Source organism: Parasteatoda tepidariorum, chromosome 5, assembly GCF_982258835.1.
Source record: "Parasteatoda tepidariorum strain Cologne lab strain chromosome 5, Ptep-v5.0, whole genome shotgun sequence".
NCBI lineage: Eukaryota > Metazoa > Arthropoda > Arachnida > Araneae > Theridiidae > Parasteatoda > Parasteatoda tepidariorum.
In genome coordinates, this window is record NC_141759.1 from 122,562,824 (window position 1) to 122,634,912 (window position 72,089).

The 72,089-nt window shown below is 29.9% G+C and overlaps 2 protein-coding genes across 7 annotated transcripts in view; both read left to right on the forward strand.

Annotated features, from left to right (window-relative positions):
- The first annotated feature begins 11,504 nt into the window (after positions 1–11,504).
- Positions 11,505–60,326, forward strand: LOC122271685 (uncharacterized). Of its 5 annotated transcripts, XM_087165035.1 has the most exons (9): positions 15,332–21,960; positions 23,540–25,965; positions 35,997–36,123; positions 39,375–39,433; positions 46,763–46,900; positions 55,515–55,637; positions 58,218–58,377; positions 59,697–59,796; positions 60,193–60,326. In XM_087165035.1, the coding sequence occupies exons 5-8, from the start codon at positions 46,794–46,796 to the stop codon at positions 59,754–59,756; spliced, it is 450 nt and encodes a 149-aa protein (XP_087021161.1). In that variant the 5' UTR covers positions 15,332–21,960; positions 23,540–25,965; positions 35,997–36,123; positions 39,375–39,433; positions 46,763–46,793; the 3' UTR covers positions 59,757–59,796; positions 60,193–60,326. The 5 variants fall into 5 exon arrangements, with proteins under 5 accessions (XP_087021162.1, XP_087021166.1, XP_087021161.1 ...); XM_087165036.1 differs by lacking the exon at positions 59,697–59,796 and having other exon boundaries at positions 11,505–21,960; XM_087165040.1 differs by lacking the exons at positions 58,218–58,377; positions 59,697–59,796; positions 60,193–60,326 and adding an exon at positions 56,958–57,085 and having other exon boundaries at positions 11,505–21,960.
- A 1,463-nt stretch (positions 60,327–61,789) lies between these two features.
- LOC147810137 (histone deacetylase 9-like) overlaps positions 61,790–72,089 on the forward strand; it is a 21,162-nt gene continuing 10,862 nt past the window's right edge. For both annotated transcript variants that reach the window (XM_087165042.1, XM_087165041.1), the window contains exons 1-5: positions 61,790–61,857; positions 62,531–62,688; positions 63,291–63,346; positions 64,666–64,753; positions 71,641–71,708. In XM_087165042.1, the coding sequence (XP_087021168.1) occupies positions 62,632–62,688; positions 63,291–63,346; positions 64,666–64,753; positions 71,641–71,708 (269 nt within the window). In that variant the 5' untranslated portion in view covers positions 61,790–61,857; positions 62,531–62,631. The remainder of the gene's footprint in view (positions 61,858–62,530; positions 62,689–63,290; positions 63,347–64,665; positions 64,754–71,640; positions 71,709–72,089) is intronic.

Below are 72,089 nucleotides of genomic sequence, written 5' to 3' on the forward strand. Positions count from 1 at the left end.
CGGCTTGGACCGACCACAGGGAATTACTGGAAATCTTGCGCCGCGATGGCTCAGGGGCTAGAGCGCTCGCCTTCCATTGAGGTGAACCGGGTTCGTATCCCAGAGATGGCATGGCTGGTCAATACGAATCCGCATCCGGCTTGGACCGACCACAGGGAATTACTGGAAATCTTGCGCCGCGATGGCTCAGGGGCTAGAGCGCTCGCCTTCCATTGAGGTGAACCGGGTTCGTATCCCAGAGATGGCATGGCTGGTCAATACGAATCCGCATCCGGCTTGGACCGACCACAGGGAATTACTGGAAATCTTGCGCCGCGATGGCTCAGGGGCTAGAGCGCTCGCCTTCCATTGAGGTGAACCGGGTTCGTATCCCAGAGATGGCATGGCTGGTCAATACGAATCCGCATCCGGCTTGGACCGACCACAGGGAATTACTGGAAATCTTGCGCCGCGATGACTCAGGGGCTAGAGCGCTCGCCTTCCATTGAAGTGAACCGGGTTCGTATCCCAGAGATGGCATGGCTGGTCAATACGAATCCGCATCCGGCTTGGACCGACCACAGGGAATTACTGGAAATCTTGCGCCGCGATGGCTCAGGGGCTAGAGCGCTCGCCTTCCATTGAGGTGAACCGGGTTCGTATCCCAGCGATGGCATGGCTGGTCAATACGAATCCGCATCCGGCTTGGACCGACCACAGGGAATTACTGGAAATCTTGCGCCGCGATGGCTCAGGGGCTAGAGCGCTCGCCTTCCATTGAGGTGAACCGGGTTCGTATCCCAGAGATGGCATGGCTGGTCAATACGAATCCGCATCCGGCTTGGACCGACCACAGGGAATTACTGGAAATCTTGCGCCGCGATGACTCAGGGGCTAGAGCGCTCGCCTTCCATTGAAGTGAACCGGGTTCGTATCCCAGAGATGGCATGGCTGGTCAATACGAATCCGCATCCGGCTTGGACCGACCACAGGGAATTACTGGAAATCTTGCGCCGCGATGACTCAGGGGCTAGAGCGCTCGCCTTCCATTGAAGTGAACCGGGTTCGTATCCCAGAGATGGCATGGCTGGTCAATACGAATCCGCATCCGGCTTGGACCGACCACAGGGAATTACTGGAAATCTTGCGCCGCGATGGCTCAGGGGCTAGAGCGCTCGCCTTCCATTGAGGTGAACCGGGTTCGTATCCCAGCGATGGCATGGCTGGTCAATACGAATCCGCATCCGGTTTGGACCGACCACAGGGAAAAACTGGAAATCTTGCGCCGCGATGACTCAGGGGCTAGAGCGCTCGCCTTCCATTGAGGTGAACCGGGTTCGTATCCCAGCGATGGCATGGCTGGTCAATACGAATCCGCATCCGGTTTGGACCGACCACAGGGAAAAACTGGAAATCTTGCGCCGCGATGACTCAGGGGCTAGAGCGCTCGCCTTCCATTGAGGTGAACCGGGTTCGTATCCCAGCGATGGCATGGCTGGTCAATACGAATCCGCGTCCGGCTTGGACCGACCACAGGGAATTACTGGAAATCTTGCGCCGCGATGGCTCAGGGGCTAGAGCGCTCGCCTTCCATTGAGGTGGACCGGGTTCGTATCCCAGCGATGGCATGGCTGGTCAATACGAATCCGCGTCCGGCTTGGACCGACCACAGGGAATTACTGGAAATCTTGCGCCGCGATGGCTCAGGGGCTAGAGCGCTCGCCTTCCATTGAGGTGGACCGGGTTCGTATCCCAGCGATGGCATGGCTGGTCAATACGAATCCGCGTCCGGCTTGGACCGACCACAGGGAATTACTGGAAATCTTGCGCCGCGATGGCTCAGGGGCTAGAGCGCTCGCCTTCCATTGAGGTGGACCGGGTTCGTATCCCAGCGATGGCATGGCTGGTCAATACGAATCCGCGTCCGGCTTGGACCGACCACAGGGAATTACTGGAAATCTTGTGCCGCGATGGCTCAGGGGCTAGAGCGCTCGCCTTCCATTGAGGTGGACCGGGTTCGTATCCCAGCGATGGCATGGCTGGTCAATACGAATCCGCATCCGGCTTGGACCGACCACAGGGAATTACTGGAAATCCTGCCCCGCGATGGCTCAGGGGCTAGAGCGCTCGCCTTCCATTGAGGTGAACCGGGTTCGTATCCCAGCGATGGCGTGGCTGGTCAATACGAATCCGCATCCGGCTTGGACCGACCACAGGGAATTACTGGAAATCTTGCGCCGCGATGGCTCAGGGGCTAGAGCGCTCGCTTTCCATTGAGGTGGACCGGGTTCGTATCCCAGCGATGGCATGGCTGGTCAATACGAATCCGCATCCGGCTTGGACCGAGCAAGTTAATTACTATAAATCTAAATCTAATCAAATAAGGAATCTAATCAAAATACTACTATGGAAGTAGGATTTGCATTTAGATTCTTTTAACGGGTATTTATATCTTGCAGTATTTTTTACGCTGCCAAATTTATTGATTAAAAAGAGAATGTAATTTATGGATTAATTTTAAGCATAATTAAGTGCGCCTTTAGTTGTAAAAATTTAAATTTACTAAGTTGTTTCAATTTTTGATGAATAAGAAATATGAGTTTTGAAATATTTATTCTTGAATCAAACTTCAATCGTTTATTTAAAGTGTTTTCGAATTGTTTTAGCTCTAAGTGTGTGCCAATTAATGCACAAAAATGAGTGAAAAGTTTATAAGCATGAAACTAATATTTTTGCTCTAGTTTTATATATATTAACGTATAGTTTTTACTTTGATGCAAACCTTTTTTATGATTTTAATGACAAAGAATATATTCATTATAAAAAGGAATCCACACTATGCAATGCATTACAAAAATGAAGCTTGTACAACACCGTTTAGGAGTTTTATAATAATCCCTTAAGCTTTATTAATCAGAAAACAGGGATTTATCAAGCAAATTATTTTTCTGATTATCTATTTGCGAACTAATCATGTACTGTTATTTATATTGGTCATATTTGCTGTTATTTTCAGAATTTCATTAGTAAATGATTGTAAGTAAATATTTAAGTTAACTTTAGCAATTAATGTTAATATATAGTTTGATTTTTTTTTAGAAATTTATTCTAAAAATGTTCTTTTTCTAAAACTTGCTCATTATCTTTCCATGAAAGAAATTTTTATGCCTTTTTAAAAAATTAAATTTTTAAGAAACAATTTTTTGAGATTTTTAATTCCAAAAACGTTTCTGTTCAATCACAGGCTTAAAAGCACTTCTTTATACTTCAAATATAAGAAAAAATAAATTTAGTTAATTTGGTTATTTTTTTATCACTAAAAATATTTTCTCTGAGATATTATTTTAAAGCTATTTTTTGTATGGAAATATTTTTGAAGGGAAAATAGTGCATGATTATTGTAATTTAATGATTATAATTAAAAATAGTCTTTGTAATTGTTATTATAAACAAAAATATTTCTTTTCTATAACCTCTTTTTTAAAAAATAAAATTATTTGAACGAACGTTTGATTTGAATCGGTTAATGGAACCCTTAAAAAAATTGAATCAAATTAACGATTTGTGAAGCTTTTTTATTGATATTTACATAATATTTAACTATGATCAACAGTGTGATAAAATGATATTAAGAGGACGTTTTTCGAAAGTTGAAACTGTTATTTGAAATATTTACTTTGAAATTACTAAAATTCTTTTTAAAACAGGGCGAAGCGGTACCTCTCGTTTTACTAATTGTTCCAATTACTAAAAACGAAATTATGAATTCAAAGTACTTTTAAACACAGAGTGATGGAAAGTCTTTCTTTCGTTTTGAAGTGAAAACTTTTTTCCATACGCAGGTAATTAATCAATAAGATTTCTGCGCCGACTTTCTTAACTTGTTACCTTGAAATACAATTTCAAAATTTAAACTTTTATTCAAGTTCTATTTTGAAACTTTTGTTTGACTAAAACCTAATCTGTTTTTTTTTCTTCTTCCTGTGGCGTTGTTCACGCTCATGCTTAAGCGATTGTACTTAAGTGATGGCAAAGCTTTTTCACGATATCCTCTTGCATGAATTCCAGAAGGTCTCAGAGTAAATAAATATATAATAAAATACTCCTTACTGTTCAATTATCTATATAGTACTATATAGTAACTATATAACTTTGTAACTTTTCATAAGAAACACCAATTGACAAAAAATGTCCAGAAATGTTTTTTTTTTAAATGTTTATGAGAAATTTTTATAATGTTTGACAAAAACCTAAAATTTGTAAAAATTTCTTAATTAAAGTCATTTTCTGTCATAAAAGTTAAAATATAACAGAAATCAATATTTAAAACTGAAAATGAGTTGATTAAAAATCACATTAATTCCTCTTATGCTTTGGCATAGGTAAAAATACAAACTTATTTTTTTTCCGATTTAGCTAAGTTACGGTATTGTGCTTGCCGCGACCTCTAATTATAATAATAATCATATTAATAATATTTACAATTCAACTTTTATGAACGTTTTTATTAGTTTTGAGCTTTTTATTTTTTTGTCTGTTTTTTTTCTTAACTCGTACTAGACATTGGCAGAAAATGTTTCTTCTTTGTGTATTTATCAGCCTCCCTGATTAAAATAAAATTGTTTTTGTAACTAATGTTGTGAATTATTATCAAAAATTTAATTTTATAAATTTTTCTAAAACAAAATAAAGTCTTGAAAGCTAATATTTATTAATAATTATTATAGATAGTTTATTTTTGAAGTAGTTTTCTTCCATAACTGATGTTTATCAATTTCAGAAAAGATGCAATAGACATGTTGATTTACAACATTTACATATCTATCTTATTTTTAAGGAGTGCATTAAATAGCTAGTTGCATTTACCTGTGCCATTGACGGAGATTTTTTTTAGAAAAAAAAATTCGCCATTAATGTGAAAGTAATGAACCTTTAAAATAATGATTCATCTACTCCTGGGATAATTTTATACCTGACCTGTATACCACGTGACTCAGGATAAGGAATCTAATCAAAACCTTACTATGGAACCAGGATTCGGTTCTATTAGTTGATTATATTGATATTTGGAACATTTTTTGTCAATACCAAATTTTAAATTATAAAAGAATATAATTTTGATCCATTTAATTCAAATATACTAAAATTTATTATCAAATTTTACATTTAAAAGTTTTTCATTTCAATTTGTGATGAACAGGAAGCATTAATAGTTTCTCAAATGATCTTTAAATTGTTTCAGTCTCCGTGGGTAAAAATACAAGAATTGGGTGAAACGTTTATATCCTAAATCTAAGCTTTTTATTTTAACTTTATTTATAAAGTATTATGTCTTCTGTATTATTGAGGCACACTTTTTTATGATTTTAGTGAGGAAAAATGAATATTTAATCAAAATTTTTTTAAAAAAGATGCTCGCTAAGCAAAAAAGTACTTAAAATATTAAATTTTCCCAAAACTATTATATCGTTTTGAAATTTTTAAGGCTCCTTACTCATTCATGAGATTTCTGAAATAAAATATTTTTTAATGAAAGAACTAATCATGTACTGTTATTTTTAAAATTTTATTACTAAATAATTGTTGTTGAATGTTTAATTTATCTGCAGTAATTAATGATAATTATTCATAGTTTGATTTCTTTTTCACATTTTTGCAAAACTCATTCATTACTTTTTCAAAACTTGTGAATAAGAGTAACTACCATACAAAATATATTTTTACGTTTTTTATTTTTAGTTCAAACTTTAAAACTCAGTTTCTCAGACATTTATTTCGAAAATGTTTTAGTTAAATACATTTACTTAAAATTATTAGATTAAAATATTAAAATAAACATTACTGACTATGTACGGAAGGTATTCACTTCAAAGTGTAAAAAATCAACGGAAAAAAGCAGTTTGTTCTCAGTTTGGCAATGGGTATCTATATCATATTTTGGGTTGTAATTAATGGGTTAACTTAGACTTTTTAACTACTTTTATACATGTGACTTTTTAAATTGAAGAGTCACATTTCTTAAAGAGAATTAGTATTCTAAATATAACGTTTTTCTTGTTTAAACGTGCTTCCTCTCTTTGATCTTATATTTTACCAATGATTAAAACTGAATTTTTGACTAATTAAAAAGTTCGCGCTTGTTCCTATTATAAATTTTTTTTAACTATTTCCAAGTTAGAAAAACTGGCAGAAAGAAACAAGTACCCTGAATTTTTAATGTTAATGAGCTCAATGCTTGCTTTTAATTATTAAACCAATAATTATAACAGCAATTGATGGTCTCTGCTAAACATAGGCATTATTACAGCTTAATAAAAATATCTCAAGTATAATTATATTTTTAATTTAAATCTGTGTCCTCCCTATGGTTTAGCATTTGACCAGTATATAAACTACAGTGGTGAACGGTAATTTTTTTTCCTTAAACTACTGCAAATTTGTTAGAGTTTTATGTCGTTGGTTGGTTAATCATATAGTCAAAAAGAAACCAATATTTCATAAATGTATCATTTTTAAAACTTATTGTGTAAAATCCTTTTTATTCTCTTAATAGTGTACTAATCAATATTTTTAGAGCTTGAATGCAATGAAAATTTATTGCAATTAAAAGCACTTCTATTTAAACAAGGAACTGTCAATTCTTTCTTAACTTGTGAATTAATAATTAATCATTTTTTCAAAGGAGTTAAAAATGTTTTACAAATGTCAGGTTTTTTTACAAAAAATTTAGAAACGCTTTAGTTTGTTGATAACCAATAATTAAAATTTAACTAGTTAACGCTCAATTTAAGCTTATTGGGCGTTCCTAAACCATCAAATTTTAGTATTTTTAAGCTGCTAGTAAATCTATCTACACACATCTCTGAAACGAAACCAATATGTTTTGGTATTTTATATACTTTACTGTGTTCATGAAACCATTTAACTAAGTATAATAAAAGACTGCTAGAAGAATATTTACCATTATCAACTGATTGATGAGCTTAACAACATAGATTTCTCTAAACGGATCAAACATAAGTACAAACGACTTATCTCTATTTTTTTCTATTTTCTTTATTTCAAATAATTTTAATACACTTAATAATATATTAAATTTGTAAAATCTCTTTTCTTTGTGATTGACGCTTTACCTGCAAACTGTCATTTCAACATTATATAAAACGACAAATTTTGCATTTAAACTTTTCTTAAGAAAGTCTTTTTGCTGTATTTTTACCCAAATTTTTTGAAATTCACGAAAATAATCCACACGTATGGTTTTTCAGTTTCTTTCCTCCCTTTATATTTTTTTTATTGTTAGTGTAAGAAATCTGAAAATTAAAAATGTTATTTCAAAATGAAGCATTATTAATTGGTAAATGCATAAAGCATTTTAAATAATATTACTCTCAGCGTTGTTGCAAATATCTGTGAGAAGTTCCTTCTAGTAAACGTATTTTGCTTTTTTTGGAGCGATAAAGAAAAGGCAAAATCCATAGAACTGCCAATGAGGTGTTATTTTCTGAATTTGTGACTGTTAAACTTAATAAAACTGATTTAGTGATAAATCTATACAAATTCTCGATACTCTTCCGATATAGGAAATTGTGTTAAAGTACTAGGGTCTTTTTTAAAATAATAAAAATGCAAAATCCAAGAAATTGCCAATACGTTTTCATGAGTTTTGAACCCTTTAGAGTAATAAGGAAAAAAATGTTTCAAAAGAATTTTCGGATTCTTTTTCTTGTTTAAAATTTACAAAAGTACCAGAGATTTGTGTTCCTCAAATTTAATAAGTTTATATTAAGTGGGCGTACGCAATCTGGCTGGATAGAATGATTTCACTTCTCTGAATAACTTTTTGAAGTTGCAAATTCATTGATTTGTTTGAGAACTTAAGAGATTTAATGAAATGAAATTTGCCAAATTAAATTTGAAAAGGAAAAGACTAATAAGAGGTGAAATTTTTGAGAAAGTAAATGCTAGAAAAATAACTTATTTGTACCATTAATTTATAATTTTGTTAAAACAATGTAGTTTTATTAAATATGATTGGGCAATTTCAAATTATCTACTCTAGTATGAAGTCTAATTTGGTGCGTTTTATAATATCCTACCTAAAATATATATAAATATAAAATATATATATATATAAAAATTTTAAATTTAAATGCATACATAAATAAAATCAATGATTATGTTTTTTTTAAAGAATCAATAGTATAACCTATTGATCAACAAATATAGCTCATAAGACCTGTGCAATTCATCTTTTTAGAAAACTACTTTAAATGTCTCAACTAGTAATAATGATTGTATAAACTATTTCTTAACTTTTAAGAAAGAAAATTAATGGTGTTAATTAACGGTGTTACGTTGTAGCATGTGCTCAGCCATACTTACATAATTAATACTATATTTCCTACTACTGATTAATTAAATGTTGTTTATTAGTATTTCTTTTATCGTTGTTGTTGAATGTTGGGTTTAATAGCACAAGTGCTGCAGACACTCTTACAGCCAAAACATCGCTGCGTGCTCAATGCAATGAAATCATACAGTGATATAAAACAAGTTTGAGAAAATAAGAGGTACAAAATAATTTATTTCTCACGCTCATTTTAAGAGCAAAATATAAATTTGAATGGATTATTCATTTCAATGCGTAATTTATTTTATTTTTTTCTACATAAAAGTTAATTCTTTCAAATCAAGTATTCTTTGTCCTACGTTCACTACTTTTTTTTAATTTATAGCTACTGTCTTGGTCTAATATTTTAATGTAATTTGCAAAGTAATAGCTTATAAATAACATAAAACTGAAAGGTTTCTTTTGCGCTAATATTTTTTTAAAAGAAAGAATTTCTTTGGAATTTTAGAAGGAGAATAATGTCATTCCTTAGACAGTACTTAATGACAAGTGTTCTATTTAGAAATTATAAACAAGAACGCGGATTATACTTTTTTGTAAAAAAAAAATTAATAATTTTATTAATATGAAACGCATGTAAAATAAATATATTTTCGATATTAATTTTTAAAATATTCACCAACTATTGACATATTTGTCATGTGATATTGAAAATATTTGCCATGCGAAACATTTCCATTAGATAATTGCACTTATCCTCAAAACACTTATTCAGATTAAGTGTTTATATACTTACTATTTCTTTCAAATATTTTTTCTAAAATATTATTTAAAACTCATTAGTTTTTTTTAGAAAAAGAATATAACTTAACAAATTAAGAGTTTTATAAAATTTCTGAAACAAACTCAAATTAGTGATGACAATATCTTGTAAAAAATTCAAAATTATTGGAAAAAATTGCACAATTTTTTTTGTTTTAAATTCACATTGTCCAGTCCCCTTAATCAATTTTTTTAGGAGTGTTATTCACTTATGAATTTGATTGCTGCCTCCCACAATAGGTGAGAAAACTTCTCACATCAATTCACTGCAAAAGGGTAGAAAGTGAGAAACTGGGAATATACAGATCATTAACGGCATCGTTCATCAGGACGGAAAATATTTTAAAAGTCCCAGAAACTAAATATTATGAGTCTTTTTATGCGTTTTTATTTTTCATTATTAAAAGGAGAAAAAAATATCTCCTGACACGCTTTATATTGGTGCACCTTATTAGTAAAAAAAAAGTTTCAGATTCATCTTTTTTAAAGATTAATAGTTTTCAAAACAAATATATTCCGAATATCTTGATTAATGGAAAAGAGTTTTAGACCGGTAATATTTATATCTCTGGTGCAAAACAAATTTGCAGTTGTTTTTTAAAAGGTAAAATTTCTTAATGAAGAAAACTGCCATTTTTTAATTCAAATTTTCTTAAACTCCTTATTATTTTTTATTTTATTTATTTATTCAAACAATCCGTTCTCAGAAAGGTTGTCTTAAAACACAAGATCGTCAAGTAAACAAAGCAACGATAACTTATCAACAGATTTTAGTTACCGTTTCTATATTTTAAAAATAAAAATAGCAATAAAACAAAATTAAAAAATAAATTAAAATTGTTCTTCTTTTCTCAAAAGGAGAAAACTTTACTATAATTTTTTATTCTACTCTTATTGCTAAAAATAAGCATACAAGTTGAAAGCTTCGAATGGTTGCTCATCTATTTTTGTAAAGTAGATATTTTCTGATTTATAGTGATTTGAAGCAATAATATAATTGATATTTACGTTTGTCAAATTATTACTGTTTTTATGAAAGTGGCCTTAAAAATATTTAAAAAATCAAATGATAACGGCAAATAAAATTTTATTGTGCACAAGTAGGATTCTTATTATTTAATTAATTATAATTAAAATATTATTTTGATATAATATTGTAAAATATTTTGATATTCATCTTCAAAGTCATAAAAAAATCATATTGAACATTATTATCAATTTGAAAGAATTTCAAAATCATTGATTTAAATGACATCATGTAAAATAACTAGAATGATTAAAATGTACTATTTAGTTACCCGCTTAAATGGAACATTATTTACAAATTTTTACTAATTTTATCGTAGAGGCCCATCCTCATTAATGATGAATCCCATGATTAGTAGGAAAATAATGCAGCTAAAAATTCGCAATTGATCCGGCTAATTGAACTAATTAATTCTAATAATAGGTTATTAATTGAACTATGAAAACTTAATCTAATGTTTGTAGCGTGACGTTCCTTTAAATACATTTTACTAAAAAGAGTTAAATATTTCATAAGTATAAATTGCAGTTGTATTTGGTGTGATAACTTTAAATAGCATTTTTTTAAAGTTAAGATAAAGTCTTATAATTTTTTTAAAAAGAGTTTAAGGGTTAAAAAATCAAAAGGTTTTGATAAACAGTATTGGTTTTGAAAAAAATAATTAATACATGTTATAAACAGCTCTTCTACATTTATTGAAAATTATTTTGAGATCCTTCAACAGTATTAAATACTACTTGCTTAACAAAATCAGTTACCACTATCCGTTGAATGGGGAGGATTTCGGCAAGTACACTAAAATCATCGCAAATATTTCTGCACAATGGCCCACTAGAAACTAATAAATAACTAGCAGATTAGACCCAGAAAAAGAGGAGAATTGAACTTATGATGTCTCCTATTCTTTTGTTTTTATAACTTCAAGTTGCTTGATTTTTGGCTTACCTTAGTTTGAAATGAAGCAATTAATAAATGGCCCTGCAAGTAATTTAGCTTGGATAAACCTTCAGTATTTGACAGCTACGTAAGATACATTTTAATTTCATTCCTCGGTTCATGATTACATTGTAAATAAAACTAGATGTTAAGTCTCGAAACAAGCTTGACTGAAGTTTTTAGTAAACTTCTGTTTCAAATTATTCAAAATAAATTTGCAAATGAACGATTTGCAAATCGGCAACTACAGGAGGAAAAAATGTCTCAAAAGCTATATATATATATATATATATATATATATATATATATATATATATATATATATATATATATATATATATATATATATATATATATAATCTCTCTCAGAAACCGTGCAGCTTGGTCACGGGCACTGCAGATTTTTTTTTACTTCTAGGGAGAAATAGAAAAGTTGTCTTTGAAAAGATAGAAAGTTTCAACATTTAACTGTTGTTACCAAAGCTATCCATTTTCAACCAGGCTATTTTTTTAAAACGTTTTTAAACTAATTTTCAATCAAAAATATATAGCTGAATTGCCAGAAAAGCAAAAATAAATTGTTCGTTATGTACTAAATTAAAACTAAAGAAAAATATTTCAGATAATTTTGCATGTCTTGCAATTGTAGAAAACTTCAATTTTTATATGTTAGAAATGAAGAAAAAAAAAGAAAATTTTGGAAAAAGGGTAACTATTAAGTACTATGAGGGGGAGGGAGGATTACTACCTCTGTAGATGCAAAATTTTTTGATTCATCTAAAATTCGGATCTAATTTGCAGATATATAAACTAACTAAAACTTATTTTTTTATTTAGCTAAAAACTTTAAAACTAAAGAAAATTGAGAATAAATATAATAAATTCCTTTCATTATTTTCCAAAAATTTTGGATAGTCAAATTTGGTTTTTTCTCTGAGTTTTGTCTAATTTGGGTTGATCGCGTAAACTTCACCCATAACAATTGTCAAATAACTTTAAATGTACTAATTTTGTTAGTTCATACTTATATATTTTTTTATTTTTGATAAGGTCAAAAATAAAGTGTTCAATTTCCTATTAGATTACTAATGAAATATTTTAATAAATACAAAAATATGAAATCTTTTCTCATAGTTTTAGATAATGTTCGATTTTGAAATTCTTGGACAATTTTAGACATTCTTTATAGAAAATATCTCTGAAAGGTTGTTTATGAAAATAGATATAGTATTTTTATTAATTGTTCAGTCCATGGTTTGCATCCGTTAACACTCGTTCTCATTGTTGAGTGTGTTAATCTGAATATCGTAAACACCATTTTAATTTTTCTTCAGTTCAAACGAGTCAACTGTATGGAAATCAATATTGGATTTTTTCAACAATTATTGTTATTAAACATGACATTTTTGCTAGGATTGGTATTGGATATTTGCCTTCTCTTGCAAGATGATACAAAAAAGCATCGATAACGCAGCGTGAATGTTAAGATTGCTTACGTTACCTAAGAGAAAGAATTTCAAAGCTTCATATTATTCCAGATTTAATGTTCGATATGTAATCAATTGTTGCTTAAACCTATAATGTTGTTATTAAAAATTTTAAACTATTTCTTATGATGTTTTAGAATATAATGAAATTTCTAGATTGAAAAGAAAATATTGTTAGTAGGGAGCTAGATCTAGAAGAGTTAACCTTTTCTCACCAAATTGTTTCTTAACAAGCCAGTAAAATACAGCGAAACCGGGAAATTCCATAAATTTGAGGGGAAAATATTTTCGCCTTCAATATTCATAATCGCTTGGATAAAATTTCCTCGCTTATTTATCCCCTTCTCTATCATACTTATATGGTAGTTTCTGACTACTAAATATGTATCATACAAGGATAGGTTGTTTCTGACAATGAATTTATTTGAACCTGTTGACTGAGCTCAAATGGTGTGCACTATACATGCTTAATGCTTGCTTGGGGCGCTGGTCTGGACCCCTGAGCTCGTGTGATAATCAAATTAGTACAAGAAAATATTTTCTAGATTTGAGATGCAGTACTGAAATTGCGTCCAATTAGTATTTACAAATAATATCAGGTTAATTTTCACCAAAGAAGGAGGCTTCAAGATTGCTTAAAAATTGATTGAAAGGAATAACTAGACGTAATTTATTTATGTTTAATTTTAATACACAAGGTTAATATATTCTTAACACTTGTTTTAAATTAATGAAATGTAACACTATTAAATAAGCAAGACTGGGTGTATGCCAACGATCCATTTTCAAAAGAAAATTCCCTCTTTCATTTTCTTATCAGTGAAAAGGTTAGGAATAGCAATGAAAAGAGTGATTAGCATAAAAACAGTGGGTCAATGACAAAAAGAGAGAGAAAGAAAGAAAAATGTAACAACGGTGGACAATGAAAGTGACAGAATTCGAGATGGTGTGAGGGAGAATCAAAATAAGAATGTTCGATTGCTTGTTTCGAATGCTAGAAAAAATAAGAAGGGTTTCTAACACGAATATTAAGAATGCGCCCCTGAAAAACTCCATTTTTTCCCCATCATGAATGAAGTTATGGAGTTTCTTGGTCAACTCAATGAACTCAAAAAAAAAATATCTAGACCTTAAATACAATACAAATTCCCTTTTTTTGTTTTCTTTATCGGGCAATTAAATTTAAAATTCATGGTTACTGTTTGCAAAAGGAAGTAAACAGAAGTAACTCAAAAAGTAAATCAAATTTTGTATATTTGCAAAAGTAGCCTGGGCGTATCAGATGTGATGCTCCCAGTTGCATATGCCCCGGGTAACGTGTGGAATATTCATCATTGCCTCAGTCAATGGTGTGTCGGGGAGGCAAATGTATGAACGTACTTCTCCATGAGTGCATCATTGATCATTGAAGAACCCTGAAATTTATAGGGTGTCACACTCTACCACAGTTTCCTCGATGGTGCTTTCATAAAGTAGTGCTTTCATATGTATGATCTGTGATATTCCATTGATGAGAGGCTGCGATAGATATTCAAAGAGTATACATTAGGCCGCACTCAAAATTTTTTTCCTTCCTTTTCCTACGAAAATACTAAATTTAACTTACTTCTTGAATTACTTTCATATTAATGTATAATATCAAAATGGGAGGGGGGGGGGTATTTTTCAGATGTATATTTAAAATTTTTTCCCCGCATATTTACTTCCTTTTGCATATTTTTTTTTTCTTAAATCTCCCGATTTATTTTTTATGGTTATTTTTTTTTAAGCTTGCTACTCCAGTTTTAATAAATATTATTAATTTCGATTGTTTCTTTTTTAAATAATCATTTCTTTTTTCTCTTTAGCTTTATATCATAATTGCTTTTCACCTTTCTGTCCATAGATTTTATTTATTTCTAATAACTAGATTTTAATTACGCGTTGTATACCTATACCTTACTTTTTATTCATATTTTATGCATGTTATTTTACAGTTTATTATTTCTGCTTATTAATCCAGGGCTTGAAATTTTCTTGAAAATGCATAATCAATTAAATGTCCATTTTAAAATTTTATATTAAAAAATATTTTTTACTTATAATCTGATTGGAAATCTGATTGGAATCATCATATTTAGTCAGTATAATAGCGTTACAGTTAAAATTAGAGTTTCGTAATATATGTTTGATTACAAATGCGAATAATTGACAAATTCCACGAATTGCTTTTCCTGCATTTTGAACGACATGCAAAATCGACGTGGAATCTCACAAAGCAATTTTTATAGATTTAATGTTTTGTCTATAAATCCTCGTAACTTTGAACGGAACTCAGAAGGCAAAAAGCAACTACATAGAGCTATATAGTAACTATAATCAAAGAAGGAATATGTAAGAAATAATAAAGAAAAGTGTCCCGTTTGTATAATCCCGATGAGACTGTTATGATCTGTTTGTTTATTAGGGATATTTTTTAAAGCACACGCGAAACAGTAAACTCCAAAGCTGGAATCCGAACCTCAAAAGGTTAAGTTTTTTTTTATACTAGAAGGTGTGTTTGACTTAGCTAATTGTTCTTCAAACTAAATCAAAATTTCCCCCAGGGGGTTTGCTTAACCCTACAATGTGAATTTTTTTTTTTACTGTATTCTGAATTTTCACTTTTTTTAATACTCACATTTTGAATAGCTTTTGTTCATGTGTACTTATCTTGAAAAAAAAACATTCTCATTTAAGAGTGAAAAAAAATGTTTTTAAATCAGAAAATAAATAAAATGTTCTGTTTTTTTTCTTAATTTATCAGTTTCAAAATTTTAATACTTCTAATTTCAGAAAGTCTTAAAATTTATTTGCAAATTTTTAAAGAAATTTTTGAAGTTTAAAAGTCAAATTTTTTACCTTTTAAATATTAAAAAAAAAACTATGAAAATTGAAGATCAAATCAATAAGAGGAAAAAGAAAATTGAAGATCAAAAGAGAAGAACGGCTTATGTCCATTTTTTTACAAAAATTTCGATTGGATCGTCATGTTGTCCATATGAGGGTTACTAATTTTTGACAAATCATTAACATGAGAAATCTTCACGAGAGTTTTTACTCAGTGAAGATGGGCCGTGTTTGGAAAAAATGGTTCATATCCATGCATAAACGAGAAGAACTAAGAAAAGTATCGTGAATAAGACAAGACTTAGTGAGGAAAAAGCGATTCTTGTCCAACCAGATTTTATAATTTACTTTTCTCAACATCAAAAATTAACATTTTGTTTTATTTTTTTCTAAATTTTAATCCTGAAAAATTCACTAACCTTGACATTCCAGCTTTCATGTACATAAACAGTCCCTTCCATGGATCTTCAGTTGTTACTTCATCGGCTTAAATTGTAGTGTTAAGCAAATACGGGCTCCACGCACCCGGGTGCCCCAGTGACGTCCATCTTCATTTACATCAGTAATTATTGGCGTAAATCATGCTTAATAAATTTCTATAATATTTACTTTTAACGACTAGAATTTTAATTTTGATTCTTTTTAAGGAAATAATTGATAAATATGTAAATGTCAAAACAAATTTTAAGGCTCAATTATTGTTTATATTATGTTTTTTTAAATAGTTCGAAAGTGTTTTTGGAATAAATTCCATCATGTCTGATGTCTCTGCAATAAATTCGGATTTCTCCCATAAAAATGAAGATGGACGGTTTCTTATCGTTACACAGTATTTTCGTATTAACTAATTTTTCAACTCTATTCTCGGTGACTTTTTAGATATTAGTTAAGATTTTATTCAATTACAAAAAATGGCCCCCAAAAACTTAAAATTATTACTCCATTAAACAAATATGACTTGTTCAAAAAAAATTTAATATCTGGCTTTTAATAATAATGGAAATAGAAATATTCATTTTGTATAAGTGGAAAGTTGAATTAATTAGAAATGTTTTTCCATTATTCATTTTTACTTAATGTATTTGATTTGTATTGTTTAAAATATATTATTAAACATATTATTAAAAACATATTCAATTTGCATTGTTGAAAAATTTTTTTTGAAAAAGGAAAGTTTAAACTGATTTGAAAGAAAAATCCAGTAATATTTGTTTTTTCATGGGTGTAATATTCTAGAGTTTTCTATTCACTCTTATTATGTAGTTAGATTTTTGATATTTTTAATGTATGGAAAAACAAATGCCCTCAGAAGGAAATATTTTCCAAAAAGTTTCATTAATTATATGTGTTACTTTAATGAATTTTTATGGATATTGATTTTTAAATCAAACCAACCTACCTGGAAAAAATCCATTCAAAAAAATTGTACCTCAATTTCTTTCTGCTATTATAGTCGTTTGATTAAAGAGTAAAAATAGAATGTTTTCCTAACTTAAATTCCAATGCATTTGTTTTTCCAAATTGAAAGTTTCTGCTCTAAATTTAAAGAAGTTTTGCAGCTATTTTAAATCACAACATATAAAACTATTTGTTCGCAAAATTGTATTTTGCTTTAAAACCGAGCACAAAAAATGTGTGTGGCTAAAAGTTATGATCCTTACATTTATTTTACAAATTATGCATATCTCACAGTATTAATCATCTTACTTTTTTTTTAAAAGAGAAGAAGTTGTCTTTCTATTTCTATTTCGAAACAGATGCAATAAAAACAGCTTTCTTAAGTGCAGAAACATTCTTTCAATAAATTTTTGTATATGTATTTATGTTCCATGCTTTGAAAAACTGCAAAGTTTTCTACAAATCCTCACTGTGTTGTTGAAATTTTTAAGGTAATCAAAATAAATCCTTAAATGGAATAAAATTTCTTTAAAAACTTAAATGCAAGTTTGTTTTCATAAGACCTGGATTATCTATTTTGATTAATTTCTATATTGAAATACTCTTCACAGTATTCATTGTTTTCCTATTTGAAACAATTTTCCTTATAAGTTTTTTAATACATGAGTATGGAAAGTTTTCATTTTGTGAATATTAATTATGATGGTTGAATAAGTATTCAATTATCACAGTTGATGGTTTCAGAATTGCTTGATTCAGATCATTATTTAAAAATACCTTTCTGAAAATAATGATTTGTTCAAGAGATTTGCTTTACATTACAATATGAAAAAGGAATGCTTGTGTAGACGGAAAAAAAATACTTGCAGTGGACTCGCTGTCATTCTAAATAGTTTGAGTTTTTTGGTAATAAAAATCATGGCTTTTATCTCCCACGAGATGGTTTTAAATTGAATATCTTAAAAAGGAAGCCAAAATGTCTTATCTGTTATTTTCGAATTTCGATTTTGCACACACAGAATATTATGCGCCTAAAATGTATCTTAGAAGAACATTAAATTTACTTTCTTTTATTTAATGTTTTAACTAAATTAACCATCAAAATCTTCTCAATTAAAAAATATTTAAAAGCTGCTGCTTCCTTTGATTAAAAAGTTATAACTAAGAAATTTATTCATTAAAAGCTGATTGTTACATTTGTGTATTTACATTGTTACAATGAATTATTAGGAAAAAACGATTCTATTTTATTTCATGTATTGCGCGCGTTTTACCAGTTTAAGACGTTTCAATAGGAAAATTTTAGTAATTGATTCAATCGAATATTTGTTTCTTTCCTGGATTTAAAAGAGTAAAACTATTATTTAATTTTGAATCTTTTTTGTAATTGTGACTTTTGCGCATTTACAATATCGTGTCATGTAAATACATAAATTTTTGTTTCATTATGTGTTTATGATTAGAGGATGATATTTTTGTCTAAATTGTTTTAAAACGTGAGTTTTAAATAAAAAGTTTCATAATCAACCACATGCAGCACAAACAAGCAAAAATTTTCGAAAAGAGTGAAACAAGTTTGTTAAATGTAGTAGTTTGTTTATATGAATGAATTCTTTTTGTTAGTAAATATTTAAATTTAAAAAAAAATCTTGGCGATATTTTCCAGTTCTAAACACAAGTTTTTAAGATGTCATTTTATAATTGAGAAACTTATAGTGTTCAACGAAACGCTACTTTTACACATTTTCAGCATTTACGAACTTAAATGCGTGTATGAAAGTTGTTGAGGAGGCTCATTAGCACCTATTTTCCAATTTTATTTTCATTTTAATTAGACTGGAATAAAACATCCTAAAATCTTTCTAAGATTTAAGAAATGTAAAAATTTTGGCTTCGGAAAATTAAAAAATAAATCTTTGATACAATTAAGAAGTAAACTAGCTCTATATTTTGAAACTTTCTATTTATTTCTTCTATTTAAAGAAGCGCCAACTATTGCAATTTATCCATAACTGAAGTTTCTTTTAGTCTAAATAACGATATTACAGCTTGGTATTATTTGCGATAATATTTTCCGAATAATCTGCTGAAAACAATTATCTTTTTTTTCTCCGTTTACAGCAAATATTCGAAAAAAGTATCAATTAAGTATTAAATATACATAATATCATTAATAGTAGGTATATACCTATATTGAATTAAGTAGTTAATTTGAAATTTACTTATGTTATACATATTATTTCATATGTTATATATGTTTAGGTTATATATATTATTGTATATTGCATATATTATTGTATATTACTGATATCTAGTTTAGAAAGTTGGCACTTCTTTATTTATTTTTAGTTTTAATTCCTTGATTTTAAAAACCTTAAATTTTTGTTCCAATTTATAAAAAAAAGTAATTTCGGATTTGTGGTTTTAATGATACTATTGCACTTGTTCTCTAAAGAGCTTTTAAAGTGCTCTTCTGAGACCAAAGTTATGCAAATTAAGAACTTATAATTGTGTAAATCTATTACAATTGAGTTATTATTATATGCCTTCAGTATTTATAATTTATATTAGTCCTCTCAAATATGTTTTGTAATATGTGTTTTCCGAAATAGAAAGCTTCTAGAAAAAGTGATTGTTAGCTTAACATTCAAATCAGGAGTTTAAAATTACCCATAGACAAATAAAATCGGATTAGACTGTTACCCCAATCGTAAAAACCACCCTTCCTCTTAAAACAAACTTACCCTGAAAAATTATCTTTCCCCCTTTATCACATTAAATTAATCAAACCAGGCTCCGGGAATAATTATTTTTTTAGAAAGATTCAATGGTTTTCAAGTTTAGCGAAAATATTTTTTTAGAAGACATATTTTTTTGGTTGGTTTCGTTTAAATAATTTTATGTGGGTTAAACAAATGGAAAAGCTAATCTGAAAAAAAAATAAGCAAATAAATAAATTAAAAAAAAAAAATTGACAGTTATTTTTCAATGTTCAACGATTTTATTAATTTTTTTTCTCTGCAACTAGTCAACTTATATATTTTTAAGTTGAGTTATAAATGTTAAACTTTATGAGTAACAAATTTACTTAATCGGTAAGTTTCGTCTATATTAAAATTGTAAGATTTTCTTTAAGAAAAATGAAGGAAAATAAAATTAAATAAAAGGAAGTAAATTTAAAATGAGTAAAATTAAAATTAGTAAAATTAAAAAGATTAAAATTAAATTGAGTAAAATTAAAATAAGTAAAATTAAATTGAGTAAAATTAAAATAAGTAAAATTAAATTGAGTAAAATTAAAATAAGTAAAATTAAAATTAAAACAAGGAAAAAGTAAAATTTACTCATGCGGAGCAAAATATAATGTAGGTAATTGAAAAGAATTTGTAACTGTGAAGAGTTTGGACAAAGTATAATTATTCTTTCAAATAAATATTTCATAAATTTAATTTCAATCTAATTGTTTTCAATCGAATTTTGAATTTAATAAAGAAATATTTTATTATGAAATCCCTATTTTTTTATAAAGTTTCGGTTTAAATAGCTAAATACAAAACCAAAATTTGATTATTGAACGTTTGTTTAAATTCCTTTTACATTTTTTATTAAATTTTTAATTTCAAAGACCCCAAACTAGTAAAGCAACTAAGTAAAGCAAGCTATAATATAAACTTGGAGAGTTTTGGTTATATCTTGAATTTTTATCTAAATTAAGACAAAATATTGAACAAAAAATTACAAGTTTTCAAAATAATTTCGTGCAAATTTTCATAATTTTTTCAATAAGGAGATTATTAAAAATGCAGCTTTTAAGTCTTAAAATTGTCTTTAAAGAAAATATTGATAAAATTATTTTGTATTCAACTTTATTGAAGTGAATATAAAAATAAATTTTAAAAATAACTTTAAAGCACTAATCTTTCTTTTTTAAAAAACGTGTTATTAAATACTCGTTGCATTATACAATCATAAATAAGTTTGTGAAAAATCAAAAAAAACTTCATTTTGATTTGTCTAGTGATTATCTCAGACAAAACATCTTGACACAGTAACTTTTGTTAAAAAATATTGATTTTTTTTCCATCTTACTTTCGCGTTGAGTTCTACTAGCAATAATTTACCTTGCTTTAGCATTAGAGAAAATATTAATCGCCTATGAAATTTTTTAATGGAAATTATCAGAAAACAGAGTGTCAAAAAAATTAAAAGAAACACGTATGAAAAGTTAAAAAAATTTTTTTGTAATATTTTTAAAGAAATCACGAATGAATTTTCTGCCCATTTTATTTGGCACTCCCTAGCGATTGCTTAGTCCGCCCCTACCCAAACTCAGTTAGGTTTGTTGAAGAAACTTCCTGGTCGCCAATTGGCAATCATAGATGAGCAGTCTACCTATATTATTAGTCTATGAAAGAACTCTTCTGTATGTGTAGCTAACTTTATTTATTCTGTTTTGTGCTTTACATAAAACAGACAGTAATATTTTAAGTAAATGTGGATAATGGAATGTTTTTAATGCCTTCTGAGTTCATGTTTCAAACAAATATGTATATAATGCAGTAAATATGTAAATAAGTTGATTGATCTAATGGTCAAAAAATTGATTATCAAACATCTTATCACATACGTCTAGCAAAAACGAATCAAAGAATTGCGATTTGTCTATAAAATTTGTATATATTATTTTACAAATTAGTGATATTAACGTGTTGTGTTATCAACCGCAAACGGTTGCGCTTAGTGAAAGAAAATACGCAAAAAGAATTTTATAATCGCCAAATTTAAGAGAAAATAATTGTTGTCGATTGACTATCAAATTTACTACATCGATAGTCATATGTCTACTTTTTACTCTTTAAAAATTGTTGTGCATTGTCTACTTTTTAAGTATTTCATTTATGATTTTAATATTAAATTTTTTTTACAGGAGAAACTAATGAATATTATAGATTTTTTTAGCTTATCGAAGTCGCTGTTTAGTGTTCTCTGATCTTATTCGTATGGATGATGATTCGTATGGATTCGTATGCATAGATGAAGAGAGCAGAAATATTCGAAAAATTATCCAAACTAGTCTTTTTGTATGTTAGGTAAGTTTAACAATTGTATAGTGATGAATTCATAAGAATTTAAGACCCATTTACATAAAAACTAAATTAAATAAAAGGATATTTTATTTACTATTGAGTGAAATCCACTAGAATTCAGAAAAATGTAGTATTTTTAAAATGGTACAATTAGTCAAAATGGAAAGAAAAACTGAACTAATGGGCGCATTTTTACGTAGTATATGACTCAATCTTAATGGCTCAAGGGTCAAATTTTTAATATGCTAATTAATTAGTGCAGATGATATTTCCAGTTACGAAATCTGATACAAAAACGCAATTTCTCTGAATAAACATTTTGTCCTCTACTGATTTGGATTCCGGACCCATAAAATATGGGGGTGGGGATAGTCAGAATCAGGAAAAAAATGTTTCAATAATTTGATCAGGAGAGCTGGCCGAAATTTGAACCCTGGAGCATTTATTTTAATTTTTGTGTATTTTGTCAGATCTCTAGAACTTTTTAAACAAAGTGAATAATTTTTGTACTCAATTATGCAATTCATTTATCCAATGACAATTCCATGCAACAAAGTATTTTAAATAATTATTTATCATCTTATTTACTAATGTTTGATAAAAGTTCGAATCGTCAGGTATACGAAGTTATACATAATTTTAACGAAATAATTTTAAATTACCATGTAGAAAATTTCAACGAAATAGACAAATAGTTATAGAGAAATCTGGTTTTGAATATAAATTTTTTTATAAAAAAAAAAAAAAACGCGCACTGATTCACGTTTTGTAAACGGGTCAGAATATTGACTCTTTATCATACAAATAAAACACGTAACTCAAACAATATCTACAGTCCAACTTTTCTTCAATCCTTTCGTTATTAAGTTCTTTCAACACAAGCATTATCGCTATTCACCGTGATAAATATTGCAAAGCTGAAAAAGATTGCATGTTTTAAATATTTGAAGTACTAAAACAGAATCGTCAACAGTTTAATTTTTAACAATGGCTAATGCATATCCCATAAGAAATATTCTTTTTTTAAACGTCTTTTCCCAACAAATGAATGAAATTTCTTGAATCATTTTTAGGAAGGGAGGTTAAAATTTCTCCTCGAAGCCGCTATCCAAATTTTAGAACCCTGATACGCAAACGATTCTGGATTTATAGGAGGAATACACGGACACAAACACTTCCTTTTATTATTAATGTAATGTTCAAACTTGTTCACATTAATTATTACAATTTGTACAATTAAAGAAAGAAAATCGTAATGTCATTTGTTTATTTTTAGAATCAAGTCAATAAATATAGCCAACCAATTAGTTAACAAACTTTTGAACTTTAACCGCATGAAGCAGTATATGATCTCATTACCTTGGGACAATGAGGAAAATACTTGATTCTGCTCTTTAACGGAGCAGTTCGGTTAATCTGCAAATTATCTAGATAGGGATTTTCGATTCTGACATCTTAGTTTTCATAATGTTAGGAAATTTAAGAAAGAGGACAAAAATATTCCATTAAAATACAATCATTCTATTACTTTTACGACATTGATGTAATGATTTTAATATAATGATCTTTAATTTTCCCTCAGGATATCAAGAAAAATTAGCAAGAAGGCTTGTAAAGACCCATCTAACAGTCATTAATCTGTAGGTACGGTAACTACAGGTAAGTTTTACTAGCTTAAAAAAATATTAGGCTCTATGTATTCAAAAAATAGTATGATACTCTTCGTAAGCTTACTGATAATTCTTAATTTTAAGGTAAGTTATTTATTTTTCCTGAATTTCTGCTTCTTATGATATTCAAAGTAATCGTAAGAAGGCAGAGTGACTGATCTAATATTGCCGTTTTTCTTCGGGAAAAAAAAGGCAACATTTTGTCCGGTTTTTTTCCTTCTTTTTTTCCCCGTTTGGTACATTTTCGTCCGAGGGATCCCGTCTCACATCGCCGCTTGTTAAGTCGAAAAATTCATCATTACTACGTTTGCGTTACATGCAACGAAATTTGGTCGTTCCGTCATCTTATTGCGTTTGCGCATTCATATTTTGGTTACTCTTTTTTCACAGTATTTTCCATTTCTTTTTAATTTTTCTTTGTGTTCTAAGACTTTTACCACTTTTTTTTCTCCACTTTTCTTAATCTTTTTTCCATTGTGCTTTTTCCACGTTTTATTTTTTTCATTGTTTCTTTTCCAATTTTTTTTTAGCTTATTTTATAATTTTTTTTATTGATGCATTTTAAAATTGTTTATCATTGTTTCTTTTCCATTTTCTTCCCATATGTTTTTCCTGTATTTTTTTTCCATTCGTATATTTTTTTTTCGTAATTTTTTCTATTTTTTTTTTATTGCTTTCTAATTGCTTCCAATTTCTTTTTCTATTCTTCCATTGTGTTTTCCCGATTCTTTGCAGCGTTTATTGTCTATTTCATATTTGTTATCCATTTGCTATTTTCCATTCCTATTTTCCATTATTTCAGTGTTTTTTTCCAGTGGGTTTTTTCCATTCTGTTTTGTTTCTATTTTTCCCTGGTGTTTTTCGGATTCTTTGCAGTGTTTATTTTCTATTTCCCATTTGTTATCCATTTTCTGTTTTCCATTCGTATTTTCCATTATTTCAGTGTTTTTTCTATTTTTTTCCAGTGGGTTTTTTCCATTGTGTTTTTCCGATTCTTTGCAGTGTTTATTTTCCATTTCCCATTTTTTTATTCATTTGCTTTTTTCCATTCGTATTTTCCATTATTTCAGTATTTTTTTCTATTTTTTTCCAGTGGGTTTTTTCCATTCTGTTATTTTTTCTATTTTTTCCATTGTGTTTTTCTGATTCTTTGCAGTGTTTATTTTCTATTTCCCATTTCGTATCCATTTGCTATTTTCCATTATTTCAGTGTTTTTTTTTTCTATTTTTCTCCAGTGGGTCTTTTCCATTCTGTTTTTTTTCTATTTTTTCCATTGTGTTTTTCCGATTCTTTGCAGTGTTTATTTCTTATTTCCCATTTGTTATCCTTTTGCTATTTTCCATTCGTATTTTCATTTATTTCAGTGTTTTTTTTTTCCTTTCTGTTTTGTTTCTATTTTTCCCTGGTGTTTTTCGGATTCTTTGCAGTGTTTATTTTCTATTTCCCATTTGCTATCCATTTGCTGTTTTCCATTCCAATTTTCCATTATTTCAGTGTTTTTTTCTATTTTTTCCCAGTGGGTTTTTTCCATTGTGTTTTTCCGATTCTTTGCAGTGTTTATTTTCCATTTCCCATTTTTTTAGTCATTTGCTTTTTTCCATTCGTATTTTCCATTATTTCAGTGTTTTTTTCTATTTTTTTGTTTTGGGTTTTTCCATTCTGTTTTTTTCTATTTTTTCCATTGTGTTTTTCCAATCCTTAGCAGTGTTTATTTTCTATTTCCCATTTGTTATCCATTTGCTATTTTCCTTTCGTATTTTCCATTATTTCAGTGTTTTTTTTTCTATTTTTTTCCAGTGAGTTTTTTCCATTCTGTTTTTTATTTCTATTTTTTCCATTGTGTTTTTCCGATTCTTTGCAGTAATTATTTTCTATTTCCCATTTCGTATCCATTTGCTATTTTCCATTATTTCAGTGTTTTTTTTTCTATTTTTTTCCAGTGGGTTTTTTCTATTCTGCTTTTTTATTCTATTTTTTCCATTGTGTTTTTCCGATTCTTTGCAGTGTTTATTTTCTATTTCCCATTTTTTATTCATTTGCTTTTTTCCATTCGTATTTTCCATTATTTCAGTGTTTTTTCCATTTATTTCCTGTGGGTTTTTTCCATTCTGTTTTTTTTCTCTTTTTTTTCCATTCTGTTTTTTCAATTCTTAGCAGTATTTAGTTTCTATTTTCTATTATTAAACTTATTATATTTCAGCTTTTCAGGATTTGCTCAATTACCCCACATAAATGAATAAGTGTGACTTATTGGAATCAGCCAGATTAATTCCAGCATTGCCTGACTCCTTTTCGTGAAGCAGCATAAGGAATGGCAGCTTTTGAAAGATAAAGACTGTAAGTAGAAAGTTCCATCCTTATTTTTCTGTCTTAACTGTTTTATGCATAGTAATTTTTTAATTTTACGCACCAGTCATGGAACAGTTTTTTTTAATAACTTATTGGAGATTCTAACTCTCTTAAGATCTCCCAAAAGACGCCCTTCTTAAAAGCATCATCCTTAGTGCAAAAGGATTTTAACTTCCCTCCCCCCGTCTACTTTTTAAAGAAATTATTTTTAAAAATGATCACAATCAGAATTTTTGAACTCCATATAAATTCTATTAGTAATTTTTACCATTTTAAATGAATAGCTTCTCCAGTAAAAGATTTGGTTTCTATATTTTATTACTTTAATTTTATTTATTCATGCCAGTGAAAGATTTTAACTTATTACTTATTAATTTATTATTTAACCTAACAATGTTGGTAGGTTATAATAAACTATAACGAAATAATTTCCATTTGCCTATTTGCAGGTTAACTTCACTCAACTTCTGCTTCAAAAAGTTGCCCGTTTTAGAAAATCGTTATCTCGCTCCCGCATCCCAAAAATTTTCGTTAACTCAAACAAAAGTAATGACCAAAATAGGTTTTAGATAATTTTTAGCCCAATTTAGAAAGTCATTTGGCCAACAAAAACTTTCGATAAATCACCCAACAAAAAAGTCTGACTAAAACAAGTTTTTCAACCAGAAGTTGTAATTCTGCCTCTTGAAAATCATGAATTTATCGTAAATTTTCGTAAGCGCATTCGTCTGAAAGAGTTACGTTAGAGCAGTGGTTCCCAAACTTTTTTGACCCATGGACCCCTTTTTATAGTCAAAACTTGCCCACGGACCCCCAAGTGAAAAACTGCATATATGTACGGTATAAAAATTACAAATTAAAAAAAAAAGAAACTTTTTGTTGGAGAACTATTTATTGAAATTATATCTTTTGTTTAAAATAAAATAAAAAATTAATGACTTGGATGAACTTGATGAGATTTCAAGAGTGTATTTATATCCGGCTCAATGTTTGTGAGCACTGATTTCTAATCATTTATATATTATTTTTTTTGTGTTGGGGTTTATTACGGCACTGAAACTGAGAGAACAATATCCTCTTCCCAAGTTTTGTTTATACAGAAAAAGTTTTGCAACAAACGCAGTTTTACGATTTTACTTTTGATTAAAATTAATTGTTCATCTTATAGTTTCAAATTAGTTTCGTTAAGTTCGGCAAATGTACTGAAAATAGCCAGAAAACCTCGGTATCTTTCTACCATTGCCGGAGTACCGTCAGTAGCTACAGAAATGATATTAGTCAAGGGTATAGCTTTTAATTCAGTCAATAGCGTTTCACCTTTCGTATCGCTTTCCAAACATTTAGCAAATAACAATTCCTGGTAAATTTTTTATTCTTTTACAAATCTTACATGAGCTAAAAGTAAAAGTTTCGTTTCCAGGATAAGTGGACTCGTCAAGCTGAATAGAAAATTCAGATATTTTTAAGTACTCACATAAGGAATTTTCTAGACACTGAGATATTTTGTCAGTCCTTCTTTGTGCATTATTATTGCTCCCTGGAATTCTTTTTACAATATTGAAAGCTGGTTTGTGCAACCCGGTGAGTATTATCTCACTTACAGATAGTAAAATAAGTTCTTCAATAGTGTTAGACTTTCCGGATTTTGCAATCATGTAATATGTAGAAACATGCGAAATTATGAAAAACATGCAATCCATCGTCACCTCGCTCAGATGTTGTCCCAATAAATTGTTGCAGTGACGATGTTTACAGATATTTTTCTTTGACTGTTTGAAAAATAGTTAAATCCTTATCTTTTTTGTCACTATGGATTTTTATCAATTCTTCGTTAAGCTTGGAATGTTTCATTGAATCAGTTATAGTTTTATTACATAGAAGACACATAGGTAAAGTACTATTTCCTGGTGAAGAAATATAGATATACTTCAAATATTCCACACTGTATTTTCGGCGTTTTTGTTTCAACTCATTCATACTGTTATCTCTTACAAAGGGAACAAAAGATATAAGAAAATTTGTAAATTAACTGTTTAATTTGTAACAAACCACTGTTAACAATTATAAGCACCCACCATTATTTATTGTTTACTTAGGATATAAAAATCGCTACTATTTTATTTATCTTAATTTCCATAATAATAAAGACCAATCACAATGTTATTATTTTATATTAAACCTCACGCGGACCCCCTGACGTTGTTCAGGGACCCCTAAATCAGTTTTTTTTCACGGATCCCCTGACTGGTACCACGGACCCCTGGGGTTCCATATGGACCACTTTGGGTAACACTGCGTTAGAAAGTTATAAATCTAAGTTGAAAATTTTTGAAGATGTTCATCAATGATATTGTATTTTAAAAAAGTTCATTACAAATTAGCTATAAGAAAGTACATTTTACGCGTACTCTACGCATGCATTTGTGGTGCATGTCTATGGGTTTACTCAGCCAAAATTTTTTCCCCCGGACTGTTAAAAAAATTAATGGGAAACTTTATCTGATTTCTGAACAAATAATCACAAGTTTGAATTTGAGCTCGGAATGTTTGTATAATTTAGTAACTCGTTCGTCCAAAACAATATTTTCGTTAGCCCACCCACCAAAATAAGTTACGTCTTAAAAACGTTTTAGCCAATTTCTGACAAACAAAGTTTGAATTTTGCCTTGAACGTTAACTTATTGTAAGCCCATCTAAACCTAAATTTTACCCATTCTCCAAAACTTGAATTTTGCCTCGAAAACTAAGCCCTATATTTGGACGTTGTTTAGCTCTCATTTGTCCACCGAATATCTACTCTCACATCCCTCCTATAAAAAGTCTTACTCAAAGAGAATGTAACTACAATTTATTATGAAAACACAAATTTAAATTTTGCCATTAGCCTACTTGTAGTAACTTATTATCCTATCAAAACATATCATTAGCTTCCCCATTATTAAACTAATAAAGTATTAACCGAAAAAAGTTTTGCGATTTTTTTTTGCCTTATAACATGTTTAAATATTGCATCGGAATTCAAATTCATTATAGAAAATCGTTAACCAAACCTTTATCTCTCCAAAAATACTTTTGACAGGGCCCATCCTCTCACAGAAATTCCATCCTGCTTGTGGGGCAAAGGTCATATCAACGGATATAATCCATCAATGTGTCAAAGGGGGAAATGTATTGTTACCCAGGTTAAAATGTTTGATTGTTTTCCATTGATAGACCAACATAATTATGATGGCAACCATCCATAATTCCATCGTGAAACATATTTTTGATGGTAACCAACAAAAGTAACCATCATCCTAATGTATGAATTCGGACTGATTTATGATGGTCCAACATAAGAATAGCAACTTGTTTCGATTGTTTTTTATGCTAAACCATCACGAATTTCCATCATGGTATCTTAGAAATCCAATGTTGGAAAGATCATTCTAATGTAGAAATTTGGACTGATTTATGATGGTCCAACATAAAAAAAACAAACTGATGGTATATTCCTGCGAACCAACAAGAATTCTAATTAAAGCATCATGTAAATGTTTAGTTGGAACCATCATGAACCATCAAAGGGGTTGCTAGCTGAAACTAGCAAAAATCATCAAAATTATTTGATGGGACCATCAAGAATTTTGACTTGGGGTATGAAGGACATGGGGATTTTTGAAGGACAGACTCACGAATGTTGACTAATGTTCATCTCTAAACATTTGGCGAATGAATCAGGTTTAAAATTAGAGTTCTAGCAACCCTACATAGCTATAGCAACCCTTAAAGATTATACCACCACGTGTAGTCAATATTAGTAACCTCGTGTAGTTAATATTGTAATAAAATAGAGTAGATAACTTTCCATAATTCGAAGTTCGACAAAAAATTATAGAACATATTAAACATCTCTAATACTTCTATTCGAACTTAAAAATTGAGTCCCGCAGTGAACTGATCATTAAGACACGGTTCCCAACAGATCACCGAAGTCAAGCTTCACTTGCTGCGGTCAAGGTGCGGGTGGGTGATCACTTGGATTAGTCTGTGTAGGGACCGAAGGGTGTGCGTTATGGGTCCTCGTTAAACTGTTCCACCGTAAAGTGCTCGACTTCGAGTGCAGGTCGTCGGGCCACCGAAGCGGGGGTGCCATCCCCTCGACAGAGGATCAAAATTGTGATGGCATGTCTTCAGATCATCCTCAGGGATGTTTCCCAAACCGTCGCTAATTGCCCATTGTGCAAATTCTAGTTCGACGTAAATGAACTACAAAAACAACAATAAAAAAATAGAGACCGCTTGTATTTGTATCCATAAAAAATGGCTGCAATAATTTACACAATGAATGAACCACCATCAAAGTAATGGCATCCCTGGTCAAAATTCTTGATGGCTCCATCAAAACAATTTGATGGCTTATGTTGGTTTCAGTGCAATTCATGATGGTCCAACATCATTTGACGGTCACCATCATTCACCTTTTTCTAATATGTGTTCATGGTTTTTCATATGCCAACAAACTTCAATTTTTTCATGTCGGAAAATGCTACTTGAATGCTTTGATGGTTAACCATGAAGAGAAGTTTGATTCTCCATCTGTGATGATCCATGATATTTCCAATTATATATTTTTATGATGGTTTAGTGGGAATTATTGTTGGTTCTCAGGAATCAAAACAGTTTTTTTTAATTGTGACCCATCATAAATTAGTCAGAATTCTTACATTGGGATGATGGTTGTTCATAATAGTTTCAGCATTTGATTTCTAGGATACTGTGATGGAAATTCATGATGGTCCATAATTTCTATGATGATTTAACGAAAATTCTTGTTGGTTCAGGAGGAATATACTATCTAAACATTTTTCTTTTCATGTTGGGCCATTGTATATAAGCCCGACTTTTTACACTGGGGTGATTGTTACTTATGTAGGTTACTATAAAAAATATAATGGTTCATGATGGAATTATTAATGCGTATCATCAAGACTATGTTGATCCATCATTGGAGAGCTATTAAAAATTTTGACTTGGGGAAGGCTGAATTTAGTAGTTTCGCAGCTATCGTTTCTTATGATTTTAAAATGATTGGTTACTATAAAAAACCAAAAGAATAAATAAAGAAAAACAATTAAAAATAATGAAAAATATGACAGTCGAAGCTTACGTAGTCAGGGGGTACCAGCCCCGGAAGTCGTAATTGCAAAACCTTTTCGATCGACAAATGTCTCAGTTGCTCTCTTTGAACACAACTCCCTGGATTTTGCCAAAGTCCAGGTAGAGAAAATACAATAAAATTACAAAAACAAAATACAAAAGTATAAAATCTAAACTAATACATAAGAATGCAATGCACAAAAACTTACTTGAAAATAAATCCCAAAACCAAAGTACACAACTGACTACCGAGCATCAACTAATTTGAAATAAACGAAAAAACAACGCTCCCAAATTTAATGAGTAGAAGGAATTAAAAAGTCGCCCTCATTATTGAAAGAAATGCTTGACCGGAGCAACTCTGTCAAGACTTCATCATGCCCTATTAAAAGAAAAGGCGAAACTAATAGTTTTCAATCTTTTTTCTTTAATTTTAAATTAAATATTTCAGAAATTAAAAGTAAAACCAAATTTTACTATAATCAATAATTTTTTTTATAAAGGAAATCAAATGTTAATTTTCCAAATTTTTCAAAAAATTACTTGTTGCCTCTTGAAAGCTCCCAACATGATTGCTAATTTTATTAATTTTATAAGATTGAGAAAAAAGTAAATTTTTGAAAATTTTACTGCATAAATTAGTTTTAAAATTACTGAAAAAAAAACGAACTCTAAAGCCAACCTTTTATTATAAACACCAATTTTAATTTATTTATTAACAATATCGAATTTAAAATCTAAATATTCAACATTTAAGCAATTTTCAGTAGTCTGCTTCAAAACCAAATCCTTAAGATATATATTAAAAATGAAATCATAATTATCACAATTAAATAAAATTGAATCATTAATATACCTAAAAGTCTTAAAATCATTAAACTCAAAAAATTTGGCTTCAAAAAAAGTAAAAAAATATTAGCAAAAGCTCCAGAAAAAGAATTACTATGCGAAGTCCCTATATTTTGTTTATAAAAATCAACACCGTAAAAGGAACATCTTCAAAAAGATTAAATTTACAAATTTCTAACCAATAAGATTTATCAATATTTTCATTAAATAAATATTTATCATAAATGCAACTACAAATATCAAATATTTATGCATGAGGTATACTGGTATAAATGTTTTCAAAATTAAAAGTATTAATGTAAGAAACCACGCTTTTGTTAATAAAATTCCAAACATCAACGTTACTAAACAATACTTTTCTCACCTTTAATTTTAAGCAAAATAGTTTTAAGAATATTAAACTTTTTACTGATACTAGAATTATAACAATTTTTACCACACGCATTAAATTTAAATTTTACTGGATTTTTATGAAATTTAGCAATAGGAAATAAATATGGAAAAGTAATTCTATCCAATTTAAATTTTAATTTTTTACTAAAAGCAATAATCCTTTTCTCAATAAATTTTTTATCTTCCCTTAAATTTGAAATAAGTATTATTAGCATTATATTCTCCAATAATTAATTTTTTAAAAAAATATTTACGCATGATACAAAAGTTATTAGATGCTTTATCAACAACTGTAATAATAAGCTTATTCTTAAGCATTTTTATCTCTTCAAACAAATCATAATTGATAACGGTACCACTAGGATAAAAACAAAATTTGGAATTAAATGAATAATATTTAACTTTTTCCACAATTTCTGTCTTCCATTCTATTCTGTAAAACACTCAACGGGCCAATGATATTTCCTAGAAATTTCGGCAATAAAAAAAATCGGATCTCTTTTAACCGATAAAATAAAGTCATCATTTTTCATTTTAAACCTTGTTCTGAATTTTGAACCTCTACTCAAAATACTAATCAAATCTTGATCTCCAACGATCTCTAAATTTCCGGTAATAACATAACCATAATCTTCATCAATGTATTGAGAAAATTCGTCTTTATTGCAAAAACAATCAGACGTTGAAATATAATTTAAATACCGAATTAAATTATAATTACATACCTTTTTTCTAAGAGTAGAGGAATATTTATAAGCAACTTTAAGTTGTTTTAAAGGATAAATATCAGAAAAACAATGAAAAACCTGTGATGTCCTAGCAATTTCAAATTTTTAATCATGAAAGTTAATAGTACAAAAAACCTTCTGAACAATTAAAACTTTTCCAAAAAGCATATCAATTTTATCAACACCAAGTTTTGATTTAACCAAATCCAAAACAATGTAGTTCAGTATCAAATTTTATTTTGTTCCCAAATTTAAAAAAGAAATTTTTAAGAATTTTATCTTTAAATCCAAAAATATATTTCCTAGTAATAAAAATATTAGTCAGGTTAACACAAAAGTTAAAAATTTTCAAAAATTCATCAAAATTAATAGATTTATTAACCTTTTTACCCTTACCTTTTTTATATCTATACTTTGAATAAAAAGATCTAGGAAAATTAAAACCTTTGAATTTATCATCAATACAAAAATCATCAATATTAATAGTACTTTCCCCACTTACTATTCAAACCTTAATTTACTATTCAAACCTTAAGGAAAAAGAGTTTTAATACTGCTAATATAAATATTTTCTAAATCAAGCCTATTATCTACATTTTCCATAAAATCCAAAATAAAAAGAGTAACAATATCAAAATTATGAAATTGAAAATGTAAAATTTTTAATCTGAAGTACCATTATTATTATTATAAAAATCTTTATAACAAATCAGTGAGAATTAATTTTCTTATGAAATTCTAAACTAGTCTGTGCAATATAACACAAATTGCAACAATTACATTGAATTAAATAAGTTATAGTAAAGCATTTACAAAAAAAAGACATTGGAAAGGCAATCAATTTGTGAATTTTCAGCAAAAGAACAAGATTTTCAACTTTTATTTTTGCATTTTTTTAAATTTTTTAATATTTTTTGATTTATTTAAATTCAAAATTTGACTTAGTATCTTTTTATCCAAAGTAATCTCCAAGTCAAGATTAACATCAGTGCTCCTTATTTTGGCGCGCGACGAGTCCTGCGCTATGAAATAATTATGAATAGTACTTTGCATAAAATTAAATTTAACCTGAACAGCAAAGAATCAATTAGACAAAAATTAACTCGAAACCTAGACAAAGAACAAAACCCCATGACTTTTAAAGATTAAAACCTTTAATATTTTAAAAATACTTTAAAGTGTTGTTTCTAATTGCTCTATTATTTTGATTTCTTATTATGGTTACTATCAATACAGTAATCATATCATGGAATTTTTGAATTTGGAATTGGGGAATCATCAATTTACAATTCAATCAATTTCAATCAATCAATTTACAATTACATCAATTACAATCAATTTACAATTTATTTTTTCTCTTCATTTATTTTTTTCTTTCATATTATTGAAATCCTACTTTTATGTAATTTGACTAAGAAATTCTTGAAATATATTAAAACTCTTAATCAAATATGATATCTATTACAAAGGAATACTGACTAACTGATGCTGTTTATTTTTTTTAATGCAATATTACTATAGGAATTTTCTATATATTGATATTAATCTATTAGGAATTGTTTAGTGTTCTATTAATTAAATTGTGTTAAAAACTTTAAAGACTTTGTTCTAAATAAAACAAATACGAAAAATAGTATCTAGTTAGTATATTGTAGTATACTATAAGGACCACAATTTCTAGATTGCGGCTAGCCCCCAGATTTTAAAAGTAAGAAATCCATTTCTGTAAAAAAAATTAATTTTCATTGCGAGAAAGTTCGTTTTAGTGTTCGATTTAGTAACTTAATTAATAGTTAGCACTAATTAATAGTTAACACTACTTAATTAGCGAAGTTGAAATCACCCATTAAGATTGGAACTCTTAATCGAAAACCAATGAGATAGATACTTACTTCGTGAAAATCCGATCATTAGAGCGAAAGTTATTCAGGTTGTATTTTTGCTCAAGGTACATATATCTATTTAATTCGTTCTTATGTGGAGGTGGATAAATCTATTACTACACTTTCAGCGTACCATAGGATGTTAATTTTTTTTCCCTATCCTAATTTATTGTCAAACGCCCGGTGGCTGAATGATAGCGCTTCGCGCTCTTTTTCCACAGGTCCTGGGTTCGATCCTCGGGCAGAGCAAGGTCGACACAGCCTTTCATCCCTTCAGTGGGTCGGTAAAATGAGTACCAAGCATGCTTGGGAAATAAACACTGGGGGTTCCGCATTCGACTGACCATCTAACCGGAACATCTGCTCCTGCACACCAGAGCCCAAAGTCAGGAACTGAGATGGGCACATTAGGCCTTGGCCCTCTATAGGTCTGCCATGCCACTGAGTTTAGTTTTTAATTTATTGTCAATCCCACAAACCTCAAAAAGTTTAAACTTCATTTATATGTTTGAGAAATCATTTCTAAATTTATTTTTTTTGTGCAATATTAAAAAACGTGTTAGTGTCTAAGTGTTTCCATTATTTTGTCCAACCCCTGTATTTAATGCGTTAATACAAAATTTTTGCTACTATTAGGAAAGAAAAATATCTTCTGAAAGTACAGAAATTTTCTAGTACCTGCAGGATATGTTTATAATTTACAGCAAAAAAAATGTGATGACCCTCCTGTTTCAATGCTCAGTCCCCGTTCAGCTGTAAAAAAAATAATAACTTTTGAAAAATTGTAATTTAATTAATTATTTCAAGCAATATAATTCAAAACATAAATGACATTTCTACACACAATTCCTATTTGAAAAGCAAAACCATGATAGCTCCATGTAATTCTCAATATTGCATTTTAAAAAAAAATTGTCAATACTTAATTATTAAATTGCTTTCCAATGAAAAATAATAGTTAGAATAAGGTAAATGTTTTTTAAAGTAATATGTTTAATATTGCAACAAAGTGTTTGTACATTTCTAGGTTTTAGAAGAAGTTCTATGAGCTATTATTTTTATGATTGAGTGGCAACAGTTGCGGCAGTGGTTTACTCAGTGTGAAAACTCCTACCGTCCGGATCGCACGCATCTGTGACTTCAGAAAGCTTTCGGTACGTATTCTTAACTCTCAAAAAATTTTTAGAAAAAAGCACACAAATATTTCAATATTCAGCATTTTAAAACTCTGAAGTTCCTATAATTATTAGTGTAAAAAATATTTTGAGCTACATTGAAAAATTACCTTTTCGAAGAATTGATTCGATATTAGAGCTAATTAATTGAAATATTATATTTAAGATTATTGGTCGGAAAAACTACATTATTTTTGTTGTTTATAACGATTACTGTGTTACAAATGTAGTTAACTGCAACTACAACTACTTTTTTTTTTTAAATGTAGTGACTACAAACTAATTCAGAATTTAGTAACTACTTCACTACTTTAAGGAAATGAACTTTGCCGGGGAACTTAATAGAACCTAAGTTCTAAATTGTTTTGAATAACAAATTGGCTCACATTAAATATAAGGGAATAATTAAGAAATATTTATGTTCACAAGAATGAGTTTGTTTTTCCAAAATATTTTTTTTAATTTGAATTTATTCATTTAACCTTCAACTTTTTATACCTATTTCGACATCAAATATTTAATTTAAGAAATACGAAATTATCAAATAATTGCGTCTTTTGAATTGTTTAATGCTTTTTCATTTCCTCTTAGAAATTAAGTACATAAGAAATACGTTTCGCTTCTTTGAAATAACATGAGTGTTTTATTAGTGTGCATTCGTATACAAAGGTGTGACCAAACTTATTATCTATTTTACGTAATAGATATTTTAAATGCTAGTTATTCGTGATTTTAAATACGTAATTTCTGTGAAAGCTCAGCTGCAACCACAGGGTCATTTTCATTGCTTCCAATGATGGACCTGCGAAGACTTGCACCAATCAAATTCGAAAAATTAAATAAGTTAGAACCGTACTTTAATTAAGAATGATCATAATTTAATTTTTTTCTCTTCTATGATTGGTCTACTGTATCTTTTAGGGGACAAAAGTGACCTAAAAGTGAAAATTAACTTAAACAACAACTAAAGTTAAGTCATTTTACCATTTTAGGACAATTAATTTTTAAGATACATTATTAACATAATATTGAAATACGATAGGGTTTTTATTTGCATAAGTTGAATCAATTGTTTCAAAATAAACTATTTTCAAATATCTGTCTTGGACCTGTCATCTTAGTGCAACTATTTTGCATAAAACTAGACACTTCTTATTTGCAGCTTTGAAAGTTAAAAAAATCTCTTGTCAGATCTACTAATAAAATTTTATTAATGTTTATACTTTTTAATTTTTAAATAAGTTCTGAGCAACAGAGAATAAGGACTAAATTATTTAGTAGACTCCAATACTTAATAAGTTCTATATTTTATTGCTCATTTAGTTCCTTTTTAATTCGTAATTTAGAGTCCATTTATTTTCAGTGTGATAAAATTTCAATAATTTATTATTATGAATGTTTTTATCACTCTATTTTTGACAAGATGTCGAAAAATGTCTGCTAAGGGTTGTCATACGGAGCATTCTGTGTGCAATTTTTAAAGTTTCAAATTTTCTTGCTTTTGCTCACGATAACTCCCGCACCACCATCTGAATAAATAAATGAATTTTAATAATTCATTTATTTATCCAACATTTATTATCTTCATTTTTCCAACATTCAATATCTGTCATATAAGAAGTTTCATTTCTAAGGTGTTCTTAAAATATTTATATTTCCATTCAATGTTATAAGTTAGAGCATGAAAATCATTTTAAGAATTTGAAATATATTTTTGAGTTCAAGAAATACTTTCACTTGGTTACCATCACTTACAAAATTAAAAATTTACTCACCACCACCTATTACGGCCTCTACACCACCTAAAAATAAATATTTCAAGATAAATTAAATCGAATAACAACAGTAATTTATGTAAACCAGGGATACAATAAAAGTGCATAAAAAATTTTAAATATTTATCTAATTGGAAAAAATAGTCTTCTATAATTAATTAAAAATTTCATGTTCCAGCATTCTATAGCTGGTACAAGAATTTTCAAAATTACTAAAATGTTCTCCAACATATTAGACATAGTTATCAATTATATCATAAAAATCATTTTTAAAATTTAGAATATATTTTGAAATAAAGAACTTTTTTTGCATGGTTCAAAACATCATTTACAAGCATTAAAATTTATTCACCGTCCCCTACCCCCTAAACATGCTTCCAAACCACCTGAAAATAAATTATTCAATCGTAAATTAAATCGAAATGACAGCAGTATTTTAAATAAATCAGTGATACAACGGAATTGCATTGTGTATTTCGTATAATGAAAAGTGGACTCTTTTTTCTTCTTTGATACACAGTTTAAATTTCATTATAGAGCTCTGAATTCACAAAGTATATTTGAAAAACTTTTTTCAATATAATAAATAAAACATTATGGAAAATATTTAAATAGAAAATTCCACATTTCAAATTTTGGTAGAGCTTGACATTACTAACTCTGATCGTAAATTTTAAGTAAAGAAATATACTTCAGATATATCTTAAGTAGCAATAGCCGCTACTGAAAAAAGATGGAACATTTAGAAGGGAATAAAGTTACATATTCGAGTGGTCTGCAATATTTTTTCAAATAAAGTAGTACATGACTAGGTACTTGATGAGAAAAGAGTCGAAACCTGTAGATTATGTTTTGTTACAGCTTCTTGATTTTAGTAATGATTTATTTTTAAAAACAATGTTTTTTCTCTCAAAACAATTAGTAAGAGAAGCAATTAATCATGCCGAGCAAGTATTAAGAAAATCAAAATTGAACATAATTGCAATTGAGCAATTGAAAATTTTCTTTTGAAAATTTTACTACCGAGTACAGCGGTCAGTACAATCCTGGAATCCACTAGCTGTATTTTGTATTTTTAAGATGGATTTTGAAACTGAAAAAAAGAGGATTTTTTTATCACTGATATTTTTTATGTGTTCAGCGCTTTACAAAAATTATTCTAAAGAATACATTAAATCATTCCTGTTTGTTGAAAAAACTAATTTGTTTTAGCATATGATGATTTCACTAAAAAAGGCTGTAAGTGCTGAGGGGATTAACTAGAGTTGGTTTAGTAAAGTAAAAATTTCATCATGACATGAAAAAAATTACGTGAACTCATGGACTAATAGCAGGAAATATTTTAATTACGCGATTAATTTAGCGCTTTGTTTGAAAAATTCGACTTTGGAAATGTCTTGTATTGTTAACAAAAAGATTCTTATTTAGAACTAAAACTTACTTTTTGTCTTTCAGATTCTATTCTCTCGAATCCATTCAGCAATGCAAGAAAGTTCCTTTGAATAATGAGCACGGTAAGATTTTTACATTTAATTACACTTTTTTAAATACTTATAACTGTGAATGCAAATTATCTTACAACAATGTGTCATTTTGACAATTCAAAACACACTTTTAAAAACTTGATGTGTTCAATTAAGTCCAGATTATCTTACAACAATGTGACATTTACACAATTCAGAACTTTTAATACTTGATATGTTAAATTTATGTCGATGGCTTTATAAACATGGGTGCCACTCTTCAATCCTGGGGATTCAGCTGTTGCTCGCTTATTGTAATTATTCAGGTCGCTTATATTCAGCTGTTGCTCGCTTATTGTACTGCTCTTTTCACTTTTTCCAAACGTTTTGAAATGCTGACCAAAGTTAAGATTATTAGCTCATTGGGATACTCTAAGAAATTTGTTGAGCTTATAGATTAACATTTTAAATCATCCTTAATCAATGATAAAGAAAAATATTCCTTTTACAACGATAATCTTTATCATTAATTACTTATATTCATTATCTAATGATAATTTCAATAAGCTCATAAATTTATAGCCATTTAATGAAAAATGTTGAGCTCATATAATTAACAAGAAATATTTTAGGAAGTCATCAACTCAGTGTAATTCAATAAAAAATTCTGTTTTTGAATAATGCAGGAATTCCTTACTAATCTCAGGTTTGCAAGTTACCTGAATAATTACAAGTTTTGGATTATTTTATAAAAAATTATAACTTATAAGAAACATTCAAATTTTTGACTCGAATAAAAATATTGCTATGCTAATATTCATACTTAAGTAATACTTATTGCATACCTTCCTATTTGATGAATTGCAATTTCAATTCAGGTGTTATTTTTTTAATAACTCAAATACTAGACCGTTTAATTAATGTAATGTGAAAAAAAATCCTTTTAAAAAATCGAAGGTGCACCTGCCCTGCGACGTTCTGTCTAGAAAAATATGAATGCTTACAAAATTTTAAGTCAGTTATTGATTTTCGATCTCTGCTCAGCACTATTTACTGATTTAATTTTTAAACTATATCGTTTTCATACGCGCTGAGACAAGAACAAAAATATTTTTTTTAATAGGAACCAGTTTTTCACAGCAAGCTAGCTATATTAAGCAGTAACTAAAACATTTGACTCAGTTTAGACAGTACATTATACATTTAATTAATAATAACAATCATTGTAAATGTAATTCGTTTGTCTCTTTAAAAAAAATAGAGGCTATTTTGCAATGACAATCGACCAATTCTTGAATTTTTTAGTAACTACTTCACTAATTTAAGGAGACGAACTTTGACGGAGAACTTAATTTAAACTTATGTTCAAAATTGTTTTGAATAACAAATTGGCTCACATTAAAAATAAGGGAATAATTAAGAAATATTTATGTTCACAAGAGTGGGTTTGTTACTCCAAAAAAAAATTTTTTGTTTTTAATTTATTCATTTAACCTTCAACTTTTTATACCTATTTCGACATCGAATATTTAATTTAAGAAATGCGAAATTATCAAATAATTGCATCTTTTTAATTGTTTAAGGCTTTTTCATTTCCCCTTAGAAATTAAGTGCATAAAAAATATGTTCCGCGTTTTTGAAATAACATGAATGCTTTATTAGTGTGCATTTATATGTGAAAGTGTGACCGGAAAGTGTGAAAGTTATGATCTATTTTACGTAATAGCTATTTTTAATTTCTAGTCATACGTGATTTTAATTACGTAATCTCTGTGAAAGTTCAGCCGCAGCCAAAGGCTCATTTTCATTGCATCCATTGACGAACCCGTGAAGATTTGCACCAATCAAATTGGAAAAATTAAATCCGTTTGAACCGTACTTTTTTTCTCAACTAACGATAAAAATAGTTGCTATTATTTTTATCGTTACACTGCTTGTTTACACTACTCTAAACACTACGAAAAAGGTAGCGACTACAGTAGTTTCACTTGTAGTGCACTAGTTCAAACTACTGTAAGAAATATTTGTTATTGTCTAAAACGAAATGTATCCTCTTGTTAACGTTTTTAAATGGTGTGAATAGTTTATAGGCATTTTTTACACTATCTAAGATCACATTAATATTTTTTTAAATAATTAATTAATATCTTAACCAAAGTTTGCCGATAATTTCGCTGGTCTTTGTTTATTTAAGAAGAAAGCTATCTTAAATTGTTGCACTAGTCATTATGGACGTATTTACTCAGCCCATTATTTATAATGGAAGTTTTTAAAAAGGGCTTGATTTTCCCTTTTCCAAAATAAGATACTTTTTCTTTACCATGTTGATTTTCGCCATGAATTATGCAAAAAGACATTGTTATATTCAACGTTTTCGAAATTAATTCGACCCCTATCAGGGGTCTGTCCAGACATTTTGTGAAAGGTCCGTTTTTCGTGAAATTGTAAAAAAATTACTCACATTCTTTCAACCAGGGTCCGCTTTTATGAATTTGTTTAAATAGGGTCCGTTATTGCAAAATTGTAATTGTAATTATTGCAAAATTACAATTATTTTAAATTGTAAAGATATACAAGATTATGCTCAACACTGTAAAATTATAATTAAAAAAATTAAATTTTAAAAAATAAACAACAATTGCTGCTTCTAAATTAGAGATGCAACATACAAATATTTGGTATTTAGCCTATACTGCTGAACGCAGAATATTAATTTCCGACGAATAATGGAAGAAGCGTCTGCCGAAGACAAAACTTAATTCGTTTATATCCATCTTTCTTATTTTCTGCCCTGGAAAGGGTTTATTCGATTAAGAAAATTTGTCAAGGGTTCTATTAAAGGAAAAATCATTTTCTGAAGGGTCCGTTTTTAAGTTAAAATATTTTGTGAAGGGTCCGTTTTTAAGTTAAAATATTTTGTGAATGGACCGTTTTTATGAAAAGATATTTTGTGAAGGGTCCGTTTTTATGAAAAGATATTTTGTGAAGGGTCCGTTAACGGACCCAAATTTCTTCTAAACAGACCCCTGCCTATCTACTTCGTCGTACTGTTGGGCCGTAGTGTATGAAAAAAAACCGTACATGTTTGATGAAATACTTGGGGGTCCGCATGTGCGTATACTGAGCTGTATTCGGTGGGAAGGATTTTTGTCCTCTCATGTGCAACTTTGCTGTATTTTGCAAGAGATTCTCAATTTCGGACTTCAATTTCCACCCTCAGGAATCGAACCGCAAAAAATCTCTCGAACTTTTGCTGATTATGAGAACCAACTACACAGTTTCAATTTTTTTTCCCTAATAGCGATAGAAAATTTTATTTCTCTTGTTAACTTCACCGTGGATGACGCGCCATCGTCTTCGCCATTGGAAAGCAAATGGCCTTCCCGTGATATTCTGTTTACAGTTCAGTACCCTTATCTTCGAACTTGACTTTGGGATCATTCACTAATTACATATTTCCATGTGGATCTCCAGAGCATTGAAGAATCCTAAAGCTTCATCACCTAAGAACTTCCATCTTTCTTTTATTCATTAAATTTAAGAATTACTTGAGAATTTTAGGATTAATATTTCCTAATTCCGTCCACCAATTGCATAAATATTTCATAAATATTTTTTGTACTTTAGTACTTTTTTCCCATTGGCAAAATGAATCTTTTTTTGGATTTCAAGGCTTCCCCACTTTTCAGCTTCAATAATCTAGAGTAATAGTAAACAGTGCGCATGCGTTGCTGTGGCAACCGTTGCTGTTTGATAATTTTTTTTAATTCTTTTGTTCACTTTTAATTTTGTTATGCGTTAAGTTGTTGAGTTTGTTTTTGAGATATGGGACCAGAGAGATTCCATTAGTATTTCTTGAGTTGTGTTCAAACCAGATCGTTTTCATTACTAATTCAGGTGAATATCACAAATGAAGGGAATCCAACCTGATTGACATGGTCCAAAAAGTTAGAGTAAAGGCAAGAAAAATTTGATGCCGAGACCTGAACTTACCGAGATTAGTAAGTTCAGGCCAAAGAAACCGAGGCCAAAGAAGCACACAAACGGAAAAATGAAAGTATTCCGTTCACAAACGCAAGCATCCCTCACAAAAGTACCAAAGTGGTTGAGAGAATTGAACCTTACCGAATGGTGACTATCCGAACCCCTTTCATGTAAATACGGGAACTGGGTGTTGATCACCAGTTAGAGATAAAAGGATCCATTTTCAGTAACTTGCACAAGACCGTAGAATGTCTTCCATGATTCATTCACGATTCATTAAAAAAACTGAGATTTCAAGTCATATTTCATGTATGAACTTGTGAATCCGAAGCGGGTGTATGATGCAGCTTACAATCTCCATCAAACACCATTGTACTAATGCGTTATTATTGATCTCGATTGGCTGTTCAATGTCTATTCAGTCATGAAAGGAATTTACACAGAATGTTTCTCAGCTACATTCAAGTGTGTCTGAAAAATTGTGTACAGAGCAGTTAAAGATGTCCAAGATGAAAACACAGTGAAGTTCCCCAAAAAATTAGACTACAGCCATTTTGCCAATGGATAACATGTGATCGCTTTGTGGCGATCATAATTCTTTTCATTTTGTAGTGAATCGTATTTCAAATTTTTATTAATTATGGTATTATTAATTTTAAAATTTTCAGTACTCTTAAGTTATTTTATGAGAACTCAAAAATAATTAGAGGCAATATTTAAAAAAAAGTTTGAATTGAGGGGTTTTTAATATTTTAAATGCAGCAAAAAAATCCAATAATTAGTTATGTAAACAAATTCAGATTTGTCATTCCAAAAAATTTTAAATAATATTTTGAGGATTTTTTTTTTGTAAACAATTCAAATCCAAAAATTTAATTAAATCATATTTGTTAAATATTAGGAATGCAATAACCATGTAATAATTTACTTCTAACAAAAATGCTTAGCTTCTAAATTCATTATATTTACGTTTCAAAATTACTAAGAAATATTTTCAATCATTTCATTAACGCTAAGGAAGTCATTTTGATTGCTTTTTAATTTCAATTAGAAAAACAATGATGACACAATTTCTTAGAACTTTGTGACTTTTTGTACAACGTATAATTTATAATTGTTAATATTTACTAATAACTTGTTATATAGCTGTAAATTATATAAAAAATTTAAAAATTAATTTTAAGCAAATTTCTCTTTCAACATTAGTTATTCTTTAACAATCCAGTTATTTTGACTACTTTTGGGCAATATAGGTGTATACTAAGTTTCAGTCTTTCTAGTGTTGAAGAAATACTGAACCAAATAACAAAAATGAATATTTTTAGGGTCCATGCACTAATTTACGTATGTAATATGAATTTATTATAGTTATCTTAGTTTGCATAATTTTTTACATATGTTTACACAAATTCGGTATGATCAATAATATTAATCTTGTTAATGTTTCGTTGAATATGCTTTTATAAATAACTTTTATTTTAATCTAAAAGACACATTCGATAACATTTTCAAAATAATAGTTAAATTACAATTTTGAATTAATTTTTTTATAAAATTAAATAAAGTAATTATTGATTTAAAAATAAAATGAGCCACTTAATATTGAATAGCTTAAAAAGTGTGTATAAATTGTTTTTGTGGTGGCTAATGTAATCAAGAAAAAAAATTCTTCATCATCCACTAGTTATTTTATCATGATCAGTTAAAAGTCTATGGAAATTATTTTGCACCCATGACGGTGACTATGGTAACGAGATATAACTATTGTACGTAGAGGTGTGGGGTCACTGCTTAGGACAGGTTTTGGCTCTGGTCGGCCAGGGAAAATTAATCTTTTTTTCTTCGGTCTATTATGTCAGCCCTAAAGAGAATAGAAGCTATTCCGCACTGAAATGCGCTATTCTAGTTTTCGTAGCAGCAGACAGCCTCAGACTTCGTCACGGGAGGAGTTCTTACCATAGACAAACTAAAGTGCCTACATCCATGTTTTTTTAAGGTCAAGGTTGAATTTGCACTACGGGGGTTTAATCTTAATTTATATATTTATTTTTGATATGAAGCAGAATAATGGTTTTCATGGAAATGAAAACAAATGCTATAAACGTTATAGATATATGTTGCTATGAATGACGGAAATTGGTAATTTTGAAGTTGGCAGTCACATAGTCTGTTTGGTAAATGTCCGAATTTTAAACTAGGTCTAGTTTATTGCCTCTACCCGGAATACATTTCTCCGGTATGCCCTACATCAATGTTTTTTTAAGGTAAAGTGCCACTTCCCTAGTATGCATTTAACCGGTACACACTGATATTACCCCAAATCTATTTTCATCAGATATTAAAATGTCGAATTCATATAATAATACAAACGAATAAGTTAATATAAAATCGGATGTAAGAAATATTTTGGACAATCACCAAAACGACTATGTGATTGTTGACATTTACCAGTGAAAGTCGACATTCTCTTGATTTTGGTTATTCAGGGTAACATATATATGCAACCTAAATTAATGATTCTTACTTTTTGTATCACAAAAATAACTTTACCGACTCACATCTGTATCATATCTTACTGAACTCTTAAATTTTAGCGTTGTTGAATACCAAAATGGTGGTTCAAAACTATCTTTGATTCTTTGTGTAGGAAAACACTTAAATACCAAGAGTTTATGTACAGTGATTCACTTTAGTGTAAAGCAGTTGCCACCATTTTCGGTATTGAGATAACTTTTGCTCTACACAAGTCAAAATTTTTGATGGTTTTCCATTGATGGAACAACATAATCTTGATGGTAACCATCAATAATTCTATCATGAAACATTATATTTTTTGATAGTAACCAACAAAAGTAAATATCCCTTCAATCTAGGAATTCGAACTGATTTATGATGTTTCAACATAAGAATAGCAATTTGTTCTCGTGGTTTGTTCCTTTTGAGCTCTCCTAATTTCCATCACAGTATCTTAGAAATCAAATGTTGGAACGATCATGAACAACTATCACCTAAATGTAGGAATTCGGACTGATTTATGATGGTCCAAAATAAAACTTCTGGGTTTCTGGGTTTTTTAAACCCAGATTGTTTTGATGGTATTTTCCTGAGAACCAACAAGAATTCCCATCAAGAAAATGTATAGTTGAAACCATCAAGGATCATCATGGGTTTTTGATCCATGAGACTTCTCTTGATGGTTAACCGTCATAGTATTAATTTCCATCATGGATTGATGGAAGTCTGTTGGCATATCGAAAACCGTGAACATGTAATGGAAAATCTCGGATGATGGTGACCTTCTTGAATCACACTGAAACTATCAAAAAAACTTTAATGCGACCATCAAAAATTTTGATACGGGAAAATTTGTAACAAAAAAAACGATGTCTCTTGCAGGAGAAATGGTTGTTGCAGTTGGAGGGGAAAGATGACAAAATTTGTCCTTCTCAGTGTGTCTTATCGAATGAATAAGAAGTGGTTGACTCTATCATGCTCACCTTTTGCTATCAGCAAGCACGTCAGTAGCTACCACTGGTAAATTTATATTTTTAAATAAATCTTGAAAGAAATATTTTTTATTTCAAGATTTTTCTTAGAAACGTTCAGGATCTTTAAATATTCTAAGTTAGAGCATTTTTTAATGGCGTGTACTTGGGTTTATTTCCTATTGGCCTCAGAATTGCTCCACACTTATCGCTACCCATTGGGCACCTGTGGCTAAGCCTCGACGGTGGAGTATCGACGTCCATGTCATTGAACCGCAAACCCGTTCATAGGGCTGGTAAAATTTTTTACCGTCGTTAAACAACCGACCCAATTTTATGGGTTTACGACTACCAATGTTCAACTCCGTAGCCTTGTAATTTTGAGCCCAATCCAGAAGACAAGGGAGCTTCTGCATCGAGTATTGGCAGAAATTTGACTTCGTGGAGGACTTTTTGATGGAGCTAACCCGCATTTGCGTTACATAGACAGGAAGACCACGAGACTCTCCCACGGTTAGCCTGACGGCAAGGGGACTCTCACCCATGATCCATCCGTCTACCATTTAGGATATTTCACGTCAGCATTGTGGTCGGTACAAGTTGGATGCGGAATTCGCATCGACTGGGATTTGAACCCGGTTTGCCTCATTGGAAGGATAACGTGCTATCTCCTGAGCCATCGCGGCTCAGGCTGGTTACATTCACACAATCACCCAGATGAAGGGACTTTTCTGTACCTATCTATCTCTATTTCATAACCAGGGGTCTGTTCAGAAGAAATTTGGGTCCGTTAACGGACCCTTCACAAAATATCTTTTCATAAAAACGGTCCATTCACAAAATATTTTAACTTAAAAACGGACCCTTCACAAAATATTTTTAATTAAAAACGGACCCTTCACAAAATGATCTTCCTTTTAATTGGACCCTTCACAAATTTGGTTATCTTCATTATTATTTTGTTAATCGAATAAACCCTTTCCAGGGCGGAAAACAAGAAAGATGGATGTAAACGAATTAAGTTTTGTCCTCGGCAGACGATTTTTCCACTTTTCGTCCGAAATTAATATTCTGCGTTCAGCAGTATAGGCTAAATACCAAATATTTGTATATTGCATCTCTAATTTAGAAGCAGAAATTGTTGTTTATATTTAAAAATTTAATTTTTTTAATTATAATTTTGCAGTGTTGAGCATAATCTTGTATGTCTTTACAATTTAAAAACTACTTCAAAAAAAAAAATTTTTTTTTGCAATAACGGACCCTATTTGCACAAATTCATAAACTCGGACCCTGGTTGAAAGAATGTGAGTAATTATTTCACAATTTCACGAAAAACGGACCTTTTACAAAATGTCTGGACTGACCCCTGATAACCATAAATTATTACATTTCTAAATATAATATTTTACTTATTTCAACCTAAATTATTACAAAATAAGGAAAAAACTATAAAAAATATGTTTAAATAAATTAATAATAAAATATTCTTTTTAAACGTCAAATACCATAGTTCGTGGAAGTATTAATTATTTAACATTGTGTTATCTATAAAAGTTAAATAATCAAGTCATTTGAGGGGTTTTTAATTTAAAAAAAAGTTCTTTTTCTGAATGAGTTCTTATAAAATTAGAAAAGTTCCTCCAAAACTTACTTAAATCAATATGACCTGATTTTTAAATATTCAAGGTTGATTGTTCAAATGGAAAGCTAAAGTTATTTGTCTAGAAGATATTTAAAATAGTCAACTGCTCCCAATTTTTAATTCGCGTAATATAACTTTATGCTGCAGAAATATTATTTTTAACTTTTTTAATTTACACAAATTGAACACAAATTTGAATTTTTTTAAGAACGAATATATGCTAGTCTAAAATTACATTAAAAGTTTATGATCGTCATTACAGAGATCAAGTTGCAAAATGATAGTCGTTTTAATATTCTCATACTATTTTGTATAAATTGTCTGTTGGCTAAAGCGAAATGACTAACGTTCGCATGCCTAATCTGACGTTGAGGTTAAAGCAAAAACGTTTTTTAATTATTGTTATGTCAGACAAAGTGAAAATTATTTGTGTTTCATTAATGAAAAAAGTGGTTTTTCAATTAAAAATATTTTAAATAGACTAGTACTTTCCAATTTAAATCAAATTCTACAGATTTGTATAAAAATTTTGACAAATTAAAACTATTAAATTTAGATAACAAAAATATACTTTTTCTAACAGTTGACGCAGTGCATTGCTCATTTATTCCGAGATTGTTCTAAAAAAGGACGCGATTTGTAGTGTGAAATTTTTAATATATTTTTTGAAGTAGGAAGCATAAATTTTTTCGCTGAGTTTTAGTAAATCAACGTGATCATACAGAAAATGAAATCTTGTCCATTAATTAAATGCAGCAATAATAATAAATTAAGTGCATTTTCTACAGACTGCTCGCTTTTGCTCGTCAAACCCTGGAACTTCTTACAAAGTTCATATGAGATTGCTGGACGATTTGGAACGTATTACGTATAAAGTAGGAATCATTAAAAACAATGGAGTGGGTTCATGTTTGTTCGTAAAACTAACTCAAGTTCTGAATTGAATTGTTCGGAAGGAATTAAAAAATGTAAGCAAATTAAGACGCATTGTTAGTTTATTGACAAAAGACATGTAATTCTGCTGCTAATAGCTTTAGTAAACTAAGCAGGGGTATCCGTCCCCTGCTCTCCGACCCTTGCGGATTGCTTCGCTTACTGTCTCTACATTGATCTTGCTTAATACTTCAGCTTTTACTCTCTAATATATTATATATTTATTATATTAGTAGATCCACCCCTACTCGCTTTCCAAACATTCCCCGGATTGCCCACAAAGCAACAAAATATTAAAGTAGATTAATATTTTCTCGTTAAAGTAAGAAACTTAACAATATCATATCTGCAGAGCCGCAGTGGCTCAGGGGATAAAGCATTCAACTTCCAATGAGGTAAATAGAGTTCAAATCCCAGCAATGGTTTTTCGATACGAATTCCGCACCCGGCTCGCACCGACCACTGTTGACGTAAAATATCCTAGTCAGCCTAAACGTGGGTGGTTATCGAGGTTTTCCTCTCCATGTAACGCAAATACGAGTCAGTTTAATTAAAAAGTCCTTCACGGAGGCTAATATCTCCCAGTACTTGATCCAGGAGTTCCCTTGTCTTCTGGATTGGGTTCAAAATCACAAGGTGTTGAACAGTGGTAGTTGTAAACCCAAAAAATTGGGTCGGCTGTTTAACGACGGTCTGCCTCTATACTGATTAAGATTCTTTGTAGCGGTAACAAAATTATATTATCTCCGCAAACAGTTAGTATTTCAATATCTTTTTCAATTATTTTGTAAGCAATGGTGGAAAAAATTAATTTTGTTAAATTATGAGAAAATATTAAAGTAGACATTTTATTAATACTCTAGATACAAAAAAAAAATGTACCTCAAAAATAAGGAGATTCAGCAGCTACAAAATAGATGATCCGAAATTCATTAGAAATTTAAGCAAAGTTAAGACTTCTTTTTCGGCAAAATATACCTCCGCTAGCTATCGCTTGCTAAACCCCAGAATTAAATGCTTTTGCAGTTCATTTCAGATCGCTTGGTTATTGTTAAGTTCTTACACTTTATTTTAATAATAGTTGATGGAATGCTCTTTCTCAAGAGTGCTGGCAACCAGAATTCGTCTAATATAAACTGCTCACACCTAAGCGTCGCTCCTAAATTAAGATTATTATTATTATAGATTAAAAGTAGTACGCCCTTTCTTAAAAATCATTAACCCATCAAAAAGTTAATAACTCTTTAATAACTCTTCTTCTCGTTAAATAATCTGCAGCGATACATGAAATTAAAAGCACATTTTCGTACTTTATGTGCTTATAACTTTTTGGTGTTCAATAATTACAGCCTGAAATACTTATTAATAAAATACTTATCAAAGACGAATCACTAGGGAGGAAGGTGAGATGACTTAAAGATTTATATTAAGATCGGTCGTTACCAAACACCCTATATATTCTAGGGCAATTTAAAGAAATAATAAAACTGCTTAATTTCATGCTAATATATTTTTGCTTTGAAATAGTAATAAGATGAATCATTAAATCAAGGGCTAATAAAACGACCTTTTCAAGATCGCGTCAACATTTGGTAATTAGTTGCCAACATTTGGTGTTTACTGTTAGGGTAATAAAAATTGCGCATCGATAAATCAAGGTCCAATCAAACGACCTTTTAGCTTTCTATAACACGTTTAGCAATTAGTTACTCTTTTTATGAACAATGTGTAACAAATATCATATGAATTACGATATTCAGGGTTAAAATCATGACAAATTAAAGTATCGCAAAATATAATTCAAAAAAAATACGCCCTCTTATTAAAATTTTATTTTTATCCATATTGTACAATAATGATTCGTTCAACCAAAAGTTTTTTTCTGAAATAAACTTGCTCAACTTTCTACTGTATATCGCATATGAACCCGTTTTAGTGAGGTTAATATAACAGAACTCGGTGAAAATGACTAAGAAAAATTTGTTTTCTTAATAATAATTGCTTTAGAGTTAAAATATTATTTTTATTATGAAATTACTGTTAACGTAATTTCTAATGAGTATATTATTTTTTAATCTTTAACAAATTGTTGAACTTTCGTGTAATAATAAAGGGTGTATACATTTTTGACGTCTTGTCAAAAATGAAGTTAGAAAAAACATACAAATTTAGGGACGTCAATTAAAAATAGAAAAGCGAGAAAAAAAATAGAAATGGTATCGAAACCTGGAAAATCATTAACTAGGAAATAGAGACTATTGACATGAAGACTTGTTTGATTGCTGAAAAAATTGAAAAGCGGCTTATTCATAGAAACACCATAGAATTTAATCTGTTTTTCAAACAAATCTTTTTGTTTTGAATTTTCCGTTCCTCGGTATTAGATTTGTCAGTAGATTCGAGAGTATTTTTCCGATTTTGATGACGTTTTTGTTTTTTACATGCATAAATACTAATTTGAGGCCGCTAATGTGTATGCTTATTGCCCTCGTTTTTAACAAGGAGTTTAGAAGTATAAATTAAGGGCAGTATCACACTATTTTGATCATTTAAATCCGTGACAACGGTAAACAAGTATGTGAATGTTTCGAATATGCCATAGTTTTCGTAAAATCTTTAAAATAATTTCTAAATCTTAATAATTTTCAAATTTTTATAATTTAATGTTTGCATTTATTATCAAATAATAAAAAAATGAATATGCATAATGGGTTTAAATTTAGCACTAATCAAAACTAGTAAAACCACAATGGTCAGTGATTAAGTCTGTCAAAGTGAAGAACCGGGATTCAATCCCTAGTGGCGGCGTGAAACATACCCAGCTTCAGATGGATGAGTACCAGTTTGTCTACGAAGTAAAGGTGGCCTATGCCCTATCCTAACCACATAGCCATAATCATGCCGTTGGTAACGAAATTGTGAAGCTTTAGCATCTATGTTGCGGGAATGCTTTTTTTAAACCAGCATTAGTTAATAAAAATAAAAGCTGAAGTAATAATTTAAGACTACTATTAAAATTAACATGTATAGTATGAAAATATAATTTTTTTCCTTCTTACATTAAAGTCGTAGAGAAATCTATTAATTTAATAAAAATATGAAAAGAGTTTATTTAATTTAAAAGTCTAGATATAGTTCCTAAATATTGATCTATAATTATGTATACAAGTTTTTCAAGCATTCCAATTAAAATACACATTGTTCTGCAATCACCACTCTTAACATAAAAATTTTGAAACCTTGCCAAAAATGATGTAATTTACGCACATCGAATCTATAACGTGCCATTGGCAATAAAATTTTTTAAAGTCCGGCTTATTTCAAACACGTTTCCAATAATTTCTGTTGATTAGAATAATAAAGAAGAAAAGAAGTGGGTAAAGGATTGTCTCTAATAGAATTACAATTTCAAGACAGGAGAAAATCGTTATTTTTTTGAGTTAATCATCCCCTCAGGCAGCATCAGATATCCTCTTCTATTAAGGACATTTATTAAATTTTTTAATAAAAAAATAAAACATATTCATTTAAATATGTGGTGGTTGGTTGTGTTCAGGACAGGGGCGGATCCAGGAATTTTTCCTGGGAGGGGGGTCATAGACTCAGATTCCTCAGATCCCCCAGACTCAGATAATTTTTAAAAAATATTATTTTTGAAAAAATAAACTAGGGTTTTTAATACTAGTCTTCTCATTTATTTTTTTCATAATGAACAATACATAACTATGACGAATTTCGTTTTAATCTTTTGGATTATGATTCTTGAGACAGTCAAGAACATAATTAGATGGGGGGGGGGAATCGATTTTTCCGACCTTCCTAGGTGCGTATGCCCCTTTAAATAATTTTTAAAATATTTTATTTCTTTTTACGATTTAGTTGAGTCGCCGCAAATATTTTTAAAAAAATTATATTGAGCTCTAAAGATGCCCCATTGTTGGAGACTTCCTGCCTTCCATTAGAAAAATCCTAGCATCACCCTCTATTTTAATTATTATTTTTCTTACTGTATTCTAAATGCATGACTTTTGTTTAGAGATCGCTGAAATAGATCTTTAAAATATATTGCCACATAGATCTTCAATATGAAATATATTGCCTAAAATGCAAATATATATTGATTTAAAAGTTAGCAGAATAGAATTAGCTTTTAACTGCTTATCAGAATAACTATTATAGTAAAAACTATGTATACGACAGGGTGCTTAGCTTTTTTAAGAAGTGCTCTTTTTCCATTGTCGTTTTTTAAAAGCCCTTAAAGGTGCTTTTTTCATGGGGTATTTTTAAAGTGCTTAATTTTTCCCCTTTTTCAAAATTAGTTTTTTTCCTTTACTATGTTGATTTTCATTTCGAATTATACAAAAAGACACAGTTCACATTGTTCTATACAACGTTTTCACAATTAATTCAACCCCTATCTATTTTGGCGTATTGTCAGTCCGTAGCGAATGAAAACGCCATTCGTTTTACATGATTCAAAATTTTATGATTTTGGACAATTGTCAAAAACAATGCAAAAAGTTTTTTTTTTGACATGACGGTTAAAACAAGATAAAACCGCCAATTGTCAAAAACTTTTCAGCTCTGCCTGATTATGATATTTTTTTAAAGTGCTTAAAAATATTTTTTGAGAACTCGAAAAGTGCTTAAAAGGTGCTTATTTTTTGTTGAATAATTTGGCTACTGAGCCTGTCTAAGAATGTGATAAATATGTATTTTTGGTATTGAATTTTATATTGGTATCACATATCCATTGTAGCCAAACTTCAGAACGGTTGCAGCTGTAGTTATACAAATGGTGCCTATGTATAATAAAGTGGCTGTGCGCTAAAAGATGCGATTGCTTACAACAGCCCCACCTGGTGAAATATTGCAGTGTTAGCATTCCTATCACGAAAGCGTTACAATAAGGGAGGAAATAATCTATAAAGTGTATTGATTTTAAAAGAATATACACTTTGTAAACATCAACGCATTAAAAAAAGAAAATGCATATTTATGTTTCACACTTTAAACAATGGGACGTAATGAGACGATCTAGGGGAAAATGTCTAGTTAACTAACAGACTCATTTATTTCTAATGAATAACGCAAAAAGAAGTTTTAGACATCGAAAATAAAGGTTTGTCGCAAAATTGAGCGTTTATTTTTGAAAGTGGTAGGTCCATTTGAAGCTAAAGAACCTGTTGTTTATTTATTCTCTTACGATTTTAATAATCACAGCTGCGTTTTGATGTTTCATCAAATTATAGTGTTAAAAACATCATCCAAATAGATTAATCTTTATCAAAGACTAACCCTTAGAAAATGGAGAGAAAAAAATAATTTGAAAAAATGGACTTATTCCGCTTTTAAAAATAATGACACATTTATTTTTCTGTTTGAAAATAACTATAATGTAATAAATCTAATAAATAATAATATAGAAAATGTTGTTCATTGTTTTAAAAGTTCTTTACTTACTTACTTATCCTCTACGTGCCTTGGGCACTTAAGGCCTCTAGCATATCCCTCCAACGCCTCCTGTCTTTAGCAATAGATCTTGCTACCTCCCAGCCAGATATTCCACATTCTTTTAATTCTCCCAAAAACATGCGCTGGATGGTAAATCTGGGTCTTCCTCTTGTTCTCTTACCATCAGGGGCCCATGTAAGCGCAACAGATGAAATTTTTTCTTTGGGCATTCTAAGGATATGTCCGAGCCAGCTCCATCTTCGTTTAAAAGTTCTTTGTTAGCATTAAATTCAACAAGGTATGTATTTGTGTTAAATCAATCTAAGACTTTTTAATTCAATTTTATCTCCAATATCTCATTTCGTTTTTGAGATAGAAATGTTAACTCCAAGTTTTTTCAGCATTTAGATATAGAGCTTTGCACATTACCTCTTTGTTATGTATAGTCACTTTACAATACATAGACACCACTTTTGCTTCAGTAAGTACCTTGCATATTACTTAAAATTAATTAAATATTATATTTTAACAGAATGTAAATTTCATTTAACACTTAAAACTGCTTAGCATACCAAATTAGCATTTGAAATTGTAAAACAATCTTCAACTATATTATCATTACTTTTTTTAGGAGAGTCCCACATCCTTATATAATTCAGTCAGCAATCCAGGTAGTATCAATCATTTCACATTGTATTCAACACCATCTTTGCCAAATATATCATTGGGGACACCTCCTGTACCTACATCTGCTGTAAGTTTATTTTGGAACTGTTATAGGAAAATATATTTTGTTCTAAAAAAATACTTAGAATTTTATCTTTCTCTTGCTTGCGAATTATTTATTTCTCCTATGTTAAAAATGCTGCCGGAAAAAAAATTTCCCTTTTTGTTTGACATTTTAAACTCAATGCTTTTATAAATATCTTATGAAATCTAGCTTCAGTCACAATTTTGAAAGTTCTTGTGTTTTAGAAGAATAAATCGATAATTAAAAGTATGAAGCATTTTTTTAACATTGAATTATTATATATTACCAAGTTTTACTTTGGCACAAATTTTACTGTTTGAATGCTTGAATACACAACTTTTAAGTGAAGGAATTTCAAGCTTTTGATATTTAAAAATTCTCAATATACGAAGTTTTCCATGATCCTCTTAATAAGCATTTTTAGAATTGCTTTCCTAAAATGAAGTTCAAAAAATTGCATACATTACCGGATGCTAATTAATATATAAACTAGAAATAAAAACACTATATAACAAATCACTATTGAGAGCATTGAAACCTGTTTGATTGCCAGCGGAAACAGTGGATTTGAAAAAAAAGTTTTTCGGCCTGCTTTCTTCAGTAGTAATTCGATGATTTCAATTTTTGCAACATCCTTTGCATTTGTAGACATAAATAATTATGCCTCTTAAATAAATTGGGGCTCATATTTTTAATGTAATGCTTCCTTCAAATATCTGTGACGTGCATTCTAGTACAGGTTACATTTATTATGTCAAAATGATATCTTATTGTTTAAGCGTTTAGAAATGAAATGAAATAATCAATGATTCTTATTAGAATTTATGTTGCAATCCTTATTCTTCTTTTATTCTTGGAAATTCTGAGCAAGTGAAGCAACTTCTCCTAAAAAAGAAATTATCTAAATCTTAAATTTCTTTACTGACTTTTATATAGAAATGCCATTTTTAATGCATCGAAAAATGAACGGAAAAATAATATACACCAATACTTATAGCGTACCCTCTAAGTTCTTTAGGCGCTAAGTTGTAAACACCCTCATTACTTGACCCTTTGCTTACGGTAAACTACGTTGTACCATCGCATGTGGTCCACATGTTGTACCAGCGGTAAGCAAAGGGTTAAAGAGGTCAAGAGTACACAGTTCTTGTTCATTTCTGTAAAACTCTCACTTTAGGCATATGTATCTTCGGCTAAGGGCAATGGTGAATTAAATTTTAAGTTAATTTAAATAATTAGCTTTCTTTCAATTTTATTTTAAAGCAACTTCTCTTTTTATCATATTCTATACTGAATCTTGAATATTTTTTATCGACTCTACAGGAAATTGGTAAAAGTGCTGTACCAGCTGGTTCTGAAGTACAGGAAAGAGATATTTCCACCATAAGACTAGGAATGCCTCTTGCATCAAATGTCTTACAGTCTTTAACATATTACCCAGCATTACCGGGTATACTCTCTAATTCTTAAAAATCTAGTTGTCCAAGTAGCAATTATTCATGCAATTTTTTTAAACGTAATAAATTTTTAATTTTATGTCAAATTGAAAAGATATCAGCTTCAAACTATTGCTTTGTTTTACAATAACTTTGATTCTTTGTTAACATAAAGGCAAAAATACTTCGTTGAAATCGATATATAGTATATGTTTAAATTATAATAAATATATTAATGTACGTGAAAATTTCTATATTTCTTTTAATTTTTTTTGTTGAATTTAATCTGTTTATAATTCTCGCATAAATAAAAATACATTAATAAATTTAATTTATTATTTATAAATGCTTTAATATACAGCATGTTACAAAATGTGACTCACAAATTCATAGGGGTGATATTAGATATGAAAAGGATAAAAACGTAACGCAGAACAAGGGATTACCAGCCACGTTAAGAGGGAAATGGGATTTTACAGTCTACAACGACATAAAAACGATTCTCGAATGTACATGGAGATGACACCTATGCACAAGCCAGATTACACAGGTAAGTTTGTATAATCACTGGATTAAATATAACTTAGTTCATGGTTCATAGCGTTTTTAAAAAGACCTTAAAAGTGCTTATTTTCGTTTTTTAAAAGCCCTTACTTAATTTTCACTTTTCGAAAATGAGATTTTTTTTACCTTGCCGAGTTTCGCTGTGTATCATGCAAAAGTGTGGTTTTCACGTTGTTCTATTCAGCGTTTTCACAATTAACTCAACCACAATCCATTTCCCATAACGTATAATAGCGCCAAACATGTTTGATGAAATACTTGGGACTGACTACTGAGTTGGGTTTGATGAGATTCTTGCACTCCCAAATGCAACTCAGCTGCAAGATATTCTCAATTTCAGGCTTTATTTTACGCCCTCTGAAAAGTTCTTTGTCAGTAACTAGTAATTTTATCATGATCATATAAAGTCTTTGAAATTTATTTTGCATTTTGTTAATGTAATAGTGCTTAAACTTTTTTTGAATGCTTAAAAAGTACTTTAAAGGTGCTTATTTTTTGTTGAGATATTTTAATGAACTGGAATGTATTTCAATCTGTTAGTTTCATAAGTTTATTAAACAATCTACCTCAATTTCAATTCTAGAACCATTCAAAGACCTCTTGGGAGAACACAGTCAGCTCCACTACCTCTTGATCATCCAATGCTACAATCACAAGCCATACTTTTATCACCTCAACAAAATGAACAATATGCTCGAGAAAAGAGACTCTGTGAGCAGCAGCAACATAATCTACTCAAACAAGTAAGAGGTCTTCTGATTGATTTAATTTGCAACTTCAAGAATTAAAATATTTTTTGTCTAAAACTTTTGTACATTCCGTATCAGTTTTTTTTATTTTTAGTTCCAAAATAAATACTTTTGGAACTTTTTAAAATTGATCTTCTTTTTCTAAGTAGGATCTAACTTGAATTTATAAAATATATACTAATATTAACAGGTTATGGAATATCAAGAAAGAAAAAAAATGCTTTTGATGCTTTTCTTTTCTTCAAAATAGTTAAATTTTTAAGAGTGAAGTTTTTATGTCGTTATCCCTCTCTAAATAAAGAAATCATTTCTAAATTATTTCTGTTCCAAACTTAGATTGGTCATCCGTCCTCATCACGCTGTTGCTATTCAGTCTCAATTACACAATATTTCTCTGTATACACTCAACTGCTAATTACAACGCAGGAGCTATGTATGATCTTAATGTAACTGTCATGGCCAGCGATCAAAATCCAGTTAACTTAATACAGCTCTCCAGTCTATACACAAAACAGCAATGAATCAACTAGTGGAATTGTTCATCGATTCTATCACAGATAAAATTCTGAAGGGGTAATGTAGTGTGTCTACCACTACAATTATTTAATTCCAGTTCACTAGTATATAAGACATGTTAACTCAATTCTATGTTGGGACACCTTTTCATGGATGAAAGTTGACATTGTCGATAACATTTGTCTTTATGTAGTATATATATAGATAAAAATGTTATAATGATTTAAAATTATACTCCATACAGAACACATTGGTATATAAAGAATGGGAATATTTTGTATGTAATCTGTCACCTCAATTACAATTTCCAAGGGGTCAAATGATTTTGAACTTGCACTTCGTTTTCAAAAAAATGTAGAGGTTGGTTACGAGCGATACCCTTTGAGTTGGTCCCCCTTTCTCCTTTTTTTTCAGTTTCTTGTGGGCCACTACTTGTTGAAAATTGTCAAGACTTGGCGATTTTTCTTCCATTGATCACGATACAGAAATCTTTCCCAAAAAATTATTGATAAATACTCTAGATGCAAAACCTCCTGCTTTTAATACAAAGCATGAAGAATGCATCTGCTGTATTAAAAAATTTTGTAAAAAGCTTAGTAATGAGAGCATATTCCTATTGAAGCTAATTGATATGTTTAATTCATAATTTTTCCGGTTTCACAACTAGATGACTCCAATGTTTCTATTATTTAACTTCATGAATTGAAAACAAATAAAAAAAAATTTTATAATTAAAGAAATACATACTTCAATATATGTGTGTAAAAAAAAAACTGACTTTAGTTGATCATTTATAGGTATCTACATCAGGCATCAATTTGGGAAAGCCTCTGTCTCGAACCTCTTGTTGCTCTTAGTCCGATTGGAAGTCGTCAGGAAACGCCTTCTCCTCATCAGGTGCAAACCTCTTTCTTCAAAGAATAACTTTATAAAAATTATATTAAAAACATTCTGGCTACTGCAGAGTAATACTTAAAAGAAAGAAAAACAAGCTATTGAAATCAGATGAATTATTAACAAATTAAATCAAGGATGGATTAAAATTATAAAAAACCTTGGTTATTTAAGATTGAAGCTGAAAGCTGGTTATTAATGAAGGGCAAGTACATTCCAGTAACTCTATTTAAACTGGCTTTTGATGATTTTAATCCCTCCTTCATTCTGATTGACTTTGTAAATGATTTGATTACAAATTTGTTTTTAATCATTTAAGTATTTATTTGCGACGCCTTATTGTTTAATAGTTTGAGCTCTGTTTTTTTTTTAAAAATACCAAATTTAACTTTTTAACAGGTGTTGTGTACGACAGTTTAATGTTAAAACATCAATGTGTTTGTGGTAGCAGTGCTCATCATCCTGAACATGGTGGTCGCCTACAAAGTATATGGGCAAGGTTACAGGAAACCAGTCTTCTTAATAGATGCGAGGTAAGAGGCAATTTCGAATATTAAACAAATCTCATTTATATAAAACAAATAAATACATAATTTTTATTTTTGTCCATTAACATTTTCATAATCTTACAATGCCACATTTTCGTAATTATGCAATTATTTAATGATTCGATGTAAAATTAAATGGTGCAACAAAAACAGATAACCAAATCCCGTGGCTCAAAATAGTCAAAAGATCTCAACTTAATTTTTTGTCATGTTCACAATATTTGCATTTATTTTCATTTGGTGTTCTTAATAGCCTTTGTCTATACTAAACAAATCTTATTATTGCCAAAAATACAAAAGTAAACTCATTGGATATCTAATCAATCAAATTAGCTCAAGAGAAAATTCTAGTGTAGATAAAAATATAAGAAAAGTCTTACCTAAGGAGAATCCACAAATATTAGGAGGTAATATATTAAGAAAGACAAAATGTTCTGTGATAGAACTCAAATAGACTGAGTGTCATAAAAAGTAGATTCCTATGAACAAAATACTAGTCATATTTAAAAAATTGCCTTTATTGAAGAGTTTTGTATTTGGATATTTTGTATTACATTCTAATTATTACAGTTAGCCACATTTTAATTCCTCAAAAGTATCCTTTTAACTTAGAATATAGAAATAAATAGAAAAGTATTAACAAACGTATGCCATTTTTGGGAGGGGGAAATGTAATGATTCATTTTATATATATATATATATATTTTAATGCTTCCGTAAACAGTTGCACTTTTGCAAGATGCTGAAGAGCTTAAGCTTTTTTAGCAACTTCGATGAAAAATATGCTAAAGCATTCTTGAACGAAATTTGATACCTATATTTTAAAATATGTTATTTTTATATCTCTAAAATTTTATATCTCGCTATATGATACTTAAACTGTAATGTTAATTTCTTTTAATTATAAGCTAATTATTAAATTACTGCAATGACCAGTCATTTTATAAATAACATTTTCCTTTGCCTAAATGAAATGGAATTGTTGAGGTATGTAATCATATAAATTTTTAATTATTTCAAAAAAGGATGTTATTATGATTTAAAGAAGACTGGAATGAAAGATCATTAGAACTACAGAGGTTATAAGTTTAACAAGCTTACATTAAAAGAATTCAATCACATTGTAAATTTACGAAAGTAGGCAAAATATAGGCAATTACATGTAATTAAATTTCTGTAATACTTAATGACATATATTCTAATTGGAAATATTTTATGTTATAAAATAAATTCATATTCATTCTCAATGTTTAAAAACTTTTAAAGGAAAGCTTTTTATTTTATTCTTTCCAGAGAGTCAGATCCAGGAAAGCAACACCTAGAAGAAATCCAGTCTTGTCATAGGTATGCTTTGAAAAAACTTTTAATGTGCATTCTTATAACTTATATTAAATCCTAAATTTACAATTTATTAAAATATTACATTTTATTTTTATTTGCTTGTTTAGTGAATCATATACTCTCTTATTTGGGGCCAATCCTTTGAATCGACCGAAACTTGATTCCAGCAAACTAGGTATTAAAATGGTTTTTGTTTTGATAACAGTTTTATGATTATTCATTCATACAAAGGTTGAAAAAAATTTTTACGTTATATTAAAACTAGATTACAATATATGGTGAAACTAAACAGTTTATTGTTGTAAATACTTTTTTTAACAGTTTTTAAATTTCACCGAGATATACATTAAGTTTAAATTTTAAAATAAAAATTAACCAAATCATCCAATTCTTTTGTCTGTTTCAAGCAATTTCTTGTTCATATTTAACTTTAATTAACTTAACGAGATAAAAAATTGAATGAAAGATGAAACTTAATTATTTAAGCACTGTTTTACTTCTCTAATAACATTCTGTATCGGCAAACTATATGAGTTTAAAATATAAATCTTTTCTTTTTTTAATAAAGAACTACTTAACTTCTAACTGCATTGAAATATATTTCTCAGTTTAAATAGGTATTAAATTAAAGATTTTTAATTTAAGAAACTGAATAATATAATTATTTTATTTAATTAAAATTATTGTTTGTTACCCCTTTAATTTAAAATGGAAATTTTAAAAAAAATTTTAAAATCTAATTTTAATGTAATTTGAAACTTTTCTTTTACTTCAAATGACTTTTATAAGTTTATAATTTAATGATAATAGTAATTAAAAATAAAAGTTTAATATTTAATCAATTGCAGCTGATCTTCCAATGAAGAATTTTGTGATGTTCCCTTGTGGTGGCATTGGTGTAGATTCTGACACAACTTGAAATGATCTACGCACAGCAAGTCCTGCAAGAATGGCTACTGGATGTGTTGTTGAATTGGCCATGAAAGTAGCAACAGATGAAATAGAGGTATTATTAATATCTATATTTTAATGCTTGATAGTTATGCAATACAATGATAAGCTTATTATCAATCATCATACAGAAAAATGTTACTATATAAGTAACCTTGAAAAATTTTTGCTTTTCTACATCTTTTAAATCAACAAATTAATTTGTTCATGACTTCTATAAGAATAATTTTGTTTTTCTTACATTGATTCTTTGCATATTTAATTTCGTTTTCCTTCAAACATTACTTTTTTCCAAGACTAAAGTTTTTAGGGATACTTTAAGTCCCTAAAGGGCAAAGCTTACTGAGGAGTTGAAGACTTTAGCAATAAAATGCAGTAACACAAATAATTTCATCATTACATATTTTAACTAAGGGGAAAAAGCACCAAACCGTTGGTTAAAGCAGTTTGGGGAAAAAGAGTAACAGATTTAACGGTGACAGCACTTTTTAAATGAAATACTTATTTCGATATTTTAAAATAATTTATATAAGAAGCTTCGAAGATCAATTGATGTTTTTCCAAGTATATTTTTTGTTTAGTCTTTTTTACAAGATTTGTACATAAATCTACAAATAGTCTACTTTTTTTTCAATAAAATATTTTATTTATTTGTAGAATGGTTTTGCTATCGTCCGCCCTCCTGGACATCATGCGGAACATCAACAAGCAATGTAAGTTTTTCCTTGAATGCTTTTTATTGAAATATATATGCATATCGTATAATAATAATGTATAAATATATAAATACATAAAATATATAAAAACATATAAAACATATAAAAATATATAAAACATAAATATATAAATTTATAAAAAATATAATAATATATAAATTACAATAAAAATATATTTTAACAGAAATAAATTGCATTTATCTTTAACCAAAATCAATTGTATTTATCTTTAACCAAAATGCATTTATATGCATTATGCATAATGCATTATGCATTTATATGCAGATATCTAATTAACCTGTTGCAATATTACAGTCATCACACTAACAAAGATAATTTATCGTGGTACAAATTTTCTATACAATAAAATAACCTTTAATATTTATAATTATTTTAAAATTATTGTCTATTATTCATGTCTATTATTGTCTATTATTATTCATGAAAGTATCAGAAAGAGTACCAGAGAGAGAGAAAAGTATCAGAGTGATAAAAAAAAAGTTATGCCATGCATGAAAAATCAAGAGTTTGGTCTCTAACGTAAAAACAAATGCTATTAAAATAAAGGGATAATTCATAAATTAAAATTATAAAGGGAATATAATTTGAATTTAAGTGGGAATAAATAAATTAGGGGGATTAGGGTAAGAGAGCAATTCTCATTTTCACATGGAGCCTTCTATTCAAGACAGGAAAAACAGTGGGATTGTTTCATGAAAAGAATTTTTTACAGAAATGTTTCTCAAACTTTCTAGGAAATAAAAAAAAGGCAATTTCATACAAGACTATGACTTCAACTAGAAATACAGTAATTGTCAAGAAATTCTAGATACTGGTGGACTTTTTAAAAATAGCTTATATTAATCTTGAAATACTTTACTTTGTAAATAGTTTTGAGAGTTCATCATGTTTTGGTTCATGCACTTTTTTTATCCAGTATGTAACTACAGAAATAATTTTTAAATTTAGCAAAAGTGATTAATGCCCTCATAAAAAGTTCAAAAATGTATTGCAATATTTTAATTAGTTTATCAATCTATTTTCAATGTTTTACTAAATTTAAATATACTCAAAACTGTCTAGGATATATTTGTGGAAATTGTTTTAATATTTTCTTTCACAAAGCTAAAGCATTTTTAAAAAAGCTATAGCCTAGTTATAGCCTTTTTAAAAAATAAATAAATAACAGTAAATAAGACATTTTCATTTACATTGCCCTTCAAAATTTTTAATATATTTCTATATTATTAAAGCAGAATGAAACTTCTCTATAAACTAAGATTAAATTTTTACACCAACATTCTTTAATATTACAGGGGTTACTGCTTCTTTAATTCTGTGGCAATTGCAGCGAAACAGCTAAGAGAAAAGCTGAAGCTTGAGAAGATACTCATTCTTGATTGGGTAAGATTTGTTTGTTAAACTAATGTTTTAGAAAAATATCTTTGTTGTGCTTATTTTAACAAGAAAAGTGAAACATCCAGGAAAGATCACCTCTATCTAGCGACCGCATCTATTTATGACCACTTTTGGGAATCTGAAATTATCGACAGTTTATTCAAGCTGCTCATCATTCAGCGATAAACTTTATTGGTTTTTATAACATATGAGTTTACATAACATATGAGTAAAGCCCGAATTTTGATGAGATCGGCATTTTTTTTATTTTTCTTTACATTTTTATTTTACTTTATAACCGTCGTTGAACAGCTGACCCAAGTTTGCGTTTGCGACTACTGATGTTCAATTCCGTAGCCTTAAAGTTTTGAACCCAATCCGGAAACTAAGGGAACTTCTGGCTCAAGTATTGGGTGAAATGTGTCGTCGCGGAGGACTTTTTGATAGAACTAACCCGCATTTGCGTTACATGGAGAGGAAAACCATGAACACCTCCCACGGTTAACTTAACGGGTAGGGGACTCAAATCCATGATTCGTCTACCACTGATGATTTTCCACGTCAGCACTGTGGCCGGAGTTCGTATCAACCGGCCATCACTGGGATTCGGAAGCGGTTCACCTCATTGGAAGGCGAACTCTCTATCCCCTGAGCTTCCATGACTCTTTCGAAAAGTAATGTTATTAATGACATTTTTACCACGATTATTGCATTGGATATTGGATATATTGAGCGAAGTATTGATCGAAATCAAGTATTGAGCGAAATTTGCCTTCGTAGAGGACATTTTGAGGGAACTAACCCGCATTTGCATTACATGGCCAGGAAAGCCACAAAAACATTCCACGGTTAGCCAGACGCGAGCGACCACTGAGAATATTTTAAGCCAGCACTGTGGTTGGCGCAAGCTGGACCCGAAACTTGTATCGACCTACCATCGCTGAGATTCGAACCCAGTTTACCTCATTAGAAGGCGAACGCTCTATCCCCTGAGCTATCACGAGCCATGTTTTGCGTTTTTAGACACTTCTGCTAGTTCAGTGCATTTTTTGAAGTTTATTTTCACATTATTACTAGCTCATTTTTACAACATTCACTCTTTTTAAGACCTGTAGACAGTTCTAGTTGCAAATAGTTTAGTGCCTTTATTTATTTACAGTTTGTACAGAAGTACGGTGTGTTTAAAAAAAATGAAAATGTTTGTTTCTAAATTCGATTTTACAGTGCATCATAATAGTTAACTTTTCTTTCGTTATTTTTGAATTAGTGAAAAATGCATCTCATTTCACTTTAATATAAATGTTTGAATACAATTGAAATTTTAAGCTAGATGTATTTCAGATTTAATTCTTGTATTTAACTCTTGTACAAGGCAGAGATGCCAACTTGCTCCGGACAGCAAATATATAATTTAAAGTGGTAGTTTATCAATTGTGATTCTTGGTTTAATTAATTCAATTTAGTTGCTTTTTATCCACCACTATTTATAAATAATTCGTAGGCTTATATAACTCACCAAGTTATAGTACTTATGTCATGCTATACCTTTTAAAAAGCAATCAAAAATAGTCAAATATTTTCAAAATTAACTTTGTAATTATTTACCGTTTTTTTAAAATTATTTTGGCGTGTCCGGAGCAGTTGGCATCTCTGACAAGGGATTTTTTAAGTAGGAAAAACTAACTCAAATTTTAAAATTCTAATATTTATATGGGTCTGCCTACCACTTTACTACTTTCGTGAGTAGTTTGTTGGCACTTCTACGTTAAATCATCAGAAAAAAATTGCATCCCTAAAAAACGAAAAAATTTTCCTAAAAAGCACAAGTTCTATCTAATTTCTAACAATAAAAACCACAAGTTTGAATTTTGACTCCATATTTATAGTCTTTTTAATACATCGTTAATCCATACGTTAAACTATTAAAAAAACTGTAAGTAACAATTTTATGGCAAGTGTTAGCTAATATTTGACCTAGAAACTTCAAGTCTGAGTTTTGCCTCGAAACGTTGAACCCTTGTAGACGATTATTAACCTTAAGAAACTCGTTAACCAGGAAGAAAATTGCAACCAAAGTAAAAATCACGGCTAAAATAGCTTTTTCTTAACTTTAAAAAGTAACTAATATTTTGCAACGAAATTTAAGATTTTATCCTGCAATGTTTGCTCCTACGAGGACACTTTCAAAAAAGCTTTTTTGCGCGCTAAAAATTCATTTTCGCCAACTTGACTTTTTGAGTTGACTTAACAGTTTGAGGGCTGTGTTCTCAAATATGCTAATTAATTATTGCAGACGATATTTTAAGTTACAAAATCAGACATAAAAATGCACTTTCTCTGAAATAAAATACCTTTTTTTAACGGATTCGTATTATAGCCGCAGCCCAGGAAATATGGTCCTGATAGTTTGGTCAGGAGAGCGACCCAAATTTTGGACCCTTTAATGTTAATTTCACTTTTTGTATATTTCGCATGTCTCAAAAACTTTTTAAGTGATTTTAAAAAAATTTGCTCACAAATATAAAATTCGTTTTTCCAAGGATAATTCCTAGTAAAATATAAATGTTGGTAAATTTTTAATGTTTTATTTTTCAACTTTACTTATTAATAGTCGGAAATTGAATTGTAAGGTATGCAATTTTTACATCATTTTAAAGGTTGTAATTTTACATGTCAAAACATTTGGGCGAAATCGGGGCTGAATATACACTGGTTATCATAAATTAAGGAAAAATCACAAAAATAGCGATAACTCTTTCAAAAGTAAGCCAAACCGTGCAAAATTTGCATATGTTGTCCACTAAGAGTAGCTGAGTAAAATTGCAATATGCAAATTAGTGGCGCTGCACTCGGCTTACGTCATCTGCCTGGAGCATAAAAGTCCAAGTTTGAGAGAAAGCACACAAATTTTACTGTGATTGCGACATTGAAAATCTGAGATAGCCAATTCGTAATAATGACCTCTAGGCATCATTTGCCTGAAGAACTACGATGGAGAGCCATCGGGAGACTAGAGGCAGGGCAGAGTCAATCAGAAGTGGCCAGATGGCTAAATGTGAGTCCATCTGTGGTTCATAGACTTTGGAGGCAATTTCAAACCACAGATTCGGCATCTAGGAGGTTCAGTCAAGGACGGCCAACTGTTACGACCAGTGCCGATGACCGATATTTGACATTAAGTGCACGCAGGAATAGAACCGCTACTCCGACACATCTTAGATCCTCTCTTGCTGCAGCCACCGGAAGGTTGGTGTCAACGTCAACTGTGCGCAGAAGGCTCCACGAAGGTGGTCTGTATGCGAGACGACCAGCCATTTGCGTGCCGCTCACATCACGCCATAGGAGAGACCGTTTGCAGTGGGCCCGACAACATGTCCACTGGACGTCAGATCAATGGAGGCCTGTTCTCTTTACGGATGAGTCCAGGTTTAGTCTAGAAAGTGACAGTAGACCTTATTTGATATGGAGAGAACCTGGGACCCGTTATCATCCATCAAACATCCGTGAAAGAGATGCATACGGAAGAGGCAGTGTCTGTGTTTGGGGAGGCATATCCTTAGGAGGGCGCACATACCTCCATGTCTTTCCAAGGGGAACCGTGAATGCTCAGGTTTATCGAGACAACATCCTTGATGCTTATGTGCGCCCATATGCCGGGCAATTGGTGATTGCTTCCTGTTACAGGACGATAATGCAAGACCACACAGAGCTCGCATTGTTGATGATTATCTTCAACAGGAAACAATTACTCGCATGGAGTGGCCAGCTCGATCCCCGGACTTGAATCCTATCGAGCACGTTTGGGATGCTCTAGGGAGGCGTGTATCTGCCATCAATCCGCCCCCTCAGACCCTTGCCACGCTTGCAACTGCTTTACAAGAGCAATGGCTCTCACTTCCTATTGAACTGATAGACCGCATAATTGAAAGCATCACACATCGCTGTTTGTGCTGTATTGCTTCTAGAGGCAATCATATTCCATATTAAAGGTACTTTTTCTATTGCAAACCGATACTTCCAATTTGTTTATTTTATACATGTGCTAATTTCTATACTACTATTAATGTCTGATAATTTCTTTTTATGTTGTTTAATACCTTACTATGTGTTGTATATTGTGGGTAAGTTTCATAAAATTCCATGTGTAATTTCTTGAGTTATCGCGATTTTTGTGAATTTTCCTTAATTTATGATAACCAGTGTAGTTCCTGAGAAATCAAATTATAAATATTGGTCTCCTTTTAAACTATTTAGATTTCTCAAGAACTATTTTACCAATTTCTTTTAAATTTTGTATTTTGCTTTGCAAAATTACGTATGATATTATGTATCTAACTATTTAGAATCTTTTCAACTATCATTTAATAAAATAATAAAAAATATCAAATATTTACAAAAATTAAAAATAATAAAAATATTTTTATTTTGGGTGTCAAAAACGCGAATCCGTTGAAAAAAAGGTATGTTTATTCGGAGAAAGCGCGTTTTTATGTCTGATTTCGTAACTTAAAATATTGTCTGCTCTAATTAGTATATTCGAGGTCACCTTCTCTAAAATTGTGTTTGGGTCCTTGACCGTGAAGATCCGATCATTGTGTCAAAAGTTATTCAAAGTAGTCCGTTTTTTTCCAGCAACCCTACTGGATTTTTAGGGAAGACTACTGGAATTCGCGTGATTCTCTCGCTCTCCCGAATAAATTAAAATTTTCTCGTTTTTTTTTTTTTTTTTTTTTTACGTTTACTGAAATATCCCTATGTTTAGGGAAATATTTAAAAAAAATCCCTATAAAAGGAAAAATAGTATTTCATTGGATCTGAATAAGGCTGATTGAATCCAATATTATTAAATTGCTTTTGTTTGTAAAATTAACAACAATTCGCCAATATGGTAGGGTCATTCTTTTTTACTATTGAAGTGTAATTCAGAATTTGTCCACTAGAAAACAGAACCGGTTTTCACGCAATCCAGGGTATCCAGCGTCTTCCCCCTTCATTTTTCCTTACATTTTTATATTCTTTTTATTTCCTTACATTTGAAATGGCATAATATATTTTTTATAACCGTCATTGAACTGCCGAACTAATTTTTGGGTTTATGACTACTGATGTTCAACTACGTGGCCTTGCAATTTTGAACCAAATCCGGAAGACGAGGGAACTCCTGGATTAAGTGTAGGGAGAAAATTGCCTTCGTGAAGGACTTTTTGATGGAACTAACCCACATTTACGTTACAAGGAGAGGAAGATCACGAGAGCCTTCCACGGTAAGCCTAACGGCAAAGGAACTCTAACCTGTGATCCGTCTACCACTGAGGATATTTTACGTCAGCACTGTTTTCGGTGCAAGCTGGTTGTGGAATTCATATCGACTAGCAGTTGCCGGGATTCGAACCCGGTTCACCTGATTGGAAGGCGAACGCTCTAGCCCTGAGCCATCGCGTCTTAGGGCGTAATATTTAACAAGTTTCTATTTATTATATTTAAGAGTGAAATATTAGTTAGGTATAAAAGTATAGTGTAATACGAATTGTAACGTGAAATGTGCACATTTCTTGGTGTGTTGTATTATTTGGTGGTACTTCAGCAGAGCAGGTTACCGTAACAAAAGAGTTAATATTGCCTTCAAGTTTTGATCCTATTAAAAAACTTATGTGCCCACGATAGATGGAAATCATTAGCCCATTTTAACTTTACAACGCCGAAACAAGTTAGCAAAATTTTAACCTAAAATTCAATTCTGCATTTATGCTTTATTCCATATTCAGGAAATCTTACCTTACCCTCTAAAAAAATAATGTTTAAAAACTTTTAGCCAATTTTTTACTTACAAGCCACAAACTCAAATTTCTCCTTCAAACATTAAGTCATAAAAAAATTAGTAGTCCATTCTCCAAAAAAGGTTACATCCAAAATAAGTATTAGGTATTTTGGTCATAAAGTTGAAGCTTGCCTCCCATTACAAAATAAAACACGGCTATAAAGAGTTTTAGCTTACTTTTGGCTCAGAAAACACGTGATATAAATTAGTCTTTAAATCTAATAATTTGTCTTTTTGTTTCTGTTCCTTAATAGTTACTCAACCTGACAAAAATATGGCGAGAAAAAGATTAAGATTATTTTCACGCAAGGCAAACCAAAAAATTGAATTTTCCTTTCAGACATTTTCCAGTTTTAGGTAAACGTTTTTAACGTTAAGTTTTAAACATTAGGTAACGCCCACAAAATTTTTGCTTAATTTATCAGCCAAAAATTGAAAAATCAATTCAAAGCATATTAAACCATCTCTTCTGGGTTAACATCCTCTAATCGCTTCCTCTTCTAGTTCTTGTTTTTTAACAACTAGTGTTTTTTTTTTAAATAAGAAGGTCGTGAATTTATTATTTAATTTTTACTTAATTTTGTGATTCGAAATGCTTATTATATCATTACATTTCCTACTTTTTCCCTCTTTTTTAATTAAGACTTGTAACGAATTCCGCATCCAGCTTGCACCAACCACAGTGCTGACGTGAAATATCCTCAGTGGTACACGGATCACGGGTTAGAGTCCTCTTGCGGCCAGGCTAAACATGGGAGGTTCTCATGGGGTTAGTTCCATCAATGCGGGTTAGTTCCATCCAAAAGTCCTAGATAAAGGCAAATTTCTACCCATACTTGATCCAGGAGTTCCATTATCTTATTGATTGGGTTTAAAATTAAAAGTCTATGGAGTTGACTAGCCGTAAACCCAAATTTTGGGTCACCTGTTCAACGACGGTTACAAAATAAAATATAAAGAAATAAAATATTGTTATGTTAACTTTCCTTATAATTAGAGTTCTTGTTGCAAAAGTTTTAATAATGTTACAGCAGAAAAAGCACAATTTCATGTAATTTTTGCATTTTCCAGATAGGATCATTTCCATTCAACAAACAAGGGGTGGATGGCTTTAAGATCAGTGAATAAGCTTATTAAAAACGAGTAAGTATATTAACAGCAGTGACTTTATTTATGGGCAAGTGAATGAATTTATAAATTCATAATGTGTTACTACAGTCAACGACAATTTTTCGTTTATTAAAATAATTTTTAACAAAATTGCAATATATTTAATGCAAAAGTCCTTAAAAATATTTAAATATATGCAGAGCGCCAAACAAATAAATAAACGGACCACCCAGAATAACTTTTGATGAGATCTTCACGTTCTAGAACTTAATCTTAGAGGTTCAAAGTGATTATTTAAAATACGCTAATTAATTAGTTCATACGATATTTAAAGTTACGAAATCCGACACAAAAAGGTATTCTTTTCTATATAAATCGATCTTTTTCAGATGAATCCGAATTTCTGATCCAAAA

Bases quoted from the DNA above. Each gene is read 5' to 3' on its own strand.
- LOC122271685 (XM_087165035.1), top strand. From the start codon at position 46,794: ATGACAAAATTTGTCCTTCTCAGTGTGTCTTATCGAATGAATAAGAAG. The intron at 46,901-55,514 runs GTAAATTTATAT...TACTTTTTTTAG, and splicing joins CACGTCAGTAGCTACCACTG to GAGAGTCCCACATCCTTATA. The intron at 55,638-58,217 runs GTAAGTTTATTT...TTTCAATTCTAG, and splicing joins CTCCTGTACCTACATCTGCT to AACCATTCAAAGACCTCTTG.